This window comes from Amblyraja radiata, chromosome 9 (assembly GCF_010909765.2).
Source record: "Amblyraja radiata isolate CabotCenter1 chromosome 9, sAmbRad1.1.pri, whole genome shotgun sequence".
Lineage (NCBI taxonomy): Eukaryota > Metazoa > Chordata > Chondrichthyes > Rajiformes > Rajidae > Amblyraja > Amblyraja radiata.
Window position 1 is genome coordinate 64,686,755 of NC_045964.1, and position 72,089 is coordinate 64,758,843.

A 72,089-nucleotide genomic window follows, 5' to 3' on the forward strand; every position below is an offset into this window, starting at 1 on the left:
TTTGCAGAATAGGATGTTAAAAATCAGTTAAAGAAGAAAGTGACTTGGAAACAATATGCAAGGTGAGGGAAGGACAAATTGCCATTTTAATCTGAATGTGTTTCTTGGTTCTGCAGAGATCCAGTTCCCCTACTCTGGCTGTGATTTATTTTGGTTAACTCTAAAAGTCCTCTTAAGGGAGTAATGCTGGGCCAATGGATGTCAGCCTCTTATGGTATGTATTTGTGGAGGAAGCTGATGCTGTTAAAATGGGAAGGAGGGAAAAAAAGCTTTGCTTGGCTCATTAATACTCAGTTATCCAGTGTCCTACCAGTCCAAGTACTGTTTCTTCAACTCCAGAATATTTTATTTTGCTTCGATAAACTATTCCTTACACTCTTACTATGTGTGGCCCTTCAACATTTATTTATGTTTAAGGATTTTAAATATATACTAGACCAAGTGCAGACCCGTTGGGTCTGCTCCCCCAACGCAGCCGTTCCCTACCCGTAGCCCCCACGGGAGACGTGGTCCTCCAACTCAAGCCGTTCAGGACTCAGTAGTGCGGCTGTTTTTAAATGGCGTCTTTGAGGCGAGATGCGGGCACCAGCAGCCGTTATGGTTGCTGGCCAGCAGGAGTTGACAAAGTGAGTGAGTGGGGGGGGGGGGGAGAAGGATTTTATTTAAAATGTGTACATAAACACGACGAAATTTAATGAGTGGATACTTGGAATGAAAAGTGAAATCTCTACCGAAATGGAAAAAAACTCGGCGTTTCTGGGTCTGACGTTGGCGTAGCAACGAATCAAAGGCTGGCAGCCACAAGTCAGAAACACACACAGCCAGCCAGCCAGCCACAGAGTTTTAATATTATATAGATAGAGATAGATAGATAGATAGATAGATAGATAGATATAGATAAATATAGAAGATAGATAGATAGATGATTGGAGCTCATCTACTTCGTCTCAGCAAATATGCTGTTTATTATGCAAAAGTTCTCAGCGAATTCTCCAGCTTTATTATGATGTTATCCCAATTATAAAATTTTCTTTTTTTGTGCATCCTTTTAACGTCTTTTGGGGGGAATGAACCTGAAGGGATTGCTCAGAAAGTGCCCACAGACCAAATGTACAAACCAAAAACCAAATCTGCCCTACTTTAGTAAATTTAATAAAGTATTGATTCTGAACAGAACGCTCTGCAGCTTTGTAGATAGACAAAAAATCTGGTGAAACTCAGCGGGTGAGGCAGCATCTATGGAGTGAAGGACCCTTAGCGAAGGGCTCCATAGATGCTGCCTCTCCCGCTGAGTTTCTCCAGCTTTTTTGGTTACCTTCGATTTTTCCAGCATCTGCAGTTCTTTCTTAAACAACTCTGCAGATTTGCAGTTACTTCACATACTACGTGTTATCCAATTCCATTCGCCTGGATGGAGGCAGCACCTGCCTTTCCACATAAATCACTAGGCAGTTAGTGCCTCGTCAACGAAACGCATTTCCCTTCAAAGACTATAGAGTCCTGGACCCGCATTGTTTTTGTTTGGTTACATAGAAACATAGAAATTAGGTGCAGGAGTAGGCCATTCGGCCCTTCGAGCCTGCACCGCCATTCAATATGATCATGGCTGATCATCCAACTCAGTATCCTGTACCTTCCTTCCCTCCATACCCCCTGATCCCTTTAGCCACAAGGGTCACATCTAACTCCCTCTTAAATATAGCCAATGAACTTGCCTCAACTACCTTCTGTGGCAGAGAATTCCACAGATTCACCACTCTCTGTGTGAAAAATGTTTTCCTCATCTCGGTCCTAATTCTCATCTCGGTCCTAAATTTCTTTGATAATTTCTTTGATAATAGTGAAGTCCTTAGTTAAACTTTCTACTCAATTTTAGTTGATGTTTCCTTGAACCATCACCAATAATGAGCTGGTCCAGGACTATGACTTAGGAAGTGCCGTTTTGTTGGTTTTGTGGGAAGAACTGGTCTGTTCTTCCATTGGGCAGCACTCCACTCTGTGGGAATCAAACTTCAGATAGACACAAAAAGCTGGAGTAACTCAGCGGGACAGACAGCATCTCTGGAGAGAAGGAATGGGTGACGTTTCGGGTCCAGACCCTTCTTCAGACCGTCTCGACCCAAAACATCACCCATTCCTTCTCTCCAGAGATGCTGCCTGTCCCACTGAATTACTCCAGCTTCTTGTGTCTATCTGAAGTTTAAACCAGCATTTGCAGTTCCTTCTTACACAGGAATCAAACTTTATTCCAGTGAATGTACCCTCTGAGAACTAGGCTAAACATGCCTGTTGCAAGTGGCCCTTAAGATAAAACAAAACAAGTCCACGAAGGACAAAAAAAATAACATATGAACTTAAGGATAAATCAAGGCACCCTAATCTTTCCACATGGATAATAGCCGGATTTTCAGTGGAAGGTTACATAATGCTGGATCACAATAGTTAACCCTGTAAACAAGTATACGTGACTAACCTTGCTTCTACGCTATCAAAAATAATATACAAATTCTGCATGCTATGAATCGAGAGAGCAGTCTTTTGCTTGACTGTTCGCCTTTGCTGACAAGTTATTGTGAATAAAGTAGCTGCAGTTTGATAGGCACTCACGTCTCGTGTAAATTATTCAGACGGTTAATGATCCCCACTTGAAGCACTTGCATGTCTAGATATAAACTGACCAAATCAGACTTACAAGATGTTCTAACACCATTCAGGCTCAAATAGCCTGTTAGCACCCACTGTTAAAAGCCATCTTTCTCTATTTCCCCTTAACAATGGAAGGCGGTGGTGTGGGAGTCCTAGGATAAACATGGCTTAAACTCACAGCCACGCAAGAAGTCAGCCAGAAAAGAGAGAGGATGCTGGTGAACAACCCTGAGGCTCTTTAGATTGTTTATAATCAAGCAACCTGGCGACCTCCACTTGTTTTAAAGTGATTTATTTGACAATATAATATCCCAACTAACTAACAAAATCGTGAGTAAAATAGAAGAATCAGTTGAACACATATTACTGAATTACTGTTACAACGCAAAGTACTCGTGCTATAACACGAACACAAGCGCTCAACCAACCAAACCAACCCCAATGCCAAAGTAGTATCTAAGCTATGTATAGGAAGGAACTACAGGTGCTGGTTTAAACCGAAGATAAACATAAAATGCTGGAGTAACTCAGCGGGACAGGCAGCATCTCTGGAGAGAAGGTATGGGTGACATTTCGGGTCGAGACGAGGAAGAGTCTCGACCTGAAACGCACCCATTTTTTCTCTCCAGAGATGCTGCCTGTCCCGCTGAGTTACTCCAGCATTTTCTGTCTATCTTTAGTATCTAAACTACCTATATACCCTTATGCTATAGGACAATAACCAACTCCATGTTCAGTAATAAGCTATCTCCATGTTAACAAACACACAAGATAAATGTTTATCCAAGTGACCCAATCCCAATGCCACAGCTGACCCCACATTTAGACCAGGTTGTTACTGCAATGTAGTAAAAAAGGATGGTAATTATTGCATTCTGCCCTTTTCCGATCCTGCACACAACTTCGCAGCAAACAGCACAGTCCCTCTTATCAACGCACAAATGATCTACATCATGAGGGGGGGTGGGGGGTAGAGACTATTTATTTTCGCGAACTTTAGAGAACATCCACGCCGGTTTGCTACATTTACACTGTCTTCGGGTGTTTCCGCTTTCAAACATTTCACCAGAAATTCTATATATTTCACCGCGCCGTCAAGATACCCAAGTTTAAGAATCAATACTCCCAAAACTGCGGTCGAACTGGTTATTTATTAAAAACAAGCGAAACTCTGAATTTTCCAGAAACGGAACCAGCAACAGATTGTTATTCGTTGCATCAGAAACCCAAAACCTGTAGCAGATAGTGATCGTAAACCAACTAAAATGCGCCCTTTTGCCTTCCTGCACTAATCCGTGACCGTTATTTTGATCTTGTCAATGCATCGAATATTTCCTGCCTTCAAATAGCATCGCATGCAAAGCGAAGGATGATTTCATAAAACCGAGCAGTGCAATTCCACCAAGATTAAAAAAAAAAAGAAATCGGTTCTGACCGGAGATTTAACACTCCCAATAACAACCGGGTGTTTATCAACTTCAGTTTATTTTGTTTTAATCGAGTTGAATACCATCGCACAAAGTCATTTCATTACTGTATATATCAAACATATTTTGGAGACTACGACTTCATCATTATTAATGAACGATCCGCTCACACAAACTTGATATATGTACGAAAGGCGATTTAAGAAAAATCTATATTCTCAAGTCTATTGAACGGTTTTGCAAAATTCAGCATGAGAATAAAGTTGCTCATTCTGAAGATTAATTAACCTTTATTTATTAGAATTAAAATAGGAATTATCATTCTTCACCAGAAAAAAAAAATCACCCCTTTGGTGGGTTAGAACGAATGTAGGACAACGTCTAGAATTATTGTTTTAAGGAATGAAATTCAAGATTTTTACATTATCATTAACCTAGAGGAACAGAAGTTAATGCAATGAATGCAACGAAACAAGGCCAAAATTCTGTTCATTCTCCCTTACATAAATTTGTCCGTTTTGAGAAGCATATGATACAAATCTATTATTCACGCTCTAAACTCGGTCTAAAAGAAACCTGAAACTTAATTCTGCTCGATCGACACAAAATGCTGGAGTAACTCCGCGGGTCAGGCAGCATCTCTGGAGCGAAGGAATGGGTGACGTTTCGGGTCGAGACCCTTTTCAGACCTTCTCACCAATTGCTTCCCTCCAGAGATGCTACCTGTCCCGCTGAGTTACTCCAACATTTTGTGTTTATCTTCGGTTTAAAACAGCATCTGCAGTTCCTCCCTACACTTAATGCTGCTAAACAGGGGGAAAAAAACAATAACTAGCTTTGTGCATTGGAAAATACAGAGATGATGATGATGATAATACTCACATTAGCGTTACAACTTCCTCCGTGCTAGAGGCTCAGTCACTCGGCACGGCACCTGTCTGCATCAATTGCCAGCCCTCAATGTCACGCCTTTTCAAACCATATAAGGATAGGGAGGAGCCTGGCACCGTCGACCAGTCCAAGAATAGGAAAGATAGCTGATAGACAGATTTGCAAATAAAGAGTTTGGTTTGAAGCAAACCATTCTGGGTAGTGGGAGGGTAGACAGAAAAAAATTGGAATAACTCAACGGGTCAGGCAGCATCTCTGGAAGAAAAAGGAATAGGTAACATTTCGAGTCGACACCCTTCTTCAGACTGAGAGTCAGTGGAGAGGGGACCGAGAAATTTGAAAAGGTACAATAGACAAATGAATGAAAGATATGTAAAAAGACAGATCAAAGCCGGCAACGATGACCAAGGGGAGGTGGAGCCCACAATATTCTATTGTTGGTTGTTGGGAAGGAGATAACGAGTGATAAAAACAGTGAAACGACAATGAAACGTGCACAACGACTCGGGTGCGGGAGGGACGGAGAGAGAGGGGATGTAAGGGTTACTTGAAGTTAGAGAAATCAAACACACCGCTGGGTTATAAGCTGCCCCAGCGAAATATGTGAGGAATGGCTTTCCAGAATGCAGTACGCCTAAATAGTTTTACTTGCACACTTGATATTTTGACATCTCGCACTTTTATTTTTTTATATGGAAAGTGTGAATATATTGACATTTAGATTAACCCCAGTGAGAATGTCCATTTATTCCTCTGGCAAGCAATCCCTAAACTCCCAGAGATGCTTTATATAAGCATTTATAACAATAGTTCCCTCAGTGCTTGAGTTTCAGTTTGTGTCAGATATCCATAACGATGTCTATAACATATTTATAACGATGTTTTTACTTAGTGCTGGAGTTTGGGGTTGTGTCAGATATACATGCATTTCCTTAATGCATATTACCTCGACGTATTCCCTTAGTGCTGGAGTTTGGGTTTGAGTCACATAATATATGCATTTATAGCGATGTATTCATCCCCTTTAGTGCAGAAGTTTCAGTTTGTGTCAGATATGCATTTATAACGATGCATTTCCCTTCGTGCAGGAGTGTGGGTTTGTGTCAGATATGCTTTCATTCCCTTTGTGCTGGAGTGTGAATTTGTGCCAGGTATGCATTTATAATGATCTATTACCTTGGTGCAAGAGTTGGTTTCAGATGTGCATTTATAGCGATGCATTCATTCCCTCAGTGCAGGAGTGTGAGTTTGTGTCGGAGATGCATTCATTCCATCAATGCATGAGGAGTGTAGTTTTGTGTCAGATGTGCATTGATAACGGTGCATTTTCCATCGTGCTGGAGTTTGTGTCAGAGTCAGATGTGCATTTGTCGCCTCCCTCCTCCCCGGGTTTCCGGGCTAGGCCGTGCCACAGCTGACTTCCGCCCGGAGTCGGCTCTCGCTGCAGCGTCGCCATGTTCGCCCGCTCACGGTGGCTGCCCCGGAGCCTGAGCCGCCTGGCCGCGGCCCTGCAGGTGAGCGGCCGTGGGGCAGGGCAGGGGAGGGGAGGCACGGCACGGCGAGGCGAGGCGAGGGTCGGCTGCCCGCCCGCCCGGCGGGAGAGCGCGGCCGCTGACACCGGGAGCGCTAGGCCCGAAGCCCGGCTCAAGGGCAGACGGGAGGGGAAGAGTCTCCTTCAGCCCACTCTCCCCACCGCCCTAGACTCCCCTCCTCGACCCCCCTCCCTTCCACCCCCGCCGTGCTGTGGAGCTGCCGTGTTGAAGACCAGCTTGCCAGCCTCCCTTGTCCTTCGCCCTTTGAGCCTGATGAGATCCTGAGCTTGGCTTGCAATGGACTTGAAAGAATTAATGTCCATTGTCGAGTTATAGTCATACAGCATACAACTTGCCCACACCGACCAACATGCCCCATCTACACTAATCCCACCTGCCCACATCCCTCTAAACCTGTCCTAGTCATAGACCTGTCGAAATGTTTCTTAAACGTTGCCTCAATGTCCTCCACCGGCAGCTCGTTCCATACACTTACCCCCATTTGTGTAAAAAAGTCACCCTCTCAGGTTCCTATTAAATCTCTCCCTCTCAACAGTGGATACACAGAGAGTGGTGAATCTCTGGAATTCTCTGCCACAGAATGTAGTTGAGGCCAGTTCATTGGCTATATTTAAGAGGGAGTTAGATGTGGCCCTTGTGGCTAAAGGTATCAGGGGGTATGGGGAGAAAGCAGGTACAGGACACTGAGTCGGATGATCAGCCATGATCATATTGAATGGCGGTGCAGGCTCGAAGGGCCGAATGACCTACTCCTGCACCTATTTTCTATGTTTCTATGTAACACACCTGTGTCCTCTGGTTCTCGATTCCCTACTCTGGGCAAGAGACTGTGCGTCTACCCGATCTATTCCCAGTTGGAAAGGGTACAGAGAAGATTTACGAGGGTGTTGCCAGGACTCGAGGGTCTGAGCTATAGGGAGAGGTTGAACAGGCTGGGACTCTATTCCTCGGAGTCCAGGAGTATGACGGGTGATCTTATAGAAGTGTACAAAATTATAGGAGGAATAGATCGGGTAGATGTATGGTCTCTTGCCCAGAGTAGGGGAATCGAGATGCAGAAGACATAGGTTCAAGGTGAAGGGAGGATTTGATTGGAATCTGAGGGGTAACATTTTCACACAAAGGGTGGTGAATGTAAACAAAGAGGTGCCAGGGAAGGTAGTTGAGGCAGGGACTATTGCAATGTTTAAGAAACAATTAGACAGATACATGGATAGGACGGGTGTGGAGGAATATGGGCCAAACGTACTAGTATAGATGGGATATGTTCGTCCGTGTGGGCGAGTCATAGGGAAGTGTGAGTGGAGGAGGACATGGGCTAGTGGGATTTACTATAACGAATATCCAGCACATACGCAACACTCCATGGCTTACATAATGTGTAGGAAAGAACTGCAGATGCTGGTTTAAATCCAAGGTAGACACAAAATGCTGGAATAACTCAGCGGGACAGGCAGCATCTCTGGAGAGAAGGAATGGATGACGTTTCGCGTCGACAGCTCTTCAGTCTGAAGAAGGATCTCAACCCGAAACGTCACCCATTCATTCTCTCGCCAGTCCCGCTGAGTTACTCCAGCATTTTGTGTCTACCTATGGCTTACTTAATGTTCCATGGCCATATTTCCGATGAACCCATTCAGTCTTTCCCTTCAGTCTCGAAAGCAATCCCATAACCCCCCCCCCCCCCCTTCACCTATTTTCATATAACTATAGTTTAGTTCAGTTTATTGTCATATATACCAAGGTACAGTGGAAAGCTTTTGTTGCGTGCTACCCAGTCAGTGAAAAGACTATACAAGATTACAATCAAGTCGTCCACAGTACAGATACAGGATAAAGGAAATAATGTTTAATGCAAGGTAAAACTTGATCAATGATAGTCCGAGGGTCACCAATGAGTTTGCTGGTTGGTCAGGACTGCTCTCTAGTTGGTGAAAGGATAAAAGAATGAATGAATGCTTTATTATCACACGTGAAGTGTCACAGTGGAATTCTTTGTTTTGCATACCCAAGGTATGCAAAGAGTCACGACATAAAGGGGGTCGCCAAAATTACAAAGTATCCCACGCCGGGAACTCTTTTGTTTCCCGCCACTGACAACTGAACTGATAGTGCCTGATAACGGTTGGGACGAAAGTGTCCCTAAATCCGGAGGTGTATATTATATAACCTATTCATATTCCCTTTCATATGTCCCATCAATATTCCTTCTCACATACGTATTTTCATGTAACCCGTTTCCTTTCATATGACCCTGTGATTCAACTGCCATCCAGCCACGTTGTGTATAATTGGTAGCCATTTAATCTACTGGCACATTTTTGGCATACAGGAAGAAACAAGAATACCAAGGCAAAAGCATGTGGCCACTGGGAAAACATGCACGCATTTAAGCTATTATGCCATTAGCTGAATTGATTATCAACGAATCAAGGTGATGTTTTTCTGATTATTGTTAATAGTGTGAATCATAGCAAGGATACAGAAGTTACAAGGAGTTGTAGATAGGCCAGATAAATGGATACGGACAATACAAATTGATATAATGTGGAAATATACAAAGTTATCCACTATTCTGCCAAATCTGTGCATTTATTAGAGATGCTGCCGAAAGATATACGTTATTTTAGTCAAACTCTTAACTGCATAGGCAAAGTTGAGGCAATTACTTTACATAGCTTGATACGGTTCACTACTTTAAAAACAGACAACTCGCAAAAACGTTAGGTAAACCAACTCAAGCTTTACTCATCATCAGCCGGCGGAAGTGACGGGGATACACCAGTCAAGTAAGCAACAGACACTTGACTTTACCGCACCACCAATGAACAAAGATTTGCACAGTGTTTTATACTGTGTGTCACTTAAAGTCAGGGCTCTCACTTAACTTTTTTTCCCTGTTGCCAGCCGGGTAACCTAGGCAGCTTTTTAGGTTGCCAAATGACAGTTTAGGTGGTCATTTAAGACGGCTTGCATGACGCGTGCAATAATGTGCTCGGACAAAGTGCGTAGTTACCAGTCAGAATTATGTCCAGTGGAGCATTCACATATTATTTCTGCTTCAAATAAAGTCACAAACTAAACATATTCACCAATCAAGACATTATATATACCACAATGACATGCAGCAAAATTATAATATAGTCTCAACTCTTTTTACACATTGCAATTAATGCAATTTATTTTATTTCTTTTCACTTCCAAACAAAAATGTGGTTGGATTATTCAGCCTATGATCAACCTGTGTCAATAAATCCTGGACCATGGTAACATATATGCTTAACCATGCACACTACAGATTGATGCAAGCATGTTTTCTGTGAAGGACTGAAAATTATCATAACGTGGCCATAGCATGGGTCCTTATTGCTAATGGTACAGAAACACTCTCACTTCCCACATAATTTATCCACAACAAAATGTACAGGTTGCAAGGACATTTCTAAAGGCATTTTATGATAATAGCTGTTAAAACCAAATATACCCATCTGACAGGTAAACATTACACTAACTGACAAGAGATGGCCAAAGGACATAACTGCAGCAAATGTTATTTTGGTAATATGTTTAAAGGTGTCAAAACGCCACATCACCGGACATTCAGATTAGATGCATGTGTTGTGGACAGCAATGAAGATACCCAGTTTGTACGCACCAGATTTAAAAAAAATTATTGATAAACGCTGTTTCCATCATTCTCACTTCAGAATTAACGTTAAAATTTAAACTGAAATTTCTCCTGACCAAATTTGTGATGTATATGAGTGACTGTAGAAGTAAAACCTGAATAAATCCAACGTATAGTTGTGAATGTTGCTCATTAAATAACTACAGTACTGATACTCCATATTAAGAGCATTGATTTGCCGTTAAAATGAATTATGTAATAACGTGTCAACGTTAGCAGTGACAATCAGACACTGCGGTTTTAATGTTTCATGTGTTCACAATCTAATTGATCTATATTTATGGATTAAAACAAATAATAACATTGGGAATTAAAACACATTTGATTGCATTCTGTTATCAAACATAGTCAATGTTCGCTCTGAAGACATTTCCAGCACACTAGGGGGGGGGGGGGGGGGGGTTGTGAATCAGTGCGGGATGGATAGATGGCAGGGCGGGGGATTGAGAAGGCAATCGGTGCGGAATAGATGGATTGAGGCATGGGAATTAGTGCGTGTTGGTTGGAGTAAGTAAAATTGAGAGGGCACAGCGCGGGGGATGCCAGTGAGGTTGAATGGGGGGATCACTACGGGATGGACGGGGGGGGATCTGTGCAAGATTGATGGGGGGGGGATCAGTATAGGATGGATGGGGGAGCAATGCAGAATGAATGGGGGGAGCAGTGCAGGATGGATGGGAAGGGGGGTCAGTACAGGATGAATTGGGGGACCAGTGTAGGATGAATAGATGGGGGGTTGCAGGTGAATCAATGTGAGGTAGATAGGGGGATCAGTGCAGGATGAATAGATGGGGGTGGGGGGGGGGGGGTTGATGAGGTGCGGAGCACAGGGGATGTCAGTGAGGACTGAGGCGGGAATGGGGATTAGTGTGGGATTTAGAGGAGGGGTCCCAGGATAAGGGGGGTGTACGAGAGAGGGGGAGGAAGGAAGGTCAGCGGTCCTCGGACAACACCAGCATCATCGCCCGCTGCCTTGGCCGTCCCTGTCCACCACCAAGTGCCGCAGTTGGGATCTCCTCTCCTCCTCCGCCAGCCAACAGGAAGGTGCGGGTCCGAGCGGTGCAGGTGCTTCAGACGGCGGAAGGGGGCCTCCCCCTTCCTCCCTGCTCCTGGCCTCGGCGTGTGGGAGGGTTTGTTTTGAAAACGGTTATCGCCGTTGGTGGAGTGGCAAGCAGCGGCCTCTATCAGGGCAGGCGGGGTGCGGGAGAAGGAGGTGGAGCCGCTGTTGCAGCCGCTGCTGCTGTGCGGGGCCCGTCATTCGCTCCGACCCTCTGTCACCCCGCACCGAGTATCTTTGCCCCGCACTACAGCCGAACACGAAACATCACGTTCCTTTTCTCCAGAGATGCTGCCTGACCCGCTGAGTTACTCCAGTTTTTTGTGTTTATCTTCGGTATAAGCCAGTATCTGCAGTGCCAAGCCGGGCAAAATGACTCGGCATTTAGGTTGTCCGGCGGCACTTTGGGTGGCCATTGGCACCCGGGCAACCGCTAATTTCGAGCCCTGCACTTAAGTCACATTCCAAAGATGTTAGTCATGGTTACAAGATGCAGCCAATATACATCACTACAGGACGAGTCTGAGCTTGTCTCTTATCAGTTGGTTGTTTCTCTTATCAATTAGTAGACACATTTCAAAGGCATCTTATCAGTTGGTACTTCCAAAACAAGACATTTCAAAGGCATCTGTCTCTTATCTGTTGATACTTCCAGGAGAAGACATTTCAAAAGCATCGGTCATTGTCTCAATATACATAATAATAATAATAATAATAATAATAATAATAATAAATACTTTATTGATCCCCTCAGGGAAATTCAGATGTCCAGAAGCCCCCAACCAACAAACCCACAGATTCAAAAGGAACGCAGACAGAAAATACATAGAATACAATGTGGACACTACCTGAGAGCAATAAATACTTAAAAAGACCAATAATTAACAATTAAAAATTGCAAAATGCATCCCCCTACAGCCTAGCGGTCCGAATTATAAAATCTAATGGCTGCAGGGGTGAAGGATCTCCTGAACCGCTCCGTTCTACAGGGCAGGGAGAGGAGCCGGTTGTTGTTCCGAGTGCTCTTTTGACTCTCCAGAATTATATGGAGGGGATGCCCGGGGTTTTTCAGGATGACCTGCACCTTGTGCCTCATACGCCTCTCAAGCTCATCCATCCCAGAGTCTACTCTCCCCTCCAGCACTGAGCTAGCTCGTTTAACCAGTTTGACCAGCTTCTTGTTGTTTCTTGCACTAATGCTGTTGCCCCAGCAGACAACAGCGTAGAAAATAACACTTGCAACCACAGTGTTGTAAAACATGTGCAGCATATCATTACACACATTGAAGGATTTGAGCCTTCTGAGGAAAAAGAGTCTGCTCTGGCCTTTTTTGTAGAGGGAGTCAGAGTTGACAGACCAGTCCAGTTTGTTATCAAGGTGCACTCCAAGGTATTTATATACCTGCACCACCTCAATGTCAGCCCCTGCAGCGTTGACCGGCTGAAGGGGGAGCTTGGACCTGCCAAAATTAACCACCATCTCTTTGGTCTTAGTTGTGTTCAGGATGAGACAGTTCTCTTCACTGGGCTTGTCTCTCTCTCTCTTACTTTTCCACTAGAGAAAGCCTGCTTGAGACGAAATACAGTCAAGTATTCCATCATGTTTCTTTTATATTTTTAAACGCATTTAACCGTTTCAAGCGTGCACAGGCCTGTGATGACATGAGGTAATTATCCTTGTTCCCACTTGAGCTACCCACTATTCTCTGAATCCCCTTCTGCTGTCTGGTGGGACTGTTCCACAAAGTCAGAACATTTTAATCTGTCCCATTTAGGCCATCTTAGTGTGCCTGCCTCTGGTCTTTTCGGTACCACCTTCCATTTACCACTTCAACATTTCGCATATTAATTATTTGTGAGTTAGTAGAGCACACAGGAGTTCGGGAGTGATCGCTCCTCACAGCTCATACAAGGACCCCCAAAACTTGTGCATCTAATGGTTCTGGACCTCATCACTAGTGTTTTATTAATGTGAGCAATATTGATCTAAACAAAAAACAAAGCACATTTCAAATAGTGCACATTATCATTTAACAAAATCATAACATTTGCATATTCAAATATTGCAGTTTATCAGTCTGAAGAAGGGTTTCGGCCCGAAACGTTGCCTATTTCCTTCGCTCCATAGATGCTGCCGCTGAGTTTCTCCAGCACTTTTGTCTACCTTGCAGTTTATCAAAATGTGTAGGAAAGAACTGCAGATGCTGGTTTAAATCGAAAATAGATACAAAATGCTGGAGTAACTCAGCGGGACAGGCAGCATCCCTGGAGAGAAGGAATGAGTGACGTTTTCGGGTCTCGGCCCTTCAACCGGGGTGGGAGATTGCAACCTTCACGTGGTCCGCCCTGTTTCAACGAATGCAATCAACCTGGTGTACACAATCAAAACAGATCAAATAGAACAAGTTGCCCTATAACTTTAGGCTGTGCACGCCATACGCAAGAAGAAGAAGACCCTTCTTCAGACTGCTGATCTCTGACAATCTGAAGAATACAATTACTCCAGTATTTTGTGTCTATCTTGCAGTTTATCAATACTATTCTAACAATAAGACTGTGATGCAGCTGCCAGCAAGCTGTTCATACTACCTATAGCTGACTATACTTGTATATGTGACAATAAACATGACTAGGTATAATGACAAAACAAAAAGTGGCAAGTGCTGGAATCTGAAATAAAGATGATGTTGGAAATACTCTGATGAAAAAAAAAATTGCCATCCCAAAATGTTAATACTGTTTAATTGACTTATGGGCCTGTCCCACTTAGGCGACTGCAAGAGACTATGCAGTCGCCACATGTTCGCGGGTGGTTGCCGGGTAGTTGCCTTCATGGTCGTGAGGAGTTCTGGGAACTAATCACGGCCTCATTATGGTTGCCGCAAATTTTTCAACATGTTGAAAAATTAGCGATGACCCGAATGAAGCCGCCATGGAGAGTAGCGAGAATTCTCGTGCGGTAGATGGGTCGCCAGGACGTCCTAGTGGGTTGCCAGAAGGACGAAGGACCTTGTAGGTGGTAGCCCTGTGCTGACCAGTGAATTTCATTGGCTCATTGGGGGAAAAAACGTAAGCAGTAGTTTTCAGAACCAAGGATAACTGACCGGTAAGCTTCACAGCCATGTATCTCTGGCTTCTTAAAATTTGTCTCCACTCCTTCTCCCCCCCCCCCCCCCCCTCCTCTTAAAGGACTTGCGTGACCTTTCCCATACACTGTGCTTTCACCGTCTTAATTACGGCACCAATCTTCCTGTTCATCACAGTGTTTGTATCACATTGGCTTTGCACCGTGTGAATTTCACTCAGACAGCGTTTCCCCCCGCTTGCCCTGTCCCCCGCCTGCATAACGGGCTGGTGAAAAAAGCGATGTGTGTGTCAGTGTTCCACTGACAGTCGCCGTTCCAGTTGCCAGTTTTTCAGTTGCCTGAAAAATCGCCTAAGTAGGATAGGCACATTACTTTTGCTTAATTGCTTGTGTTGCTGAGATTACAAGATTCTTATTTATCCTGAGATTGATCTGATATGATATTTTGGATAAACCAGGCATGTGTTGGAATGATTTATGTAAAATCTTCATGACAAACTTGCTTGGGCAGAATGCAGAAAATAAGAAGTCCCCTTCTGAACTTTCTGAATTTTGTAGTCGGCAGGGCAGTACTCTGTATATCGCCAACTTGGACAATTTTACATTTTTATCAAGCCAATTAACCTACAAATCTGTACTCTTTGGTGTGTGGGAGGAAACTGAAGATCACGGGGAGAATGTACAAACTCCATACAGACAGCACCCGCAGTCAGGATCGAACACGGGTCTCGGGTGCTGCATTTTGCTGTAAGGCAGCAACTCTACCGCTGCGCCACCGTGACCGCCTAATTCAGTACGACAAGTGGAAAATAGGAGGTGATGCTGTGCCAAGCAATAGTCCAACTGCAGCAAGGCAAAGATGGATGGAAAGCATTAGGCATGGATTTGACTGTTGATGGTACTATCTCTTTAGTGGTGAAGAGAAGGAATAAGAGGGAAGATACAGAGTGCTGGAGTAACTCAGTGGATCTGGCAATATCTCGAGAACATGGATGCATTGTTCCTTTTTTCCAGGATTAAAAGGGAGTTGGTTCTTGGAAATGGGTTTTAATTCCTTACCAAACCCTGGAAAAGGGTTAGAACGTGTCGCTTGGGCAGCGTAAACCCCAGCGGTATGAATATTGACTTCTCAAACTTCAACCTTACTTTCCCTCTCTCTCCATCCCCTCCCCCTTCCCAGTTCTCCGCCAGTCTGACTGTCCTTAATCACATATAATCTCTGTTTGGTTTGTTGTCACCTTCTCCGAGCTAACAATGATCTATTCTACATTTTCCTTGATCTCGATCCCCTTTGTCTTGTTTTCATACCTTACACTTTCTTATCTCTGTATCTCCCTCTCCCCTGACTATCAGTCTGAAGAGGGGTCTCGACCCGACATGTCACCCATTCCTTCTCTCCAGAGATGCTGCCTGTCCCGCTGAGTTACTCTACCATTTTGTGTGTATCCTGGAAAAGCATGATAATCTGAGGTCCCCGAGTGTCAGACTTGGAGTCTTTCTGAGAGTCCGACTGCGATTGATCACTTTGTGTCTTGCTGGGTTGTGTTTTGTGCAAGGTGCAAGCATTTTTACATTTACTTTGTAATCAAGATTTTCAATAAAGCTAATATCTTTTCATCAGATGCCAGCTTTAAAAGTTATAATTTTGGCACAACAATATGTATGTGGCATGTGGAATTTAAACAAAGTAAATGTTCTGGGTATTGAATGGAAAAACAAATTGATGTATTACCTAGGGCACGGCTTAAATATTGTGAGATGTTTAGGCAATGCGCTTATGCGGAAGGTATCAGAGCCATTTACAAAAAGTAGCATTGCTTGGAAAATACCAAGAAACACAGCTGTATTCAGAAAAATTCATGGGAGATCTCATCAAAGTAGTCAAATTGTTTAAAGGAGTTACGTAATTAACACAAAGAATAATTCTTACTGGACCATGTTTTGGGAGCAAGATGTGTGAAAATGAGACTCTTTAACTGCATGTTATGTGGAACAAAATGAGGCCCTGTACTGAACTGGAGAGTAAGCCAGGTAGATACTTCAGTTAGATCGGTTGCTACAGTTCAACAGCTCAAGTTGCTGGTGGGGCAAGCAACTGTGCAGGCGTGCGCTAACACTACTCCCCCATCATTGTGCCACCGTTTAGGTGTGCCGGCCTCCAAACCCACAACTACTTGTAACCACCTCATCAAGACTTGTAATATACACGTAAAGAAAATTAGTTAGCAAGACTTATATGGTCGAACTGGGTGGATCAAGACATACATTTCCTTGACAACGTTCTTGCAGTTATATAACATTAGTCATGACCTTGACAACCAAACCAAGTGAGAATGCTTTTACAATATTAGGGAGTGGCTATGCCATAGTGTGTGACTGATGAATGATGTAACAAAGATTGAAGTCAAATGATCATGAATTTGGAAACTCTGAAATACAATGGGTACCACAAACTCAGAAAATGAGATAGACACAAAATGCTGGAGTAACTCAGCAAGACAGGCAGCATCTCTGGATAGAAGGAATGAGTGATGTTTCGGTTCAAGATCATTCTGCAGACTGAGAGTCAGGGGAGAGGGAGACACAGGCATAAGTAAGGGTTAAAGTGACAACAAGACATCAAAAGAGATGGAGATCAAGGAAACTGTAGAATATATATAAATCGTAATTGGGGACAGTCAGATTGGTCGGAGAACTGGGAAGGGAGAGGGATGAAGAGAGGGAAAACAAGGGTTACTTAAAGTTAGAGAAGTCAATATTCATACCACTGGGGTGTAACCTGCTCAAGTGAAATATGAGGTGCTGTTCCTCCAATTTACGCTGGGCCTCACTCTATCAATTGGAAGAGGCCCAGGATAGAAAGGTCAGTGTGGCATTGGGAGAGGGAGTTAAAGTGTTTTGCAAGCGGCAGATCAGGTAGGCTTAGGTGGACTGAGCGGAGGTGTTCAGCAAAACTGAGTAGTCAGTATTTCATGGAAGTGTAATAGCTGTCACCGACTCTTCTATACTTTTTTTTAAACTCAGTGATTGCACCATATTAAACGAGGGACAAGCTAGTGGATGCATACAAAAGGTAGAAATACATTTACAAAGAAAAAAATTGAGATCCTGTGCAGAATTGGAGAGAAGACCAATTCGAAATTTTAGTTAGACATTTCAAGGATTGAGATAAGATACGTACTTAAAACAGTGCATTGGTATTTAATTATTCAATTATTTTTGGATAGCTAAAACAAAACTTTTTCATATTCAGAATAAAACATTTTTTCCTTCCTCTTTCTTCACAGGGTGGTAATGGCTCACAAGGCACTAGAGGTGTCTCTGGTAAGTTTTATATTATTTAGTGGAAATATATATGTAGTTTAATCAACTGACATTCCTTACATTATACTTTTTCTTCGTTTATTAGCATTTTCTCTCTCTGGTCCTGTTTCTTCTAACCTGCAGTGATTATATCCTGCCTAGGATAGGACAGGAAGTTAGAGGATGGACTAGATTTTGAACTGAAATGAATAAAAAATCTGAATGCCGACTCTTTAATAAAACAGCAGAAAATAGGTATGACATTCATAAGTTAAGTCTTTTGGTTGAATATTTAATCAGTTCTCAGATTCCAGACTGATGTGTATAAATGGTTTTAATATCTTTGTTCAGTCTATATCCCTCTGATATACAGTGCCCTCCATAATGTTTGGGACAAAGACTCATTATTTATTTATTTGTCTCTGTTCTCCACATTTTGAGATTTGTAATTAAAAAAAACACATGTGGTTAAAGTGCACATTGTCAGATTTTAATAAAGGCCATTTTTATACATTTTGGTTTCACCATGTAGAAATTACAACAGTGTTTATTCATAATCCCCCTCATTTCAGGGCACCATAATGTTTGGGACTTCCAAAGGCATTTAGTCATTGTCTCAATATACATCCACCTCTCTTGTCAATTGGTACTTTTCCACTAGAGAAAGCCTGCTTGAGAAGAAATACAAGCTACAACCTAGTCAAGTATCCCACCATGTATCTTTTATATATTTAAAAACATTAACTTTTTCAATTAGAGCAGGCATTGCAGGTGAATCTCTCCCCTTATAATGAGATTGATAGTGAATAAATGTCAGGCCACTTCTCCTCACTATCCTGTGTATAAAATTAATGTTGTTTTCAAGTTCATAATGTGTAAATTGCTTTACTTTGGGTATTGTAAACTGCATCTTGGAAAAACCCATATTTTGAACTTCAGCTATAAAAATGGCATGTTTAAATAATTTGTAGAAAGTTTCATAATCGTGGGAACAGTCCAAAATCGCCATATTAAAAATAAATTGTACAAAAATTAGAATGTGAGGGCGAAAGCATAAATGCCTTATGATGTAGGTGGGTGAAAGGGTAAGAAATATTGCAGATTGCCTGGATACGGTTAGATGCAATAAAAAGTGGGTAATGTTTGTGGAGCATAAATAACAACAGGAATCATTAGGCCTCTTTCCATGCTCTTAACATTGAAAATGTGGCAGCATTTCAGTGGAGTTGGTCTCCTTTATTTCCTGGTCTCTTTGGCAGACTTTGATCATCTTTCTCTAAATCATAAAGGTTATCAATTCATTCATCATCGTTGAAAACATTTGCGACGCAGTGGTGCTGGTTTCCGATGGGCATGGTGATGGACGCACCACACATCTCTGTCCTCCATGCAGCTGGCAAGCTCCTCTTTTGTCTCTACACATGCGTCTTCCTTCAACGACTTCAGCATTGTCTTCACTGGCTGTCTCGGGTCACGTCTTCCATGAGTGGGTTCCCACAAAACAACCTTGTTTGCTGGCATTTCTGGGTGGCGGTGCAGTGACCAGCGAGCCTCATCCTTCTCCACCTGATCTTCTCGGTCAGAGGTGGATTCTCCCCATAGAGCAGGGCATTGGTGATGTCCCTCCAACTGACATTTTGAAGTTATATACTAAATACAGGTCCACCACAGATTTCCGGCACCCTCCGTTTCAGAGCCTTTATGGATTATCTGTTTTGCTGAACTAACAGAGGTCACGGCCTCTGAGAGGAGTCGAACGGTACTGGAACAGCCCGCCGAGGGGCCAAGATACCAGCCGGCAAACCTGGCCTCAGAAGTTGGAATTGAGAACGGATCTGCTGGTTCCGGTCGGGATGGAGTTCCAGATTTTACCCGCCAATTGGTCACGGAAGTCAGCTATGGGAACGTAAATACCGCTCTGGCCACAGAAGTCAAGATGAGGTCGAGATCAGCTGCCTCACCGGGCCTAGACGCCACCTTTTCGGGGGGACTTCTGGGGGTGGGGGGGTTCAAGTGTGCTTTGGTATTTTGTCCAGATTAACGGAAGTGCAGGACCACCAGTTGCCAGAAAATCGGCAGTGGGCCTAAATTGCATTTTTGCATCTGTCTAAAAATAATCTAAGCACTTCACAAATAATTGATGAAATTAGGAACTAATTATCCTTTTATAAGGGTCATTCTTTCATTTTTGTTGCTAAATACTGCATGTGACATTGTTTGCTATGAAGACAAACACATTTGTCTTTTCTAGGTCATTTAGTGTGCCATCGATCCATTTATGGTAAAAGCAGGCAGCTTCTGTAAGTACAAAAATTATGAATTGAAAATTAATGCCGTAGCTCTCAGTTCTCATGATCTTTATTTGTGAATCTATTTTTCCTCGTTGCCCGCCCCCCCCCCCCATTAATCCAACATCCCAAATTTGAATTTTTTCTTCTCATCAGCTGCAAATGGCAGGCAATTATGACCCAAGTTCTGATCTGATTATTTAGAAACAACGAACTGCAGATCCTGGTTTACACAAAAGCATACAAAGTGCTGGAGTAATTCAGCGGGTCAGGTTGTGTCCCTGGAGAACATGGATAGGTGACATTTTGTTGTATGGACCCTTCAGTCAAAGATGCTGCCTGACCTGCTGAGTTACTCCGGTACTTTGTGTCCTTCTCTGATCTGATTAGTTTCTTTGTTGCTACTTTCTGTGATGTTCCCTGCCCAAAGAAATATTAATCCTTTGCTGAGGTTTCGAATTTAAAGAGGATGGTGTTTCTTTATAACATGAATGAATTTGGGTACTTTCCCTGATAATCGTTCATAAATCATGGTAGAGTTAGACCATTCGGCCCATCGAGTCCACTCTGCCTCATGGCTGATCCATCTTTCCCTCTCAACCCCATTCTCCTGCCTTCTTTCCATAATCTTTAACATCCTTACTAATCAAGAACCTGTCAATCTCCACTTTAGAAATATCCAATGACTTGGCCTCCACAGGCGTTAGTTTACCGATTCACAATCCACTGGCTAAAGAAATTCCTCCTCATCTCCTTTCTATAGGTACGTCATTTTATTCTGAGGCTATACCCTCTGGTCCTAGACTCTCCCACTAGTGGAAACATCGTCGCCACATCCACTCTATCCATGCCTTTCACTATTTGGTAAGTTTCAATGAAATCCCCCCTCACCCATCTAAACTCCAGGAGCTGTCAACCATTCATCATACATTATAACATAACAAAGGAGCTTAGTTCCATATGCTCTATGCACAAAATACTTGGGTAATTATTGCATTGCTACTCACATCCATCAGTAAAAGAGAAAATGGTTTACAAAAGGGGCAAGTAGGACATGATAATGTTTCTGAAAATAATTGTCAGATATGGAATGCAAACTAATAATACTTTTCAAGGATGCTAAAGCATTTACGGCATGTCCTAGGACTTGCCATTTTTAATCTTGGTCCTTTCAGAATGTACAGAAATAGAATGGCGAAAAATTGACAGTTTATTAGCATTTATATGTTTAAAACAAAGTGAATCACAAACCTTCAGAGGAAGAGTAATGGAAGCAATTGCTCAAAATGATTAGATTGTTTATGAAGCTGCATTATGTGAAAGGGAGTGAATGGATTTTGTAACTCTAACTAATACTTTGTTAATGGAGTATTTAATTTTAGATAAACAATTTATGCCTATAGTTGATAAGCACTATCGCTTTCTTAGAACCATAAAATATGATTATGCATAAGCAAATATCTCTCGAGCCTCTTTTCATATCCAGTAATATAATCTGTAATAATAATAATAAATTTTATTTTTGGGTGCCTTTCAGACATATAATCAGAATAAAATAAATAATAAAGACATCACAGAAACACAAATTAAAAACGGAATTCAGTCCAAAAACAAAAAATCAAAAACACAATGTGAAGAGAGAGCAGCGGCAGCTAAAGCGCGCCAGCGTCCACTCTCTCTTCACGGTAGCCATCTTGGACAAAGACTAACAGGATTACGTACAGACAAAAAATCATCCCCCCACAATGGATACCACTGTGGGGGAAGGCACAATGTCCAGTCCCCAACCCGAAGTTCACCCAAAGTCAGGCCTATTGAGGCCACCGCAGTTGCCTCTATGGAGGCCCGATGTTCCTGGCCGTTCTCACCGGGTGGTGTTGCCCCGGCGTCGGGAGAGTCCACTCAGCGGCTGGGCCACCTGGAACGGCCGCTTCCTGACTGGGGACCGCGGCTTCCGAAGCCGGCAAGGCCGCGCCGGTTTGGAGCTCCCAGGCTCCCGATGTTGAAATCGGCGCCGACTGCCTCGCTCCGCAGACCCGCAGCCCGGAGGTGTTGAACTCGGCGGTCTCAGCTCACCGGAGCTCCAGCGCGGCGACCCAGGCAAGTCATTGCCCGCTCCGCTCCACGATAGCCCTCCAACGCTGTGCCGCCACCGAGGCCGAGGTGCTGGGCGGTCCCCGCCAGGAAACGGCGCACCAAGCCCGCTGGTAGGCCACGAGGACGGGTCGACGGGCAGCCCAGAGAAAAAGCTGCCTCACCGACCAGGTAGGGACCTAGAAACAAAATTGCCCCCTACCCCCCACATTTAAAAGTCCATTTCTCCAAACGGACGAAACACAGGACGAACTAAAAACTTTAAAAAAAGCGAATTAAACGGACAGCTGCTGGTTAGCAGCCGTTCCCCAAGATGGCTCCTCCTCCTATATCAATCTGTGCCACTATTAGGTCTGGTATCAAGATCGGGAATACTTTGGAGGATTTTAAGATATTTTGAGTTTCTATAGATGTGAGTGAAGCTTGAATTTTATCATGGATCAGACCAATTTGTAGACTGTTCTAACTACGTTCATTTATCTTTAGTGAAAATGGCTCCAAATTCAGTATCTTCCACATACAGCACTTCAGAACATCAGCAGTTTTCAGTAAGTATTGATTTGTTCTATGTGAAAGGCCACCTTGTATACTCGAGACCATCCATGTGCTCTGACCTTTTAATATTACTCTTCCATCAAGAAGCCCCTCCACCATTCAGAATGGGGAATAGTTAGTGTGACCTAAAAACTTTGTCCTGTAATTTTCTTTACCAAAAGACACAAGTTTTGAAAAGATCTAATTTAGGATCCTAAATTGTTTCACTTAATTTTAAGTGCTTCCGTTGTATTTTAGTTGTATTCTTAATCTGCACAAATTTAATCTTTTATTTCCAACTCTTTCCAACAGGTACTCAATGTATAGAGCCTTTGTGCATGTTTGTTCATTTTTTGTGTTAAAAGGCAAGCTGATATTGAGAGATAGAACACTTATATTGGAAGTTTATCTGACATAGTCTTGGCCTTTTTCCTTGTATCATGTTTATTCTTCCATTCATCTGTCTGGTATCTTCTGCATGCAACTTCTGCCAGACTATTACCATTGAGTCATATTGTTGACCAATGTGATCATTAATATACTTAACATTAGCTATGCAATGATTTCTGCTGTTCAAGGGCCTATTAAGTATGTAGAAATGTCCTCTCAAATTATTATTTTTTATATTCCTGTTTTCAATGGATCACCGTCTGACTCCATAGATCGGTTTTGTTATGTTAGACCAGAAAATTAGACCCCAAATAGCAGCTAAAAGTAACATTTTCTTCCATTGCCTTATGGTTAACTGTAAGCAGACACATTATGGTGGTCTCATTGTGGTTGACTTAGATTATCCAGAAATAGTCTGTAATCTTTAATATAAATGTAGAATGTAATATATTATATCGGTGCCTGAAATCATCTTTGTTGAAAAGTTTAAAGAACAAGTAGTGTGTCAAACTATCTATTTTGCAATTAGTGCCTTTTCCACGCTAGTTTTGAACCGTTGCTGACTTACTTTCGTAGATGATGACGTGATGACGGTGAATACACCAGCATTTGCAGAGTCTGTCACAGAGGGAGATGTCAGGTGGGAAAAAGGTACAGTACATTTTACAGTAATGTGAATGGAGTTGTATGGAGGATTGAATAGTTGATATACACTAGATTCAGTGTTTGAAACCATCTTTTAAATATTTACCACTGTCAGCCATAAACGTGTTCCTTATAAAACAAGTGTTACATCCCACTCCCACAATAACCCCTCTTGTATTCTTCCAGTGAAATCTAATGTAGGTGGGACAAGGCCTTCCCACTAGACATGTTGAGTCCCACAGACTATTGCATTGAATTTAACTATTTCAGATGTCCATTTTGTATCAGAATTGGTCATTTCTGATGTAAGGTTATCTACTTTAATTCTTACCAATCTTAAGGTAGACATTAAATCATTTACCACATCCTGCTCACTCTATTTCCTCTGTAGCTTCTCGAAGCTTCTATGATTAACTGTCTTCAATTTCTTATTAGCAAGCTTCCCCATAGTGACATAAATGTAAGACAAGTTAGATCTGACATGTGCTGATATCCTAGTTTTACTTTTCCTCCAATTTCTTCATGTGTGACATCTTGTAGATGGGCAGATTTTTTTCCAAATTAATAATGGGCTAGCCAAAGCTATTTTCTTAGCTATCTGTGAGTTTATTGACAACATTTGATTAAAATTGGAGATGAGGAGGTCTTGTATTTGTTCTGGTTTTTGGCATCATGCACTCAATAGAGATATGAGTGTAGAGATAATACTTGAATGGAGCTAACATTTAGGTGAAGCAGGATGTTATGAAGATTATACGATGGCCTTCATTGTAAGATAACTTGTTCAAGAGTAGAGTACAATTATATAGGATCTTGATGAGACCACAACACACACAAAATTGTGTACTTTTGGTTCTCTTCGGGCACGTTGTGCCTGCTACTGAAGGTGTACAGCAAAAATCCACTAAACTGGCTTGTGGCACGTCAGGTCTGCCATATGTAGAGAGATTGATTGGACTATGTTTCTATTTTCTAGTGTTAAGAGGAAGAAGAGATGACCACTTGAAAAGTGCCAATTTCTTTTTAGAGGGCAGTACTGGGTAAATAATTGGAGAATGTTTCCTGTGACTTTGGAGTCTGGTACGAAGGCACACTCTCAAAATAATACCAAGGCCATGTAGGATTGAAATGAGAAATTTCTTCATGCAGGGACTGGTGAATCTGAGTTCTCTACTTCAGTGGACCAGAAGGCCCAGCCACTGATTGCATTCAGAACTGATGTATATTTAGATAATAGAGAAACAAGGGCTATGGTAAAGGAAAGAGAAGTATGTTGAGGTAGATAATTGGTAATCGTGTTGGAAGGCAGAACAGGCTTGTGGAACTGAATGGCCAACTCCTCATATTCCTTATCTTTTTATGTAAAAAGATCAATAGACAATGGGTGCAGGAGGCCATTCGGCCCTTCGAGCCAGCACCGCCATTCAATGTGATCATGGCTGATCATCCACAATCAGTACCCCGTTCCTGCCTTCTCCCCATATCCCCTGACTCCACTATCTTTAAGCGCACTATCAAGCTCTCTCTTGAAAGTATCCACAGAACTGGCCTCCAACGCCCTCTGAGGCAGAAAATTCCACAGACTCACGACTCTCTGTGTGAAAAAAGTGCTTCCTCATCTCAGTTTTAAATGCCTTGCCCCTTATTCTTAAACTGTGGCCACTGGTTCTGGACTCCCCCAACATCGGGAACATGTTTCCTGCCTCTAGCGTGTCCAAACCCTTAATAATCTTATATGTTTCAATAAGATCACCTCTCATCCTTCTAAATTACAGAGTATACAAGCCCAGCTGCTCCATTCTCTCAACATATGACATTCCCACCATCCTGCGAATTAACCTTGTGAACCTACGCTGCACTCCCTCAATAGGAAGAATGTCCTTCCTCAAATTAGGGGACCAAAACTGCACGCAATACTCCAGCTGTGGTCTCATTAGCCCTATACAACTGCAGAAGGACCTCTTTGCTCCTGTACTCAACTCCTCTTGTTATGAAGGCCAACATGCCATTCGCTTTCTTCACTGCCTGGTGTACCTAAGCAATTAGCATGTAGTTAAAAGGTAGAAATCTATTTGTACGAAGAGTATTTGTAAATTTGACAAGCATTTGTTTCAGAAACTATCTAAGACTCAGGATGAGGTTTTGATTTTAATATACTCAATCCAGCTAACCATAGTTACAATCTTTCTTCCCTTGCATTAATTCCTGTGTTTTATTGCAGCTGTTGGTGATGAAGTGGGTGAGGATGAAGTGGTATGTGAGATTGAAACTGATAAGGTTAGTAATATTATTCTATAAAAATTAATATTACATAATCTAATAGATCTCCATCTATTTACACGTATTGAAGAGAAAGTTACAATGGAAGTGAGCTGCAGAACATACGACCTTGTAATCCACAACTTCCCTTCACTGGGGAATTAACTTTGAATTTTGCTGCACCAGTAGGAATCTGTTAGCAGATTTGGAGCAGATAAAGTGAAAACTTGTCACAAAGTACATTCCCAACTCTGTTTCTGTCTCTCTGGCCTTGCATTGTTGGAGACTTACTTATCCAGAGATGGGTATTGGACCACGTAATCCTTACCATCATCAATGTTGCCTTTCAAATGGTCCCTATTTAAAATTTCAAACCATTTCAAACTCATAATAAAACATACTTTATAAAGATAAACAATTCCACTACAATAGGCTCTCTTTTTGTACTCAAAAGTTTGTGAAATTTCCTTTGTACCGTAGGAAGTGCCGCTTCCACATTAAGACCTTGCCACCTTGGCACATGTTGTTGCTGAAAATTAACCAAGCCTATCAGCTGATGACGCCAAGTTAAATATAGACTTGACAATAATATAGATACTTCCTGTTTATCACTGAGATTTGAGCAACATTTTAATTTGTTGGTAAGTAGTGGCCAATTTGCCCCAGAAGACAGAAGCGCAAGTACAATGATGGTGCAGAGCCATGGAATACAAATGCATTAATTGTAATATTTGCAGTTTAGCAAATAAACATGACTTGGTTTTGTGTGGGTACTGATGCCGGTGCAGTTCCTTTCAAAATTTGCAATTGATCTGTCTTCAACAGATGATTGTGAGTAGAATGTTTGTTGTTTGCTGCAATGTTCTGAGGTTCTGATGAAGTCAGCTTCACTATTACATTATTTAACTTCTGAAATAAATACTGCCTATTTGCAGACATCGGTGCAGGTTCCTGCTCCACATGCTGGTATCATCGAGGAGCTCCTGGTCCCTGACGGGGGTAAAGTGGAAGGAGGAACCCCTCTTTTTAAACTCAGGAAGATAGAAGGTGGGGTATATCCTGCACGTGGTACAATGTTTTGAAAGAAATTGGAGATAAAAATATGCTTTAAAATAATTTTATTTTCCTCTTTTTTTTCCAGGTGGTGCTGCAAAGTCCAAATCAGCAGCCGCTTCTGCTCCCAAACCAGAAGCTCCAACCCCACCCCCAACCCCAGCGGCAACTGCAGGGGCAATTCCGACCATAATGCCACCCGTGCCACCTGTAAAGACACAACCCATGGATAGTAAACCCGGTGAGTTTTAACGAAAATATATTAGCGTCATACCTCAAATATCTTGTACTCCTTCACGTTGAATCGAGGTCACATCTTAAGCAAAATGACTCCTCGGGTGGCATGCTGAATTCCCCTGTGGGTTGTCTTAGTGGGTTGCCCTCTCACCTCAGATTAAAGGTCTCAGACCACAGTCTCAAGTGCAGTCATTTACAATGACTGACAAGAGAGATTGTATATGAAGCAATCTTGAATGAGAAATAATATGCTCAAGGAACTTGGGGTCAGGCAGCATCTGTGGAGGGAAATGGACAGATGGTGTTTCAGGATGAGACTCTTCCTCTGTACTGGACCAGATGGATGTTCCCAATCTGAAATATCGGGTTGTCCATTTCTCTCCACCCAGTGGATTCTGCCTGACCCGCTAAGTTCCTCGAGCACATTGCTATTAGCAATTTGGATGACACTCCAATGTAATCCTGAAATAATTCTCTATTGTCATGGATCTGATGGAATGTTAAGCCAAGGCCCATCTTTTCTCAGTTGGATGCATTTTCAAAGACAAATATGATTGTCCTGACAGTCAATCATCTTTCTAATAACATCAGCGAAAGCAATCAGACTATCTGGTTAGTTGTCTCATTTTTGTACCTGGGGCCTGCGTGCACGTTCACAAGTTATAGGAGTAGAATTAGGCAATTCGGCCCATCGAGTCTACTCCGCCATTCAGTCATGGCTGATCTCTACCTCCTAATCCTATTTTCCTGCCTTATCACCATAACCCATTACACCCGTTCTAACAAGTTCACATTGGCAATTACATATTCTATTTTTCAATAGAGAACACACTTCAAATGTTTTCTATGGCTTTTATATTATATTGGAGTGTGCTGAGGTCGTGAAAGGTGTGACATTAATGCAAGCAGTTATTTTCCTTTTAAAATATATGGTTATGTTGGCCATCTGGGGACGGACATTGAACCACATGTAACTTTCCAATTGCAGGCGTATGCCGTTGAGACAAAACAGTGAAAACAAAAGGTTGTTAGTCTGGATAATTGGCTGCAATTGACTGTTTAGAATATTTTCTTTACAGTCATGCATCAATTACTTCTAACCTATGTATTTGGTGACTAAAGCAATAAACTATTGGAGGAACTCAGCAGGTTAGGCAATATCTGTGGAGGAAAACTGGACAGGCAATATTCTGGGTCTGGACCCTCTTTCAGACCGTTTGCTTACAGACTTGTTTGTACATAGTGGCAGCATGGTTATGTTGTTTGCTATAACTTTATTGCTTAAATGGGGTTTTGCAATGTTATCTGCAAAATATGAGAATATGAACAGAATTTAAATGATGGTAGAATGAATATTTAGTTTCTAACATTGCCTTGTAATTCTTTTCCCCCAGTATCAGCAGTGAAACCTACTGCCGCTCCTGTTGCACACACAGCCGCAGACATGGGACTAAAAGGTTTCAGAACAGAGCAGAGGGTATGTATGACGAGCCAAATAAAATGGTGTGATATTAGATACAGTGCCCTCCCTAATGTTTGGGACGAAGACCCATCATTTATTTATTTGCCTCTGTACTCCACAATTTGAGATTTGTAATAGAAAATATCACATGTGGTTAAAGTGCACATTGTCAAATTTTATTAAAGGCAATTTTTACATATTTTGGTTTCACCATGTAGAAATTACAGCTGTGTTTATACATAGTCCCCCCATTTCAGGGCACCATAATGTTTGGGACACATGGCTTCACAAACATTTGTAATTGCTCAGATTAAGCTACTTAGCGCAAATTGGAGGAACAATTTGGAGGAGCAGCTTACACCCTAGTAGTATGAATATTGACCTCTAATTTCAAGTAACCCTTGTTTTCCCTATCTCTCCATCCCGCCCCTTCCCAGTTCTCTGACCAGTCTGACTTTCCCTGATTACATTTTATCTCTGTTTGCTTTGTTGTTACCTTCTTCTAGCTAACAATGATCTATTCTACACTTTTTCCTTGATGTCCACCGCCTTTGATATCTTATTCTCACACGTACACTTCCTTATCTCTGTATCTCCCCCTCCCCTGACTCTGTCTGAACAAGGGTCTCGATCCGAAACGTCACCCATTCCTTCTCTCCAGAGATGCTGCCTTTCCCGCTGAGTTACTCCAGTATTTTGTGTCTATGCCTTAATATCTCATTGAGTGACACAATATCAAATTTTATTTGGGTATGTTGCCCTTGAAGCACGTTGGGATGTAATGCAACATGCAAGTTGCTATGTATGTGCAAGTTGTTAACCATTTTAAATGGAATGATTACGTAATTGAATTTCAAATTAGGTAAAAATGAATAGAATGCGACAGCGAATTGCGCAGCGACTAAAGGAGTCTCAGAATACTTGTGCCATGCTGACAACATTTAATGAGATCGATATGAGGTAAGATGGATTCTGTAGCTACAGTCAGCACAAGTCATGCATGGCTATCATTTTCATTATTTTTGTGTGCCTGTTTGTTTGATTGCACAGATTAAATATAAAACCATTGCTTTAAGTGCACTTTACTGCATGATGTCAGGCACAGCAAGTTTTCCGCTCCGAGAATAGTGGAGCTGTGAATGCCCATTATTCCTATTGAGGTTCGGCACCACTATATTGTGTCACTTCTGTAAGCATAAGCGAGAACTGCCGAAACCTATTCATTCTTTGCTTTATAAGCAGACATAGGAAACATGTCACATTGTGTTGGGGAATAGAAGGGTTGTGAGTGACGTTTCTATACTTTTTCTTTTACATCCATTAATGCTTTTCCTGGTTCTCCCCTATTGTAATTGTCGGTAACCAAATTTAGCTTCAACATTGTGACTATTTATATGGATACTGCTGAGGTCACACTATTATGCAGATGGACTGTCTGGAGTTTTCATAGACATGATCTTCAACTTGTAGCTGCACGGTTCAAGGTTTCCTCCAGTTTTGTAAGGACAAGGTGACAACGCTGTCGAATGGTGGCACTGGCATCCATCGTGATGAAGTGTTTGGAGAGGTTGGTTATGACGCATTAGTAATGACCTGGACCCAATTTAATGCACTTGCTATCACAACAGATCAACAGCAGATATAATCTCCCTTGCTCTCCACCGCTTGGACAATGCATGTACATCAGGCTGTTATGCATTGACTACAACTTGGCATTGAATCATATCTTCCAAACTGGGGAACTTGGTTTCTGCTGCTCCCTATTTAATTGGATCCTCAACCTCCTCATCGGCAGACCTCAACCAATATGGATTGGCAGCAATACCTCCTCATTGACCATAGAGGAGCATCTCTAGGCTGTGTGCTCAGCATCATTCTCTACTCCATATCCATAACTCTAGCCAGAGACAGCTCTAACACCACTGATACCCTGGTTGTTGGATGAACAATGGGTGACAATGTGTCAGTACAGGAGGGAGATCGCTGATTCTGGTTGTGGTTCTAGAAAAAACAATCTTGCTCTCAACTTAGTCTGGACCAAGGAGCTGCTTGCTGATTTCATGAAGGGAATTCTGTGGGGTCATGTACCTGGAGAGTGTCAGCAGCTTCAAGTTCCTGGGCATGCACATCTCTATGTGTTCAGTATGTTGCCAAATACACTATTGAACGTCTAGAGGTGTACGGTGGAAAGTATACTGACAGGTTGCATTATTGCGGTGTAGAAATTCGGTGTTCAAGAATGAAAGAGGCTGCAGAAAGTGGAGGACATTGTCTGGTCCATCATAAGAACTGACCTCCAAACAATCTGTATGAAGTGTTGTCCCAATAATGCAGCTAATATCATAAGAGCTGCACCACCCTGACCACAGTCTCTACTTGCTGCCACCAACGGGAAGAAGTTACAGGATCCTGGGAGATATTACCTTCAGGTTCAAGAACACTTTATTCCCATTAATTATCAGGTTCTTGAACCTCCATGCACAACCCTATCTCAACAGCAAAGTACAATGTGCTTTGCACCACTATGGTTCTGCTGCATGCTTTGTTTTTTGCTCTTAGATAATTTAGTCAAGAGAGTTTATTGTCATGTGTCCCAGATATCACAATGAAATTCTTGTTGTGTCTATTGTGCCTGTGAAGCTGCAGTAAGTTTTTCTGGTTCATATCTGGTGCATTATACAGTAAACATTCTCAACCATTGACTTTTTGTGGTAAAATAGTTGTGATTGCCAAATATGTGTTGTAAATCATGATAGCGAAGACATGCTGGGCACAGCAGTGTGGTGCAACATGATGGGCCTTCTCCAGGAACTAATCTAAACCCTGATTTTGCTGCTTGGTCCTCTGCTCTCCTCTTTCCTTGGCCTTTCTGTCTTCATATTAATCTTGTGGAAATGCACACGCAGAAGGTTACAGGGCAATGTGCTGGCTTCAAATTGAAAGTAACTGCTACATCTTGAAAGGTCATTAGGAAATGTTCTTCCAATGCTGTGTGAACTCCATGGCTAACGGGAAAATCAACTCCACTTAACGACAAGCAAGTATAAATATTTGCTCCTAAAGTGCTTTTTATTGTAAGTTGCACAGATTGCATCATGTTAATTTGGGAAAATATTTGTCTCTTGTGTTAGAAATAATGCTTTTAACATTTCTTTTAAGGGTCTAATAAGCCAGTTTTGGTTACAGCTCTTCTGGATAGTGTTGTGTTCTGTAACAATACCTATTTAAACAGATTAGTGAAGAATGCATTTTGCAAGACTAACATCTGCATGGAGACTGAAGAGAAGGAAGAAAAGATGGGGGAGAGAGATAAACCCCCAAGGGAGAACCTTGGTCTTCAAATGAAAGCAGTTTAATGATGAGGCAATGGAATTTTGATGTTGTTAGACCAGAAGATTTTATCATTTCTGGCTCCTTTTCTGGTGTTCTTGCATCTTGGGGATGCATAATAGTGTTAGTTAAGTAATCCTAGATTTAATGAGCTTAAGTGCAGGAAAACAAACAGGGTTAAGGTGAAAACACAGACATAGATGCCTTTTTATTGGGCCAGTGAGCACACTATCCACTTTCACCAGCTTTTAACCATTTCATTGCTAGTTTCATTTGAAATGTTGTGACACATGTACTATCTGCATCTGCAGGGAACTCTTGTCAGTTTAAGGTTTCACCTCAGCGCTAGGATTTGGAACAAGCGTTGCACTTTTCACGTGTTAATCCGGCATCAAATATTCAGGCACCAGTAATGCTGTGGATTGTAAGTTGAGATCGCTGGGGCCTTGTTTGTCTTCATTTGTAGCATGTATATTCTTTGATATATATGAGATGGGTCACAGATTTATTATTTACCTTGGCCAGACTAGGTTTCTTTTGGACAGATGAAAAGCATCAAAATGAAAAGACCTTGTGTGCCTAAGGATTCCATTTCTATTTCTTACTGAGCCAAGAGTAAATAAAGAGCTCCAGTGTGCCTTCTGGGAATACTCTGCCACCCTTATCTACTCCTCACTTGTGCTGTTTGAAATGTCAATTGCAAACCTAGACTCCATTAGAAATTGTAGAGTGTGTATGAGTGGCCTGAAAATCTCATCAAAATTAGTTTCAGCAATTAAAATCAACAGCCTGTCTTGTTAGTAATCATGACATGGTTGATGTACCAGCATCAATTGATCTGGGAAATCAAATCATTTTTAGATTATATATGATTAGTTTTCCTATAACACTTCCGAATATAATGTGACGTTACAGGTTCTCATTAGCTGTCTCATTCCCCGTGTCACAAAGTATTCTGTTTTGCAGTGTGCATGTTGCTCATTTCCCCTAGTATGTAAAGAGTGGATGAGAAAGTGGGATAACGTAGAACTAGCGTGAATCGGTGGTCGGTGTGAACATGATGGGCTGAAGGACTTGTCTCCATGCTGTATCTTTAAACTAAACAAACAAATAACGATAGCAAAAAAAGCTGGAGTAACTCAGCGGGTCAGTCAGCATCAGTGGAGAAAAGGAATAGGACTCGACCTGAAAGGTCACCTATTATTTTTCCCCAGAGATGCTGTCTGACCCGCTGAGCTACTTCAGATTTTTGTGTCTACGGTTAAAACCAGCATCTGCAGTTCCTACCGAAACAAATAAGGATGATTGGTCATGATTAATTAGAAGATCTGTCATGAAATCTAATTCAATTGTGAAAACCAAATTGTTCGAACCTTGTGGAATCGTGAATGAACCTGCAATTGAAATATGTCATTTTGAATATACTGTGGCGGAGATAATAGTTACACCTGAAATATTGATTGTTCTAGAGAGATGCTCACCGCTGGTTTTCAATATTGTTTCCATCTAGATTGTTTATAATATTGGCAACGTTTTTTCGTTTGGTTCATTTCTAAGTTGGGTTCTCATGCGCCTGCACTCAATCTCTTCACTTCTCTTACTATGAATCGACCTCAAGCTTTATTTTGTTTTCAGAAGACTTCTTAATTTATTGAAACAGTCTATAAACAGTCAACAAAATAGAGAGAGTACAGAGGAGATTTACTAGAATGTTGCCTGGGTTTCAGCAACTAAGTTACAGAGAAAGGTTGAACAAGTTAGGGCTTTATTCTTTGGAGCGCAGAAGGTTAAGGGGGGACTTGATAGAGGTTTTTAAAATGATGAGAGGGATAGACAGAGTTGACGTGGAAAAGCTTTTCCCACTGAGAGTAGGGAAGATTCAAACAAGGGGACATGACTTGAGAATTAAGGGACTGAAGTTTAGGGGTAACATGAGGGGGAACTTCTTTACTCAGAGAGTGGTAGCTGTGTGGAATGAGCTTCCAGTGAAGGTGGTGGAGGCAGGTTCGTTTTTATCATTTAAAAATAAATTGGATAGTTATATGGATGGGAAAGGAATGGAGGGTTATGGTCTGAGCGTAGGTATATGGGACTAGGGGAGATTATGTGTTCGGCACGGACTAGAGGGGTCGAGATGGCCTGTTTCCGTGCTGTAATTGTTATATGTTATATGGTTATTATATGCTCTCATTTTGTTTAAAACGAAGTATGGAGAATGTTTAAACTTGTGATTGACACCACCCCAGCCTCCCCCACCTGGTCTGCTGACCATTGCTGCTTCCTCTCCACCTCCCCTCCCTCTCTCCATCACTCCTGAGATGTCACCTGTACGGAGTCCCCTCTTTCCACCTCCCACTCCACCGGCAGCCCCACCTATGACTCTTCATACTGCTCAGGTCAAGGTGATGCTGGACAGACTGAAGCCAGGGAAAGCAGTGGGGCCTGATGACACCAGCCCAAGGCTACTGAAGACTTGCTCTTCAGAGCTGTGTGGTATTCTAACACACCTGTTCAACCTGAGCTTGCGTCTACAGAGGGTTCCAAGGCTGTGGAAAACATCTTGCCTGGTACCTGTCCCAAAGAAGACCCATCCCACTCTCCACAATGACTACAGACCAGTAGCGCTCACTTCACATATAATGAAGACATTTGAGAGACTTGTCCTTTCCTACATCAGGACTAGTGTGTCAAATCAAATGGATCCTTTACAGTTTGCATATCAGCCTAACATCAGTGTCGATGATGCCCTCATTTACATGCTGCAGAGGGTGTACACACATTTGGACACTACTGATGCATCTGTAAGGATTACATTTTTTGACTTCTCAAGCGCCTTCAACACAATTCAGCCCCGACTGCTAGGGGAGAAGATGGAGAAGATGAAAGTGGATCCATCACTGGTACTGTGGTGTTTGGATTACCTTTCCCTCAGACCACAGTACGTGCGCCTACAGAACAGTGTCTCGGGCACCATCTTGAGCAGCACAGGGGCTCCACAAGGAACTGTGCTGGCTCCGTTCCTGTTTACCTTCTACACAGCGGATCTCCAATATAACACCAACAGCTGCTTTTTGCAGAAGTTTTCGGACGACACAGCTGTTGTCGGCCTCATTAAAGGGGGCAATGAGGAGGAGTATAGAGACATAATAAGTAACTTTGTGGAGTGGAGTACACACAATAACCTCCATCTTAACACCAAAAAAACCAAGGAGATAGTTGTGGACTTCAGGAGGGGGAGGAGGAGGACTCAAGCAACACCAATCACCATTAAGGGCACTGAGGTGGAGGTGGTCGCTAACCACAGGTACCTTGGGGTGCAGCTTGACAGTGAGCTGAACTGGAAGTGTCATATGGAGGCGGTGTACAGGAAGGGACAAAGCCGACTGTATTTTTTAAGGAGGCTGAGGTCATTTAACATCTGCCAACCCCTACTGTGCAGTGTCTACCATTCAGTGGTGGCCAGTGCTCTGTTTTTTGCTGTGGCCTGTTGGGGAGATGGCGCCCGCATAGCGGACAAAAACAGACTGGACAAGCTAATCAGGAAGGCTGGCTCAGTGGTCGCGGCTGAGCAACGAACGGTCCAGCAGGTGGCAGAGGCCAGAACTCTGAACAAACTGGGTTCAATAATGACCAACCCCACTCACCCACTCCATGCCCTGAAGGTGATCAAGAGCAGCATCTTCAGTCAGAGGCTGATTGCACCAATGTGCAAAACTGAGAGACATAGGAAGTCCTGTTTACCAGCTGCTATAAGGTTATATAATGCGCATAAATAACTGCACTTTTTTTTTTTTTTTTTTTTTTTTAATTAATTGTATTTTAACTTGTATTTTAACTTGTATTTTCACTTGTTAAGTATGGAAGCCATTTGAGGAAATGTGTGGTGTTATGTCTGTCTTGAAGCTGTCGTGGCACTGTAATTTCCTGTAAAGGATTATTAAAGGTATAATCAATCAATCAATCAATCAATCAAATCAATTATCTTATGTTGAATAGTGGGTAGAAATCTGCCTGCCGTGAGTTGCCGTGCTAATCAGCGCTGTGTGGGAAAACCCTACTGACACTCGTGCTTCGTGGAACGGTTTAGTTCCAAAGACCATATTTGGCAAATTGCTTTTCTTTTCTTTGCAGCAACATCCAAGAAATGAGAACCTTGCACAAAGAAACCTTCCTCAAGAAACACAACATGAAGCTAGGTTTCATGTCTGCATTTGTTAAAGCGTCCAGTTTTGCACTGCAGAATCAGCCAGTGGTAAACGCTGGTGAGTGAACATAGTGGATGGGGTTTAATATTGCCACACATATTTGGGCGACAAGGTGGGGCAGCGGTAGAGTTGCTGCCTCACAGCGCCAGCGACCCGGGTTCGATCCTGACTACGGAAGCTGTCTGTATGGAGTTTGTACTTTCTCCCCGTGACCTGCGTGGGTTTTCTCCAGGATCTCCGGTCTCCTCCCACACTCCAAAGACGTACAGGTTTGTAGATTAATTGGCTTCGGTAAAATTGTAAATTGTCCCTAGTGTTTGTGTGTAGGATAGTGATAGTGATAATGGTGATCGCTGGTTGGCGCAGTGTCGGTGGGCCAAAGGGTCTGTTTCCGCACTGTATCTCGAAAATAAATATTTGAGCAAAAAGCAGTTAAAGTCTACTTCCGATTCTCAGAACACTTCAGTGTAATGGTAGAACCCAAGGATCTACATCAAGGCAGGTGGAGTCGTTGTTCAGTAGTTTAAATGAAGAAAGGTTGGGTGAATTTAGAAAAGAGTTGGCTAATAAATAAACCACTGTAATTGTCAGGGTAATCCCTCCCAGCCATTTAGACTGGAATAAGTGTTCCCCCTCCTATTTCGAAACATAAAGCTGCCAGTATTTCACAATGAGATATCGGTAATGAAAGTGAGCAGTGGAAAGGTGCAGATTTCTGACTGATCCTCAGAGCGATACCCATAATGAAAATCAAAAAACTGAATATGGAAATCTGACATAAAAAACGGCAAATGCCAGAGTACAGAAGAAAGGTTTTTGACCCGAAACGTTAACTATTTATTTTTCCATAGATGCTCCCTGACCTAGGTTTTCCAGCATTTATTGTTTCCATTTCAAACAGCCATAAAGTTCAGTTTATTGGTGAAACTTTAAATGCAAACTGCACCTTGCAACAGCATATTTTCTTTATTGTTAGACTTAGTGATATAAAATCAAATATCGATCTCTGGAATTTTTGTCTTTGAAGGCAGCAGCTTTTTATTTAAAATATAGAATAACCCCTATGGCCCTTTTCTTGCTGCAACTGTTCCATGCCAAACCCTGTACCATGATGCACACCAAGATGTATTCCTAGACCTCCTGCTTAAGCTAGAAACAAAAAGAAAATTGAGAAACGGGGTAAGATATTTCTGTAGTAATGAGTTGAGGCTTGGAATCACTTTGACATTGTGGCTAAGATAGACACAAATTGCTGGAGTAACTCAAAGGGCCAGGCAGCATCTCTGGAAAAAAAGGATGTGTGACGTTTCGGATCGGAACCTTTCTTCAGACTGAAAGTAAAGGGGGGGGGAACAGGAGGTAGGAAAAGGCCAGAACAAATCCGGGCCGGCAACAGATAACCGAGGGTGGAGCCTATAATGACCCATTGGCGGTTGGGAAGAGGTGATAAGGAAGCGATGCAAGGATACGGACAGCACTGGTAGAAAATTTCGAAGTGCAAAGAAATTGGAGACTTTCAAAACTGAATATTTGGAAAATGTCGTGAATAGACTCCATCTTAGAATTTAAATATTTAGCTTGGACCGTTTTGCAGGAAGTCTCTTCATCAATGTAGCTAAACTATCCCCTCAGCATATGATTCCATTGGAATGTATCACTTTTAAAAAAAATTAAAGAATTAGTTCAATGTTTTTATTTATTGTTGCTGTCTAGTTATTGATGATACAACCAAAGAAATGATCTACAGGGACTATATTGACATCAGCGTAGCCGTAGCTACACCAAAGGTAAGCATTTGTTTTGGTCTGAATTAGTCATAGGGGAGGGATAGAATAGTTATTAACTTCTGTGCATTAACACAGTTTGTGCTTGAAGTATGTTGTGCACCAGTTAGATTAAGGGGGGGAGGGGGGACGTAGTAACAGAGGCTGGGAGGTGATAATTGGAGAACCAAGGGCTGCAGATTCTGGAATCTCTAGGAAGGGAAGGTGAAGAGTGGAGCTGAATGAGGTTGGCAAAGGGGAACAACAGAGGACAGGAGGGGTGAGCAGTGGGAGAGGGGATCCAGTGGGCAGTGGGCAGATGGATTAGTGGGAAAAGAATCGTGGTGATAGGGGTTTTATGGAAAGAAAGGAACGAGAGGTGGCTCAGCGGTAGAGTTGCTGCCTTACAGTGCCAGTGACCCAGGTTCGATCCTGACTACGGGTGCTTGTCTGTACGGAATTTGTATGTTCTCCCCGTGACCTGCATGGGTTTTCCCCCAGAGCTCCGGTTTCCTACCATGATCCAAAAACGTACAGGTTTGTTAATTGGCTTGGTTAAATTGTAAATTGTCCCTAGTTTGTGTATGATAGCGTTAATGTGCAGGGATCGCTGGCCGGCACGGACTCGGTGGGCCGAAAGGCCTGTTTCCGCACTGTATCTCTAAACTAAACTGTAAAGAAATGAACAGAGAGAGACCAATAAGGACCATGGTTACCTGAAATGGGATAATTTGATGTTCACCTTATAAGGGTTGTAGGCCAGGGTAAATATGAGGTGCTGTTTCTCTAGTTGCATTTTAATTACTATATTGATAGGAATGGACTTTTTTGTTTGTTCTGGCCAAAATTATTTATTTTGATTTACATATTCATTTTCTTAAATCTCTGAGGTAGAAAGAGCTTGAAATATTTACTTCAGTAATAGGCAGAACAATGTGTAATTTTATTTTATCTTCCATCCATAGGGGCTGGTGGTACCTGTAATCCGAAATGTTGAAAACATGAACTATGCTGATATTGAGAGAGCAATCAATGAGCTAGGAGAGAAGGTGATTGTTAAAGCATTTTGTGTTCCAATATTATCAGGCACTTGTTCACATTTACGGCATCCACTGTCCAATTCTGGGAACAATACTTTGGGGAAAACTGTGTAGATGTTGGCAATGGTGTAGAGGAAATTTACTGGAATAATTCCTAAGATGTAGGACTTAATTTACATGAATAGACCAATTAAACTGAAGTGATTGTTCTTTGGTCAGAGGGGATTGAGGAGCCCTTAGAAAGGTATATAAATGTGTGAGCAGCATCAACAAATTATCTGTAGAGAAATCTTTCACACTGAAAGCAAAGATCCTATAGCGGAGCAAGATAGGCTACTCCTGCGAAATGCAATGAGTTGACGTGTAGTACGCTACGGAGGGGATCCTGGGCATTTTTCCCCGCCCATTTTAGTAACCGGTACCTACCCGACCCAACTCGCAGTGTAATCAACGTTGCGAGGGAACAGTTTTTGTGCGTGATATAGGGTTAGATTCATAATTCTGTTAGTTCATACTTCTGTTAATTCTTGTTAAAGAATAAAATGTTTATAAACACACATACATGAATGTGATATAAATGTATATAATCATATAACACACACAATTATATTTCTTCTGATTTTTATATCCAATGATGAACTTTATTTCAGACTAGACAAGTGACATTAAATAATAAACATTGTAAATCTCCCCGCAATTTCACACACACTAGGCCCTATCCCACCCCTCAACTCTCTCTCCCCCCCCCCCCCCCCCCATGCTCTCTGCACCACGGCCCCTACCCCACCTCTCTCCCAAAGATCTTATAGCGGAGCTCCGCTATAAGATCTTTGCTCTCTCCCTCCCCCGGCCCTACCCAACCCTCCTGCGCCACCACTATCCCACTTGCACTACTCCCCTCCTCTCTCCCCGCTGCCCCGGGACGCGCACCCCCCTCTCCCCGGGACGCGCACCTCCATCTCCCCGCTGCCCCGGGCCGCGCACCCCTTCCCGCGGCCCCGGGCCGCGCACCTCCCTCTCCCCGCCTAGGCCCCAGGCCTCCCCGCTGCCCCGGGCCGCGCACCCCCCGCCTAGGCCCCAGGCCTCCCCGCTGCCCCGGGCCGCGCACCCCCTCCCCCCGAGCGTCAAAGACTTGCGAAGATACGGGAGCGGAGGCGGAAGCGGGAGCAAAGATCCGATCTTTGGCCGGAAGCAAGATGGCGGAGGCTGGTTGCTAGAATGGGTCCTATAATCACCCATGAATCTGCCCATGACCGTACTACGTGTTTTGTGTAGGAGTAGGCCATCTTGCTCTGCTATAAGATCTTTGCTGAAAGTGTCAAGAACCGTATCGCTTATTTCCCTACCACACTGGAGGCCATTGAATAAGTCGAGTTTATGTTGATTCATAGCATAATCCCATTCTCCCACAAATTTTCCATGAAGCCTACTCTACCCACATTCCCATCAACCTTACCACCCAGTTCTTTGCATGTACGTTTCGATCTGCTGTATGTTGCATTCTTCCTTTTTCTATCTGAGAAATGTAAGATTCACAAATTTTTTATTCTGTTTTTCAATCTCTAATTTTTCCCCAGTATTCGCTCTTGTTTCTTGTTACCTGATCCAAAGTTTTCAACATTTTTTAGATTGTTTAGTGTTTTGTTTTTTGTTATTAAATGGCCTGTCCCACTAGGCGTTTTATTAGGCTAGTGCTGGCGACTGTCATAGTCATAGCAGGTCGCTGATAAACTGCGACTGGACTTATGGGCCTGTCACACTTGGGCGATTTTTTAATCGACTGCCGGTGAATACGAGAATGGAATTCACCGATGTCAGCACCTGGCGACAACCTACGTCACCTGGCGACAACCTACGCCATCCTGATGACAACTACGACAGCACCTACCTCAGTAGAAGACAAGCTACGACAAGCCCACGGTCTCCGACTGTCGCTGAGAAGTTTTGAACATTTCAAAATCCAGCAGCAACCAGAAAAATTCTACAATTGCTACAACTCTTTGGACGACTGAGGAGACTACTCACGACTATACAGGCGACACCCCGGCGACAGCCTAGTCGCCGGCAATCGCCTAAGTGAGACAGGCCCTTAAGTCCTTGTGGTTTGAGCTTTGGTGTTTGTTCGGACGGTGTTACAATTTGTGTCTGATTCTCCTCAATGTAAATTATGCTGCTTTGATATTTTGAACAGAAGTTGCATTGGAAACAACAAACCAAAGCCTTTATTAACAAGACAATCAGACTAAATGTTACAGCTAGAATTGATTCTCTTTCTATGGAGCAAAGTAGCTTTTGCAGAACTGAAATGAGTTTTAAAATATCAAATGGAAAGTAGAGACAAAATACTGAGGCTGAATTTTGTTACAATGCTGAAATCCTGAATGATCCAAAGTGGGATGGGATAAATTCAAATAAGCAGTTGGCATATTTAAAGGACCTAATGAGCACAGTAACGCCTCTACCTCCTGAGAAGATTATGGGGATTTGGTATGTCAGAGAGGATTCTCTTAAACTTCTACAGGTGTACGGTAGAGAGCATATTGACTGGTTGCGTCACGGCCTGGTTCGGCAACTTGAATGCCCAGAAGTGAAGAAGACTGCAAAATGTTGTGAACCAGTCCATCACTGGCTCTGGCCTCCCCACCATCAAAGGGATTTACCAGTATCGTTACCTCAAAAAGGGAGCCAGGATAATCAGAGACCTACACCACCCTGGCCACACACTTATTTCACCCCTGCCATTGGGAAGAAAGTACAGGAGCCTGAAAACTGTGATGTCCAGGTTCAGGAACAGCTTGTTCCCTACAGCCATTCGACTATTAAACATTACAACCTCAAATGAGCTCTGTTTGTTTTTTGTTTGTACGTATGTCTGCATGTATATATATACACACACACACACACACATATATATATATATATATATATATATATATATGTGTGTGATCTTTATATATGTGTATATATACACATTGAACTTTTTTCCCTCGTTTATTATATTTTTTTACAATGTACTATGTTTACATATTCTGTTGTGCTGCTACGAGCAGGAATTTAATTGTTCTATCAGGGATATATGACAATAAAACACTCTTGAATCTGCACCTCTCTAGGCCCGTAAGAACGAGTTGGCTATTGAAGACATGGATGGAGGAACTTTCACAATCAGCAATGGCGGAGTGTTTGGCTCTATGTTCGGAACACCAATTATCAACCCGCCTCAGTCTGCCATCCTGGGTATGCATGGTATCTTTGAGAGGCCGGTTGCAATCAAGGGTCAGGTAAGCATCAATCTCATTATATTGTAAAGTTTATTGAGCGGAAAAGATTTTATTGCTCCTTATGTTACAAAACAGATTGCAACTTGCTGTTGCTGGTTTTATGTAATTTTAGGACACTCATGTGTATTGACTAATCTGAATCTACCTGTTTAGGTGCATTGGCCTGTTTTGTGGAGATTTATTGTGTTGGAAGGAACTGCAGATGCTGGCTTACACCAAAGATAGAAACAAACTGCTGGAGTAACTCAGCGGGACAGGCAGCGTCACTGGAGAGAAAGAATGGGAATCATCCTTCTCTCCAGTGACGCTGCCTGTCCCGCTGAGTTACTCCAGCATTTTGTGTCTCTCTTGTGGAGATTTATTGTTGGCTGAGTACACTGAATTAACTTATGCCACATAATTGTCATTTCAAGCTGCAACATCTCATGACTATTTTCCTCTTACTGTAGGTTGTGATCCGTCCCATGATGTATGTGGCCCTAACCTATGACCATCGCTTGATAGATGGCAGAGAAGCAGTACTTTTCCTCCGAAAAATTAAAGCTACAGTGGAAGACCCTCGTTTGCTGCTGCTTGACATTTAAATTCAATTAATATACAATTATTAAAAAAAAACACATATACTCAATGTCATATGCATTTTCATATTAAATAATTGTTCTACCTTTTTGATGTTTAAAAAAAATATCATAAATGAATGTTTTATGGACGAATTGCAATTCTGTAGGAAACGATTTTAACGGAAAGATATGGCATGTCCGAGACTTGGCAGCGAATTTATATTGTCAGCAAATGAGCTTACTAGCGAGGGTAAATCATCACTGATATTTGAGATGGAGGGAGCAGCTTTGGGTAGTTGTTCACAATTTGGTATTAAAGAGCCTGAACTGGCATTGCAACAAAAGAAATCAAGACTCACTGGTATTGGATCTGGAAATACTAATTCCTTATGTGTGGGATAGAACTGCAGATGCTGGTTTAAATCGAAGATAGACACAAAATGCTGGAGTAACTCAGCGGGACAGTCAGCATCTCTGGAGAGAAGGAATGGGTAGACCCATTCCTTCTCTCCAGAGACGCTGCCTGCCCCGCTGAGTTACTCCAGCATTTTGTGTCTACCTTCAATACTAATTCCTTATCTGATACTTATCGTGATGTATGTTGCCAAGGCAGTTTACAGAGTCCTTACTTCTAACAAATGCTGCTTTTGATTTGGGAGTGTTCCACATCTGTGAGAGCAAATTTCATTCCCCACCTATAAAATCTTCATCGTGATCATAAAAATGCACTGATTTTCTGAAAGAGTACTGTTCCTACAATATTTGCTGCCCAACTAGGTCAAAGCGAATGCAGCCCTTTGAACTAATTTCAGCAACTTTAGACTTGCAACAAAACTATTTACTTATATAGAGTGGAGGCCATGAATGGATTTATTCCGAATATGGTAGTGTCCTTGTGCCCGTAACGCCAGGCTTCAGGCTAACCATGTTCCAATAATTACTATCTGTTGCCAAGCACGGCCTTTGAAGACAAACAATGAAAATAAACCCTCGTCGCGGACACAATATGAAGTTGAGAAAGTTGGAAACCTAAATTATGCAACTATGGCCGAAGACTGCAGGAGCACAACTTTAGAGTATAAGGTGTTTCTGTTGCTTTTAGATGGGTGTAAATTGAAATATTAAGATGTCTTTGCAAGTTTTGGTCTATTCTCCATTTGATGTCTTTGTACCTGGTTCATTTATCTTTCCCTTTCTCACCGCCCTTCACAACCCAAATTGTCCAGCTAGTATTTTGTTACAGTTGTATCTTTGTTCAAGAATGCAGGCCGCTGTTTCGCTACCAGCTGTGCAGCATCATGTTTGTCCAATTTTGCCGCATGTGCATCGCGGGACCAGCTTAATACAAACCGACTTTGCCAACAACATATTCTGTTCAAATCAAATCCTGTTTCCTTAGCAAAGAAGTTCCTTGCCCTCTGAGAATTAAGCAGTCTTTTGAGATTGAAAAATGTGCACAACTTTCTTTTGAAATGTACTCTGTTTATAGACAGTATGGGGGTGAGCACAATCTATAAAATCTATATTCTATTGGTGTGTACAGACAGTATTGGAGTTAGCACGATATAAGTGTCGGTAAACATATTAATCGGGTCAGATATTATGTATTATGAATCAATGTGGAACTTTCTGTATTGTAGCGAGAAAAGTGATTTTATTGAAAGCTGCTTCCTGGCATGAAATATCCTTCCTATATAAATGGATTACAGAGTAGCGGGCAGACAATTCCAAATTGACAATAAAGTTAACCCTGTTCTCTTTACAGAACTGTCAGTCGGCCGTTTCACACTACATAGGGCAATATGCATTAGGACTGAGAACCAGGTGAGTGTGGTGGGAAAGGTGTCGATAATTTTGAGTTAGTAATGTATTTTTAGCTAGCAAGATTCAAATGATCTTGCAGTTATTGTGTGTTAGTGAGCCCCAGCCTTGGCTTTGTGTTTCTGAGACACAAATATACATGAGAACGCAATCAGAGATGCTGCTCCTACAGATTCACATCCATTTTCCCCAGACTTTCCTGACGGTGATTAATATTGCTTCTCTCAACCTGTACAACTTTGAAAAATTTGATGCGTGTTGTACACCATTCATTTCATTTGTGACACTAGCTCACTGGCTGTTTCCATCCAGCACTAGTTGGATATGTGTACTTTTAAACAAAAAATGCTGCCCTGCACTGCAGTGCAGTCATTGGCAAGAGAAGCGATAACCTATACTTGAAAAATATGTCAGTTACGTAAGGTGGCGCGGCGATAGAGTTGCTGCCTTGCAGCACTTACCGCGCCAGAGACCCAGGTTCGATCCTGACTTCTAGTGCTCTCTGTACGAAGTACGTATGTTGTCCCCGTGACCACATGGGTTTTCTCTGAGATCCTCGGTTTCATCCCACACTCCAAAGACGTACAAGTTTGTAGGTTAATTGGCTTGGTAGAAGTGTAAATTGTTCCTGGTGTGTGTAAGATAGTGTTAATATGCGGGGATCGCTGGTCGGTGCGGACTCGGTTGGTCGAAAAGCCTTTTTCCGCATCGCATTTCTAAACTAAACTAAATAAGCTAAAGAGAATAAATTCTTAGTGGGTCTACTGTGGGTTACTGCCATGCAAGCCTAAGCATTGTGTCAGTTGGATACAGTTGTGTGACGGTTCATTGTTGATTGTGCAGCCGGTGGGTGCTTTTCCAGGCAGGGCATTTATAGATATCCCGGATGTACATCTTCACTTTGCAGCACTCGTATCGGTTAATTTTATTCCAAACGGCTCAAAGCGTTTAACCAAAAATGAGGCAATAAGTTGAAATGTCACAAAGGAGAATTGGCAATGTAATGGTATTTGAAATCAATAAATGACTATTCAAATCCTGTTTCGGCTGGTCTCGATCTGAGGGTGCTGGCTATTCTGAATGGGAGGTGGGTGAAATTCCTTTCCCCTTTTTGCTTTTCACTCTTGCACCGTGTAAAAATCCTGCATGTTGGCATTGATTTAAAATCGTTTATATTTTTGTTACATAGTCATTCGGCCGAAATGAGGCCATTCATCCCAACGCATCCATGGTGATCAAGTTTCATAACATCATGCACTTACACTGACTCATCTGTAGAAGGATCTTGACTGAAATATCATCTAACCATTCCCTCCTTGGATGCTGTCTGACACACTGAGTTACTCCAGCAGTTAGAGTTTTGCTCCTTTAAACCTTTCCTATCCATGTCGAAATGTGTTTTAAATGTCACCATTGCATGCACCACTACAGATTCCCCTAGCAGTCCGTTCTATGTACAGAAATCAACAATGATCTTTGTGAGACCCTCTGGTCTCTTAAATTCTCCCCTTAAACCTCTGCCTTCTAGTTCTCCACTTCCCTATCCTGGGAAAATGACCATCTTATCCACACCCTTCAGGATTTGGACACCTCCAAGGTCACCCCTCAGCCTCCTGCGCACTGGACTTTCATTCATCTGGGATTGAAGTTGAACATTTAGATTGAGGAATTGAATTGAATATTGCCTCCTCTTTCACACAAAGGGTGGTGGGTGTATGGAACGAGCTGCCAGAGGTGTTAGTGAGGCTGGGACTATCCCAATGTTTAAGAAACACATGGATAGGACATGGGAGGGATATGGACCAAGCGCAGGCAGGTGGGACTAGTAGCTGGAAGATGTTGGCCGGTGGGCATGTTGGGCCGAAGGGCCTGTTTCCACATTGTATCACTCTATGGCTCTGTGACAAGTCACAGTGAAATTCTTTGCAAATAGTCACCCATAAAGGGCACTTACAAAGTTACAAATTCCCCCCACACACGTCTCTCTACACCTTTGAACCTTCCTCTGGCAGTGGCGGCCTCGCTATTGTGCACTGATGTTTGCTACCCGCTGAGAATTTATCCAAAAACCCGCTGCAAAACTATTACCAGATCACTGCATTACAAGATCAATCTGTTAAGGGGTAGAATTAGGTCAGAATAAACACCTATCCCCTTTTCTGCAAGACCAGTGACAATGCAGAGTTTGGATACTGTTGCGAGTTCTCACTTTCACATTTTCCAGAGTTTATGTACCACAGAAGGTCAAAGCAGCAGCTGAGATCACTTAGTTTTTAATGACTTAAGGATGTGTGCATAATGGATTTTGTAGGCATGGAAAACTGAGTAATGAGCGTGGAAATAAAGCCTGTTAAAAGTGTTGGATTTATCGGAGTGACGTGGCTGAGGTGGACTGTTTCTCATACATCTTTGCTCTATCCGCCCAGTTGCACTTACTCCCATCATCACCAAGTGCTTCGAGAGGCTGGTCCTGGCACACCTCAAAGGCTGCCTACCTCCCACACTGGACCCTTATCAGTTCGCCTACCGCAAGAACAGGAGTACAGAGGATGCCATCTCAACGGCACTTCACTCCGCCCTCTCCCACCTCGACAACAGAGACACATGAGAATGCTGTTCATCGATTATAGCTCAGCATTTAACACAATTATCCCCTCAAAACTGATCACCAAACTCAGCGACCTTGGCATCGACCCCTCCCTCTGCAACTGGATACTGGACTTTCTAAATAACAGACCCAGGTCTGTTAGGTCAGACAAGCACACCTCTTCAACCCTCACCCTGACCACAGGGCTGCGTGCTGAGCCCCCTCCTCTACTCCCTCTTCACCTACAACTGCACACCTGTACATGGTACTAACACCATCATCAAGTATGCAGATGATACAACGGTGATTGGCCTCATCAGCAACAACGATGAGTCGGCCTATAGGGAGGAGGTCCAGCTCCTAGCAGCATGGTACACTGACAACAACCTGGCCCTTAACTCCAAGGAGCTCATTAGGGACTTCAGAAGGTCTAGGGGAGGCACGCACACCCACATCCATATTAACGGGACGGAGGTGGAACGTGTTTCCAGCTTCAGGTTTCTGAGGGTCAACATCTCCGATGACCTCTCTTGGACCCACAATACCTCAACACTGGTCAAGAAGGCTCACCAGCGTCTCTTCTTACTGAGGAGACTGAAGAAGGTCCATCTGTCTCCTCAGATTCTGGTGAACCTCTACCGCTGCACCATCGAGACTGTATCACAGTATTGGTATGGCAACTGCTCTGTCTCCGACCGGAAAGCACTGCAGAGGGTGGTGAAAACTGCCCAACGCATCACCGGTTCCTCACTCCCCTCCATTGAGTGTCCAAAGCAAGCGATGTCTGCGTAGGGCGCGCAGCATCGTCAAGGACTGCTCTCACGCCAGCCACAGTCTGTTTACCCTCCTCCCATCCGGGAGGCGCTACAGGCCTCTCCGTTGCCGGACCAGCAGGTCCAGGAACAGCTTCTTCCCTGCGGCTATTACACTACTTAACTCTGCACCTTGGTGATTGCCAGTCACCCACCCCCCAGAAAAATTGCACTACTACCACTGTATGTACGTATATATATTATTCTATGTTCGCTCTTCTGGGTGAGATGCTAACTGCATTTCGTTGTCTCTGTACTGTATACTGCACAATGACAATAAAGATTGAATCTGAATCTGGATCTGAATCTATCCACCTTTACTGCAAAATGATGGAGTAATTCAGCAGTTCAGGTAGCATCTCTGGAGGACATGGATAGGCGATGTTTCGGGTTGGCACTTTCGAAGAAGGGTTCTAACCCAAAACATCTGTCCACTCCCTCTGCAGATGCTGCTTGACCCGCTGAGTTACTCCGCACTTTGTGTTCTACTCAAGATTCGGTTGTCTGCAGTTCATTGTGTTTACAGTATATTAGGACTGGTGATGCCTTAAACTCTACATTAACACTGATGGATGCGCGGAGTCTTGTAACCTCTGTCATTAATCATAATCATACTTTATTAGCTAAGTATGTTTTGCAACATATGAGGAATTTGATTTGCTATACAGTCATACCAATAAAAAGCAACAGAACACACAAAATACATTTTAACATAAATATCCACCACAGTGACTCCACATTCCTCACTGATGGAAGGCGGGAAAAAAAGTTCAATCTCTCCCTTCTTTGTCCTCCAGCGGTCGGGGGCCTGTAACTTTCCGTTGGCGGGACGATCTTACTCCCGTTGCCAGCGGCGGGCCTCCTCGTCAGGGCGATTAAGCTCCTACATCGGGGGGGGGGGGGTCTCAGTTCCCCCGCGCCGGGCGATCTACCCGGGGCAGGACTAGTCAAAAGTGCAGCTTTTGGAGCTTCCCGACGTCGGTCTCAACCTGAGACTGCGAGCTCCAGGATGTTAAAGTCTGCAGGCAGTGGTTGGAGCGTCGATCCTAGGCAAGGAATCGGCTTCGATGGTAAGTCCACACCCCCGCGGTGGGGCTCAAAGTCGGGGCCGAGCAAAGCCTCCAGCTCCACGATGTTAGGCTGCAGAGCGACCGGAGATACGATACGGAAAACAATCGCATCTCCGACAAGATAAGAGATTGAAAAAAAGTTTCCCCCCGCATAAAACAAACCAGAGAACATTAACACAAACTTTTAAACACAAAATAACAAAAAAAAGACGAAAAGGATAGACAGACTTGGCGAGGCTGCCATCGAAGCGCCACCCGGTGGTATATTAATGACAGTAATTTGCTATACATCTGTGGGAATTATCTTCAAAATGTGAAATATATTTAGTAATATATAAACAGTGTCCCGTTTATGCTGTTGCATGTTTTTCTCCGTGCATTTGTGGATTGAAGATACAATCCAGGAATGAGCATTTGTCCGCACTCTACACGCTGGAGTTTAGAAGAATGAGGTGGGACTTAATTTAAACATACAGAATTGGGAAAGGCTTGGATAGAGTGGAAGTGGAGAGGATGTTTCCACTAGTGGGAGAGTCTAGGGGTAATAGCCTCAGAATTAAAGGACTTATTTTAGGAAGGAGATGAGAAATTTCTTTAGTCAGAGGGTGGTGTATCTGTGGAACTCATTGCCACAGAAGGCTGTGGAGGCCAAGTCAGTGGATATTTTAATGGCAGTGATAGATAGATTTTTGATTAGTATAGGTGTCAGAGGTTATAGGGAGAAGGCAGGAGAAGGGTTAGGAGGGAGAGATAAATCAGCCATGATTGAATAGCCTTGATGGGCCGAATAATAATAATAATAATAATAAGCCTTTATTGTCATTGCACTTAGAAATATAACTAAATTAGGAGAGCTACTCCTGATCAGTGCAACCATAACAAGTTCAAACACGACGAAAACACATCCAATACATTATTTAACTGCTTAAAATAATAAATAAATTATCATTAACACACCTAGGTAGAGCATTGCACTGGGAGAATATTACACTTAAAATGTAATAAATACTTTAAAAGAATTATAAAAAAAAGAAGAAATATTAGCTGAGTGGTCTGTGTTACAGTGGAATGGATGACAGCATTCTCATGTCGTGTGGATATTTGAGGAGTTTAGAGCTCTATTTGCCCAGGGAAAGAAACTGTTCTTGAGTCTGTCTGGCTTTTGATGCACCTGTACCGCCTACCAGAGGGCAGGAGGTTGAACAGGAAGTGTCCAGGATGGGAGGGGTCTTTGATTATTTTCCTGGCTCTACAGAGGCACCGAGAGCTGGAGATGTCTTCCAGGGAAGGCAGCCGATGATTTTCTGGGCAGTTTTGATCACTCTCTGCAGGGCTCTCCTGACTGAGCAGCCAGCATATCATACCGTGATACAATATGCCAGCACACTCTCGATGGTGGAGCGGTAGAAGGTCACTAGCAGCTTCTCCTCTAAACTGTTCTTCCTTAGCACTCTCAGGAATGGCCTAATTCTAGTCACATGAACTAATGATACAACGGTCACTGCTTTGCCTACATTGGCTAATCGTCTGGAATAATTCACGGATCCAGCAGCGGTTGGAGGGTGTAAATAATGGTCGATGTTTTGGATCAAAAAAACATTTAGTTTGACCAGCAGATTATTGCTCTAGATTCCAGCATCTGCAAGTCTCCATTAAAAATGCTGCATTTAGCCAAAGTTGGTTAGAGAGTGGAAACGAGTTAACATTTCTCAATCATCATCCAATGATTTATCCTGGGCGAACAATGCACTGGTGTTTACAGAGCGCTGGATTCGGGCACATGTGCGAACACTGGAAGACGTGAAGATAGAGACAAAAAGGTGGAGTAACTCAGCGGGCCATTGGGCATCTCTGGAGAGAAGGAATGGGTGATGTTCCGGCTCTAGACCCTTCTTCAAACTGGTTAGGGATAAGGAAAACGACAGATATAGATGATGTGGAGAGATAAAGAACAATGAATAAAAGATATGCAAAAAATTAACGATGATAAAGGAAACAGGCCATTGTTAGCTGTTTGTTGGGTGAAAACGAGAAGCTGGTGCGACTTGGGTGGCGGAAGGGTAGTGAGAGAGAGAGGGAATGTCAGGGCTACCTGAAGTGAGATAAATCAATATTCACACCACTGGGCTGTAAGATGCCCAAGTGTGAAGAGGTGAAGCTGCACGAGGCAAGACAGTGACACCGATAGTAATTGGACAAGTGGCTCCACATTCCCCACAGTCCCTTCTAAATCAGTTAAGCACAGCAGCAGAAAAGAATCCTATGCCCTACACGCAAACACTTCATGCAGGACAGTGCAGTGTGGCGAAGTGCACACTCTGTTTTCAGTCTGATGACGGAACTCGACCCGAAACAACACCTATTCCTTTGCTCCAGAGATGCTGCCTGACCTGCTCTATTACTCCAGCTTTTTGTGTCTATCTTCAATGTAAACCAGCATCTGCAGTTCATTCCCACACACTTGTAAAGCTGCAAGTAAGAATTTCATTGTTCCCTTTCGGTAGATGACACAATAACCCACTCTGAACTCCGCATGTATGTGACGCTAAACTTAAAAACGTCTCTAAAGGAAAGAGTTTTTCTATGGCACAGTCTGCTTCATCCAAAGGTAACTTCTTTTATGAAGCAGAGTTTGCTTGGGTTTTAGCCAATATAACCAGCAGCAGAGGACACAACATGCTAGGGATACTCTGGGCCAGGCAGTATCTCTGGAGAACATGGATAGGCGACGTTTGGGGTCAGGACCCTTCTGCAGCCCGAAGGTCAGGTCTTAACCTATGGGTCAACGAGAACGTGGTCTCGAGCTTGCGGTGTGCCTGTGAAATGCCACTTAGGAAAATAAATAAAAATAAACGTTATTGAAGTACAAAGTAGGTGCAATACGGGAACCGTGCAAAAAATTCTTCCCACATTAACAGAGGCTGTACATACATTCCATGCAGTTTACAAAAATCACACAATTTTATTTTGAAATCCCTTCCCTTATTAGAGGGGCACCTCCACCACACCCTGCCCCCAAATGTGCAGCAGCGGAAGGACCCTAGACTGTGGTCCTCCCCACAGAGCCTTGGTGTTGGCTGCATCCCTCTGCATGTACACCTGCAGTCTGGAGGGGGGGCCAGTCGGCAATATTCCCTGATGGACACTTCGGTCTGCAGGGAGGTCAACAAAGTTCTGACAGACCAAAGGGCGTCTTTCACCGAGTTGATGACCTTCCAGCAGCACTCGATGTCAGTCTCTGAATGTGGCCCTGGAAACAGTCCGTAAGTTCTCTGTTATGGAGCTGTTCGGAATAAATCGTGACAGGGATCCTTGCAAACCTCTCCAGACTCTCTTTGCAAATCCACACTCTGTGAAGAGGTGGGCAACCGTCTCCTGCTGATGGACTCTGCACCAAGCCCAGCGGCAGAGCCCCGCTGCTGAGCCGGATTAGAGTTGCCCGTGGTGAAGAAAGGTGATACGTTAGTTGTTTTTCTCGAATTGCAACAGTATTTGTGATTTTTAAGTGTGTTTTAATGTTTGTATCTTAATTCATCATTCAGAAACACAGAAGAAAGTTCAGTAGGTTTGTCAAACTTCACAGTAGCCACCACCGCTACCTAACAGATTTACCCAACTATTATGAATGGACACAAAAAGCCAGAGTAGCTCAGCAGATCAGGCAGCATCTCTGGAGAAAAGGAATTGGTGACGTTTGGGGTCAAAGTAATGTTTGGGGTTTGGGCTCGTCATTCTGAAGTAGGGTCTCGACCCGAAATGTCACCTATTCCTTTTCTCCAGAGATGCTGCCTGACCTGCATTTTGTGTCTATCTTTGGTGTAAACCAGCATCCGCAGTTCCTTCCTACACAAACATGTTTTATGAATGGGGCGTAGTAACGAGTAGTGTCATATGGCCAAACCCAATGGTTACAAGAGGCTGTTGACCAGCGAGATCATCATTCTGGGTCGCTTCAGGTAAGTAAGGGACTAATGTAGTATGCAAGTGGTAAGTCCTGGTCATTCAAAATGTATTGTAATGAAGAGCCACATCTGCAATGTGAACCTCTTAGAACTATTCGCTTTCTTTAAACTATCAGTGTAACTGACTGACAATTGATTCATTCATTCAGTGCTGAAAAGAAAGTGTTAAGGATGAAGACTTCCCATTCTTTAGACTTTAGAGATACAGCGAGGAAACAAGCCCTTCGGCCCACCGAGTCCGCACCGACCATTGATCACACCGTACACTAGCACTCCTACACACAATTTACAGAAGCCAATTAACCTACAAACCTGCACATCTTTGGAGCGTTGGAGGAAACACGGAGCACCCATAGAAAACCCACGCAGTCACAGGGAGAACGTACAAACTCCATACAGACAGCACCCATTGTCAGGATCGAACCTGGGTCTCTGACGCTATAAGGCAGCAGCTCTACTGCTGTGCCACTGTGCCACCTCTGTTCATTGAATCAATTCCAGCCCTCACCCCATTCCCATCTCCACCTCAGTTAAATAATGGCTAATATACTGTACAGTTATTAGTTGAGCTATTGATTAAAACTGAAAGACGGTTGAAGCCATGTAATCCTGGAACTGTAGCATTTTTCATTCTCAGTAATCCAGAGATTGGGACATCCTGCAAGTGCAGTTTTTTTTCTTGGGAGTCTGGAGAGTTGCATTAATCTGCCTAGACCCTGTTCTTTAATGGTATATATAAAACACTTCTCCATAAGATAACATTCAGAAATAGAAAACTTTGATTTCCCAAAGGATTAATTAGAAACTTCACCTTCATAATGCAAGGTTGATTATTTTGTAAGACAAGAGACAAGAGACATTGTTACATGCACTAATTGGTACAGTGAAATTTGTGGTCACCATACAGATGCTAGTGTATTAAAAAATAAGACAAGATGCTGGAGTAACTCAGTGGGTCAGGCAGCGTCTCTGGAGAATGTGTGTAGGTGCGGTTTCAGATCAGGACTCTTTTTCAGACTGATTGCAGTGTGGGGGTGGAGAAGAAAGCTGGAGGAGAGATAAGGACAGGACAAAGTGATAGGTGAATACAGGTGAGAGGGGGTAAGTCCACAGACTACCACATTTCCCTGGACTTCACCTCCTCGCACCCTGCTTCATGCAAAGACACCACCTCCTACTCAATTTATCTGTCTCAACTGCACCATCTCCCAAGACAAGGTTTTCCATTCTAAGACATCCAATATATCACCTATCTTTAGTAAATGTGCCCTCCCCCCTCGTCATACCTTTTCACATTTCTCTGTCTGTGGATTAACTCTTTAATTAGCCTCACTTCACAACTTGTGTCTCCATTTGTCCCATCAGCCATTGACTGGATGACTACTATCAGTTATCTCCCACGTCCATCCTCCCCTTACCCTAAACACAAAGTGATGGAAGAACGGAGTGAGCTGGGCGGCATCAACAGATGGAAATGGACAAGCAATGTTTTGGGTCTAAAACCCTTCCTCAGATCCAACATTGCCTGTCCATTCCCTCCACAGATGCTACCTGACCTCTGAGTTTCTCCACCAAGTTTTGTTTATCTCAAGATTCCAGAATCTGCAGTCTCTTGTGTCTCCTCATCTGATCCTGCCAGAGAGCTTTTTTTTTTTTTCTCCTATCCATCACTTCTCCCACTTTCTCTTCAACCTGAAACATTAACTCTCTTTTTCTTCCTGCAGATGATGTCTGCCCCATTCCTTGTTCCAGCATATTTTGTTTTGTTGTTGAAGCTCTCTGTCTGCGTTACATTTATCGTCAGTTTACCCTCATATTCTACTTTCCCTCCCTTTGTCAATTTCCCATCTTCTTTTGCTGAATTATGAAAGATGCTTCCTGTTTTTTATTCTTGTCAATTTGATCTTATAACTCTGAACGGTATTCCTTTTTAGTTGCACGTGCACTGTCACCCTAATGTTAGACACAAATTGCTGGTGTAACTGAGTGGGCCAGGCAGCATCCCTGGAGAAAATGGATAGGTTACGCTTCGGGTCACTGGTCTGAAGAAGGATCCCCACCCGAAACATCACCTATCCAGGGATGCTGCCTGACCCGCCGAGTTAATCCAGCATTTTGCATCTTTCCTTGGTGAACTAGCACCTGCAGTTCTCTGTTTCAACATCACTTAAAGCTGTTGTCCATGAGCGAGCAGTGCATAATTGCACCACTTCTGAAACGCATATCAATGAAGAACAGCAAGTCCACTTCCTTTCCAAGAAAGAAGTTTCCTTTCTTAACCCTCCCCAAAATACATCTCAAGTGAACACAGCTGTGAGGTGAACTGAATCATCTGTGTACTTAAAAAAAAAGATTTGATGTATTCAAATGAATCCCTTTGTCACTAGAGTCCACACTGCTCCATTGCACACAATGTGCTGGCAGATAAAGAAAGGGTCGCTATTCATTAGGCCCAGTATAGAGATGAATACTCAATCTGCATAAGAATAGATATAGCTCTTATATGGACATGTGGAATGAACAATATGTTGTTTTAGCTTTTTCAATTGCACCTCTTCAAGTTCCATTAGCTAGGGGATGGTAATTAATGTGGCCATCGCAGCTTAAGGTGTTTTTGATACTAATTTATTGATTTAAACATCTGTGTTCTTTTAAAAATTGGCACCAAGGTAGAATATTGCATCAACCATTCCTTTTAAAAAAAGATATCAATCCAATGATGGTGTTTTCATGTGCACTTCTGTGGGAAGTATCTGGTTTTGTTCATGCCAAATGGAAGGCCAACATCAATGATCAGGAAATTGTTTGGTGTCAACTCAGAACCTTCGTATTATGCAAAGTTTAATTTTATTGTAACAAGGTGAACTCTGCCCTTTCATCTCTTATCCATCTGAGCGTCCACCTGAGGTGCACAAGATAAAGACCTCACTAAAGCACTGGACGGCAACCCTTTATCTCAGATCAACACATGAATTCATGCCAAGCAAACAATTAAGGAGCAAAACACAAAGTGCTGGAGGAACCCAGTAGATCAGACAGCATCTGGGTGGGAAAGAACAGGCAATTTTCCGGTCGGGACCCTTCTGTAGATTGACATGAAATATTGCCTCCCCAGATGCTTCCTGACCCACTAAGTTCCTCCAGCACTTTGTGTTTTGCTCACGATTTCAGTAACTGTAGTTACTTGTGTCTTCAAACAATGATGGAACTTGGTTTGAATAGATGGCACAATGAGTTTTGGAGTCCTTGCCCTTTTCACCCCTGTAACCTTGGGTTCAAAAAATGTAATTTGCAGATAAGGAAAATAATTATTCCCATCTTTTTTATTAGGGGCAGAATCTGACGGTATCAAGATTCGCTTCAAGCATAGACCTCAGAGTGTAGTCACCCAGGTATGGCAGAAGGAAAAGAATGAAAAATATATAATTTCTATATGATATATAAGATCTAAGATATAATATAAAAATATGTGATTAATAGGAATCTGAGGGGTAACTTTTTCACACAAAGGGTGGTGGGTGTATGGAACAAGCTGCCAGAGGAGGTAGTTGAGGCAGGGACTATCCCAACATTTAAGAAACAGTTAGACAGGTACATGGATAGGACAAGTTTGGAGGGATATGGACCAAGCGCAGGCAGGTGGGGCTAGTGTAGCTGGGACATGTTGGCTGGTGTGGGCAAGGTGGGCCGAAGGGCCCGTTTCCACACTGTAATACTCTATGATTCTATATTTTCAATATTGTCAGTGGGTGCGAACATGTTTTAACCGTTCCCTCAAATTCAGTATGTTGTGCAGAGGGAACAGTATCATAAATTTAATCCAAGTATGCCTGTACATTTTGTTTGTGTTCACACAAAGCATAAAGGTAATTACCTTTACTCATGAGAATACATTCGGAATAAAATGAAAGGATCAAAGAAGTACCAGAATATTATCTGCAAGGATTAACCAGTTCGTCGATGTAAATTAGATTTAGTTGGAGCAGTACCTTGTTGATTGGATTGGAGTTTTATCTCTTCCTTTGGATGAGAAATCAGCAGATTGGACTGTTGCTCTTGTAACACTGCTTGCTGCGGCTTTGGGATGAATGGAGACGCATACAAGTTAGACTAGTTAAGGATCCTTTCCTGAGGTGTATTCATGAAATGGAAGGGTTATGTTAGTTTTGTGGTCATTATTACAGACCTTACATTCTTATTCCTGATTTAGAAACATAGAAAATAGGTGCAGGAGTAGGCCATTCGGCCCTTCAACCCAGCACCGCCATTCAATATGATCATGGGTGATCATCCAGAATCAGTAACCCGTTCCTGCTTTCTCCCCATATCCCTTGATTCCATTAACCCCAAGAGCTATATCCAACTCTCTCTTAAATACACCCAGTGAATTGGCCTCCACTGCCTTCTGTGGCAGAGAATTTCACAGATTCACAACTCTCTGGGTGAAAAAGTTTTTCCTCATCTCTGTCCTAAATGGTCCATCCCTTATTCTTGTGACCCCTGGTTCTGGACTCCCCCAACATGGGGAACATTTTTCCTGCATCAGATGACACAAAGCTGGGTGGCAGTGTGAACTGTGAGGAGGATGCTATGAGACTTGGACAGGTTGGGGGAGTGGACAGATGCATGGCAGATGAAGTTTAATGTGGATAAATGTGAGGTTATCCACTTTGGTAGCAAAAACAGGAAGGCAGGTTACTATCTAAATGGTGTCAAGTTGGGAAAAGGGGAAGTACAATGGGATCTTGGGGTCCTTGTACATCAGTCTATGAAAGTAAGCACGCAGGTACAGCAGGCAGTGAAGAAAGCGAATGGCTTGTTGGCCTTTATAACAAGAGGAATCGAATATAGGAGCAGAGGTCCTTCTGCAGTTGTACAGAGCCCTAGTGAGACCACACCTGGAGTATTGTGTGCAGTTTTGGTCCCCTAATTTGAGGAAGGACATTCTTGCTATTGAGGGAGTGCAGCGTAGGTTTACAAGGTTAATTCCCGGGATGGCAGGACTGTCATATGCTGAGAGAATGGAGCAGCTGGGCTTGTGCACTCTGGAGTTTAGAAGGACGAGAGGATATCTCATTGAAACATATAAGATTGTTAAGGGCTTGGACAGGCTAGAGGCAGGAAACATGTTCCCAATGTTGGGGGAGTCCACAGTTTAAGAATAAGGAGTAAGACATTTAGGACGGAGACAAGGAACCACTTTTTCTCACAGAGAGTGGTGAGTCTGTAGAATTCTCTGCCTCAGAGGGTGGTGGAGGCAGGTTCTCTGGATGCTTTCAAGAGAGAGCTAGATAGGGCTCTTATAGCAGAGTCGGGATATGGGGAGAAGGCAGGAACGGGGTACTGATTGGGGATGATCAGCGATGATTACATTGAATGGCGGTGCTGGCTCGAAGGGTTGAATGGCCTACTCCTGCACCTATTGTCTATTGTCTAGTCTGTCCATTCCCAAGAATTTTATATGATTTTATAAGATCCCATCCCATCTAAATTCCAGTGAATATAAGTGACTCAATTAACCTGGTGAACCTACGCTGCACTCCCTTAATAGCAAGAATGTCCTTCCTCAAACTAGGAGACCAAAACTGCACACAATACTGTCTCACCAGGTGCTGTACAACTGCAGTAGAACTTCCTTGCTCCTATACTCAAATCCTCTTGCTATGAAAGCCAACATGCCATTTGCTTTCTTCACTGCCTGCTGTACCTGCATGCTTACTTTCAGTGACTGATGTACAAGGACACCCAGGTCTCCTTGCACCTCTTCTTTTCCTAAATGACACCATTCAGATAATAATCTGCCTTCTTGTTCTTGCCACCAAAGTGGATAACCTCACATTTATACACATTTATCCACTGCATCTGCCCACTCACCCAACCTATCCAAGTTACCCTACAGCCTCATGGCATCCTCCTCGCAGCTCACACTGCCACCCAGCTTTGTGTCATCTGCAAACTTGGAGATATTACAGTTAATTGCTTTGTCATTAATTGCCATTTGGGGTTTGATCTCTGGGATCAAAGCTGAAGACCTCCACATGCTGGTCTGATTACTTCCCACTACCTCGCCCTGTGCCTTAGGGGCAACTTTTTCCACACAGAGGGTGGTGGGTAAATGGAACAAGCTGCGAGAGGAGGTAGTTGAGGCAAGTACAATAACAACATTTGTCGAGGGTGTGGATAGGAAAGGTTTAGAGGGATATGGGCCAAACGCTGGCAGGTGGGACTAGCGTAGATGGGGCTTCTTGGCAAACATGGGCAAGTTGTGCCGAAGGGTCTGTTATCATGCTGTATGACTCTGTGGGTAAGGCCTGACATCAACAGTTTTGATTAATCTGTGTTTGTGCATACTTTTAGTGGGGGGTCTGTGTGTGTGTTTGTGGCTGTGTGTGTAGAATGAGGATGTGTTTGTATGGGTGTGTATGCATGCTTTAGCATTGTGTAGTGAATGAATCTGTCCATCTGTACCTCACTCTCGATGGAGCAGCGGTAGAAGGACACCAGCAGCTTCTCCTCCAGGTTGTTTTTCCTGAGGATCCTCAGAAAGTAGAGTCGCTGCTGGGCCTTCATGACTGCTGTGGTGGTGTTTGTAGTCCAGGAGAGATCCTCCGTAATTTGTGTGCCCAGGAATCTGAAGTCTGAGATCCTTTCCACACAGTCCCCATTGATGAATAGGGGTTTGGGGGCTGCACGGAAGTTCTTACGGAAGTCTATGATAATTTCCTTTGTTTTTGTGGTGTTTAGGATGAGGTTGTTGTCTGAACACCACGCTGCCAGTCTTTGGACTTCCTCCCTGTAGGCTGTCTCATCTCCTCCTGAGATACGTCCAACCACAGTCGTGTCGTCCGCAAACTTGACGATGGTGTTGGTGGAGTGGGCGGGGGCACAATCATGGGTGTAGAGGGCGTAGAGGAGGGGGCTCAACACACAGCCCTGTGGGGAGCCGGTGCTGAGTGTGATGGGGGTGGAGAGGTGATGGCCCAGTCTGACGGTCTGGGGGCGGTTAGACAGAAAGTCCTTGATCCAGAGGCAGATGGGTTGGGAGAGTCCTAAATCCATGAGTTTGGTGACCAGTCTGCTGGGGATGATGGTATTGAAGGCGGAGCTAAAGTAAATGAAAAGCATCCTCACATAGCTCTGTGCAGAGAAAGTGCAGTCTGAAGAAGGGTTTCGGCCCGAAACGTCGCCTATTTCCTTCGCTCCATAGATGCTGCTGCACCCGCTGAGTTCCTCCAGCAATTTTGTGTACCCTCACATAGCTCCCCTGGTGTTCGAGGTGGGTCAGTGCAGTGTGAAGAGCAGTGGCGATGGCATCCTCAGTGGACCTATTTAATGCAAGAAACTGCCCCAAGAACTTCCCATAGCAACGAGCAACAAAATTCAGCTCCTAGCCGCAGTGAGATATATTAAGCAGGTAACTAAAATGTTGGTCAAGAGATGAGCTTTGGGGAACGTCTTAAAAGAGGAAGCTCAGAAAAGCATGACTAATTTGATCAGAATGGTACTGAACAAACAGCCTGAAGCACATAGTGGGTCAGGTAGCTTCAGTTCAGAGAAACATAGAAACATAGAAATTAGGTGCAGGAGTAGGCCATTCGGCCCTTCGAGCCTGCACCGCCATTCAATATGATCATGGCTGATCATCCAACTCAGTATCCTGTACCTGCCTTCTCTCCATACCCTCTGATCCCCTTAGCCACAAGGGCCACATCTAACTCCCTCTTAAATATAGCCAATGAACTGGCCTCGACTACCCTCTGTGGCAGAGAGTTCCAGAGATTCACCACTCTCTGTGTGAAAAAAGTTCTTCTCATCTCGGTTTTAAAGGATTTCCCCCTTATCCTTAAGCTGTGACCCCTTGTCCTGGACTTCCCCAACATCGGGAGCAATCTTCCTGCATCTAGCCTGTCCAACCCCTTAAGAATTTTGTAAGTTTCTATAAGATCCCCTCTCAATCTCCTAAATTCTAGAGAGTATAAACCAAGTCTATCCAGTCTTTCTTCATAAGACAGTCCTGACATCCCAGGAATCAGTCTGGTGAACCTTCTCTGCACTCCCTCCATGGCAATAATGTCCTTCCTCAGATTTGGAGACCAAAACTGTACGCAATACTCCAGGTGTGGTCTCACCAAGACCCTGTACAACTGCAGTAGAACCTCCCTGCTCCTATACTCAAATCCTTTTGCTATGAAAGCTAACATACCATTCGCTTTCTTCACTGCCTGCTGCACCTGCATGCCCACTTTCAATGACTGGTGTACCATGACACCCAGGTCTCGCTGCATCTCCCCTTTTCCTAGTCGGCCACCATTTAGATAATAGTCTGCTTTCCTGTTTTGCCACCAAAATGGATAACCTCACATTTATCCACATTATACTGCATCTGCCAAACATTTGCCCACTCACCCAGCCTATCCAAGTCACCTTGCAGTCTCCTAGCATCCTCCTCACAGCTAACACTGCCCCCCAGCTTAGTGTCATCCGCCCCAGCTTAGTGTCATCCGCAGAAAACCCATCAACTTTTCAGAGCAATTACCTTTTGTCAGAATGGGAAAGAGTGAGAAACAGGCTTGTTTTAAGTTGCAGAATGAAGAAGTGGGGAGAACAAGAGGGATGTGTGTGCGATGCAGACCAAAGAAATACTACTTTACATACCAACAGTAAGAGACAGGAGAAAAAAGTTGAAATTCAATGGTTTACAGTGGCGCAACGGTAGAGTTGCTGCCTTACAACGTTGGCAGCGGCAGAGACTCGGATTCGATCCCGACTACGGGTGCTGTCCATACGGAGTTTGTATGTTCTTCTGTGACCGTGTGGGTTTTCTTCGAGATCTTCGGTTTCCTCCCCCATTCCAAAGGCGCACAGGTTTGTTGGTAAATTGGCTGGGTAGAAATGTAAATTTTGCCCATTGTGTGTAGGATAGAGTTAATGTGCGGGGATCGCTGGTTGGTGCAGACTTGGTGGGCCGAATGGCCTCTTTCCACGTTGTATCTCTAAACTAAACTAAAAGAACAAGTTGAAAGTAAAATATTCAACAACTGTGGATAAAAGGAGGAAAAAAAGTTTCACTACCCAAGTGAAATATGAGGTGCTGTTCCTCCAATTTGCATTTAGCCTCACCCTGACATTGGAGGAGGCCTAGGACAGAAAGGTCAGTGTGGGAATGGGAAGAAGAATTAAAGTGTTTAGCAACCGGGAGGTCACGTAGGAATTGTTGCTAATTTATCTTAGTGACTCGTAGACTGGGAGCCATCTTAGCACAGGCCTAAATTCAATTCATGCAGTACCATCACAACCAGCAAGGGGGAACTGATTTCCAACCTGGGCAATACTGACAAGCACACATATTTTGATGAAGGTTTTAAGGATCCATACTCTACACACATCTAAACCTGTAAATAGTTCAAAAATATACGCTGGTGAAAAATGAAATCCTTCAATTCTAGGCAATTAGCAGACAAACCCAATGGTAAGGTATTTATATTCAATTTGCTTTTGAAATAATTAAACTGTTCTAATATACTCTATTTTAATTCTTAAAGAAAATGAATTAATTCAGTTTAAAATATTTTTAAAACATTTCTACTGTTTTGGAAATGCTTTGAAGAGTCAGGCAATGGCCAATGAAGTGGTGCAGAGGTCTGAAGGTTCAAATCTCTCTTCAGACACTAGTACATAAATCCCAGCTGATAATTCTCTGCAGGACTGGAAGAGTACTGTAGTAGATGCTGGAGTAACTCAGCAGGTCAGGCAGCATCTCTGGAGCAAAAGGAATAGGCTCTCAAACTGAGAGCATGAAGTAGGGTCTCGACCCCGAAACATAATCTATTCCTTTTCTCCAGGGATGTTGCCTGACCCGCTGAGTTACTCCAGCATTTTATGTCTATCTTCGGTGTAAACCAGCATTAGCAGTTCCTTCCCACAAAAGAGTACTGTACTGTTGAGCTGCTTTCCTTCAGATAAGATGTTAAACTTGGTCTGCTGTCCCAGCTGGGCATGAAAAAAAGTCAGATGCATTATTTTGAAGGCATGCAGACAACAGATCCCTGGTGAACTGGCGAATAATTAGCGCACAGCCAATGCCATCACAATAAATGACCTGGTAAATATTGCAGCAGTGTTTATGGGTAGGGGTGGCACACAGATCAGTTTTGCATTTCATGCGTTACAACGCCTCAACAGATTGATACTTCCTTGCTATTTTGTGTCAGCTTGAATTGTACCCAAGGCTCTAGATTTTAAAATCTCTGTCAATCTATCCCGAGCCTGCAGCTGTCAGGGAGAGGCATCAACAGTTTGAGTCAGAGATTCTCTGAGTGGATATGCAGAGCGCAGCGACCTCTGCTGGCTAAGCAGCTTTATTCAGTAACACCCAAAGTGCAAGAGGAACTCAAAACTTTCATTGTGTAGGAAGGAGCTGCAGATGCTGGTTTAAAACAAGGATAGACACAAAAAGCTGGAGTAACTCAGCGGGTCAGGCAGCGTCTTTGGAGATAAGGAATGCGTGACGTTTTGGGTCGAGACCCTTCTTCAGACTCTGCAGAAGGGTCTTCAGGTCTGAAGGATCTCGAGCAGAAATGTCACCCATTCCTTTTCTCCAGAGATGCTGCCTGACCTGCTGACTTACTCCAGCATTTTGTGTGAAAACTTTGTGCCTTGCTCAAGATTCCATCCAGTTTCTTGTGTCTCTGAATTCAGTAACGCAGTTGCAGAAACTTACCTGAACACTTGGAAGTTATGGGCCTAGACTTAGGGCCTGTTCCATTGTACGAGCTAATTCAATCCTCCCCGAGTTTCCCCTGATTTGAACTCGGAGAATTTTACGGTAATAGCCGCTCATAGGTACTCGGGGCTCTCGTGGACATTTTTCAACATGTTGAAAATTCTTCACGAGTCTTCACAAGCTCACCGCGTTTCCCGAGTACCTGCCGTTAGCGTTAAGAGCTGCTAAGAGACGTCCCGAGCTCCGATGTACCCGCTACGTACATTCTAGGTGCTTACCATGAGTTTGATTTTTTTTTTAAACTCGGGAGAGCTCTTGAATTACCTCTTACAGTGGGACAGGCCCTTTAAGGTAATTAGTAGATGATTGAAGACAAGAACACAATAAAATAGGAGCAGGAGTAGACCACCAGTCCCCACAAGCCATTCAGGATGATTGCAGCTGGTCTATGCCGGCCTCAACTCTTCTTGAGCTGATTTGTGATCGGCAGGCCAGGAACCGACTCCGAGAACAGGATAGCAACAGGATCTCATTGAAGTACTTGGAAAAGGAATTGGAATACTATAACTTGTCATAGTCTTACGGCGTGGAAAAAGGTCCTTCGGTCCAACTTGCCCGGTCCAATATGTCCCACCTACCACCTGCCTGCAGTTGGCCCATATACCGCTAAATCTGTCCTTTACATGTACCTGTCCAAATGTTTCTTAAACATTGTGATAATCCCTGCCTCAACTACGTCCTCTGGCAGCTCGTTCCAAACCTCCACCACCCGTTGCGTGAAAAAGTTACCCCTCAGGTTCCTATTAAATCTTCACCCACTCCCACCTTAAACCTACAGTGGCTTGCAAAAGTTTTCATACCCCTTGAACTTTTCCACATTTTGTCACATTACAACCACAAACGTAAATGTATTTTATTGGGATTTTATGTGATAGACCAACACAAAGTGGTGCATAATTGTGAAGTGGAAGGAAAATGATACATGGTTTTCAAATTTTTTTACAAATAAAAAACTGAAAAGTGTGGCGAGCAAAAGTATTCAGCCCCCCTGAGCCAATACTTTGTAGAACCACCTTTCGCTGCAATTACAGCTGCAAGTCTTTTGGGGTATGTCTCTACCAGCTTTGCACATCTAGAGACTGAAATTTTTGCCCATTCTTCTTTGCAAAATAGCTCAAGTTCAGTCAGATTGGATGGAGAGCGTCTGTGAACAGCAATTTTCAAGTCTTGCCAGAGATTCTCAATTGGATTTAGGTCTGGACTTTGACTGGGCCATTCTAACACATGAATATACTTTGATCTAAACCATTCCATTGTAGCTCTGGCTGTATGTTTAGGGTCGTTGTCCTGCTGGAAGGTAAACCTCTGCCCCAGTCTCAAGTCTTTTTCAGACTCTAACAGGTTTTCCTCCAAGATTGCCCTGTATTTGGCTCCATCCATCTTCCCATCAACTCTGACCAGCTTCCCTGTCCCTGCTGAAGAAAAGCATCCCCACAGCATGATGCTGCCACCACCATGTTTCACAGTGGGGATGGTGTGTTCAGGGTGATGTGCAGTGTTAGTTTTCCGCCACACATAGCGTTTTGCATTTAGGCCAAAAACTTCAATTTTGGTCTCATCTGACCAGAGCACCTTCCTCCACATGTTTGCTGTGTCCCCCACATGGCTTGTGGAAAAGTGCAAACGGGACTTCTTATGGCTTTTTTATCAACAATGGCTTTCTTCTTGCCACTCTTCCATAAAGGAGTGGAGTGCACGCCTAATAGTTGTCCTGTGGACAGATTCTCCCACCTGAGCTGTGGATCTCTGCAGCTCCTCCAGAGTTACCATGGGCCTCATGGCTGCTTCTCTGATCAATGCTCTCCTTGCCCGGCCTGTCAGTTTAGGTGGACGGCCATGTCTTGGTAGGTTTGCAGTTGTGCCATACTCTTTCCATTTTCGGATGATGGATTGAACAGTGCTCCATGGGATGTTCAAAGCTTGGGATATTTTTTTATAATCTAACCCTGCTATAAACTTCTCCACAACTTTATCCCTGACCTGTCTGGTGTGTTCCTTGGGCTTCATGATGCTGTTTGTTCACTAATGTTCTCTAACAAACCTCTGAGGCCTTCACAGAACAGCTGTATTTATACTGAGATTAGATTACACACAACTGGACTCTATTTACTAATTAGGTGACTTCTGAAGGCAATTGGTTGCAATGGATTTTATTTAGGGGTATCAGAGTAAAGGGGGCTGAATACTTTTGCACGCCACACTTTTCAGTTTTTTATTTGCAAAAAAAATTGAAAACCATGTATCATTTTCCTTCCACTTCACAATTATGCGCCACTTTGTGTTGGTCTATCACATAAAATCCCAATAAAATACATTTACGTTTGTGGTTGTAACGTGACAAAATGAATGAATGAATGAATGAATACGTTTATTGTCATTGCACAATACTGTGCAATGAAATTCCATTGCATCTCCTCCGGTTAAAAATACAAACACGACAACCATTGACACATATGTACACTTATTAGTAAAAATAATAAATAAGTATTTAAAAAGAATTTTAAAAGAATGTTGCATTTCTTAGAATTACATTTTGCTTCCCGTGTTCTCTGTTGGAATTAAGTTCTTTTATCGCACATGGGTAGAAACTATTTTTTAGTCTACCGGTGCGAGCCTTCAGAGACCTGAATCGCCTCCCAGAGGGTAGCAGAGTGAAAAGGTGGTTGGCAGGGTGGGATGTGTCCTGCTTGATGTTTGTGGCCCGGCGCAAGCATCGGGCCCTATATATATCATCCAAGGAGGGCAGTTGAGCGTTTGTAATGCTCTGTGCAGTTTTTATAACTCTCTGCAGCGCCCTCCTCTCAGCCACAGTGCAGCTAGCAAACCACACCAGGATGCCATAGGAGAGGATACTTTCCACGGCGCATCGGTAGAAGGACAGCAGCAGCGGCTGTGAGACATTTGCTCTCCGCAGAAACCTCAGGAAATACAGCCGCTGCTGTGACTTCTTCACGAGAGTGACGGTGTTCATTTGCCATTTGAGGTCCTGGGAGATGTTTATTCCCAGGAACTTAAAACCAGTGACTCTCTCCACCATGTCTCCTTTGATGTATAAAGGAGCAGGTTCCTCTCTCCTCTTCCTCCTGAAGTCAACGACCAGTTCTTTTGTCTTTGATGGGTTGAGTACCAGGTTGTTTTTGGTACACCAGACAGTCAATTTTTGGACTTCATCTCTGTAGGCAGACTCGTCGTTGTTGTTTATCAGTCCCACCAGTCGCGTCGTCCGCAAACTTGATGATCCTGTTTGTACTGTGTGTTGGTGTACAGTCATAAGTGTATATTGTATACAAGATGGGACTCAGCACACATGTGGAAATGTTCAAGGGGTATGAATACTTTTGCAAGCCACTGTATGTCCTCTAGTTCTCGATTCCCTTTCTCTGGGCAAGACTCTGTGTGGGTATACTATCCATTCCTCTCATGATTTTGTAGACCTCTATAAGATCACCCCTCATCCTTCTGCGCTCCAAGCAATAGAGCTCCAGCCTACTCAACCTCTCCCTACAGCTCAGACCCTTGATCCTCTTGAGAATAGAGTCCTAGCCGACTCAACCTGTATTTCAGTCTTTTCATTTACAAGCTCTGGATCTCATTTGTCACCCAGCCCTAACGTTCTGAAAAGGTAATGGCCTTTGAAGGTCACCTACTGGTTTTGTATTCACTGGAATTTAGGATGTGAGGGGATCTTATAGAAACATATATAATTTTTAAAGGATTGGACAGGCTAGATGCAGGAAAAATGTTCCCGATGTTTGGGGAGTCCAGAACCAGGGGTCACAGTTTAAGAATAAGGGGCAGGCCATTTAGGACTGAGATGAGGAAAAAATTCTTCACCCAGAGTTGTGAATCTGTGGAATTCTCTCCCACAGAAGGCAGTGGAGGCCAATTCACTGGATGTTTTCAAGAGTTAGATTTAGCCATAATCATATTGAATGGCTCGAAGGGCCGTATCTATTTTTCTGTTTTCTAATCACTGCTCTCTTTCTGGTGATGGTGCATTTGGAAAAGTGTTGTGGACGCAATTTCAGGATTTAAACTTGGAGACACTGAAGGACATTTGACAGATTTTCAAACTGGGAGTAGAAGTGGCTTGGATGTGTTTTAAACTCTTATGGTTTTATCTTTCTTCATGGCCAATAGTCCCGAAGCCGTGATGTGGAATTTTCTGTCATTTCAAAGGATGACAATGTCAGTACCAAGGATAGTGTTTCGCTGGTCCTTAACTTTCACCCCACCAGCCTCTGCATCCAATCCATTCTGCAGTCTGTTCCCTCCGCAACTTCTTGGTTCACTCATCCCTCCCGAACCAAACCACCCTCTCCCCAAGTACCTTCCCCTGCCATTGCAGGAGATGTAACACCTGCCCCCGTACCTCCTCCTCACATCTATCCAGGGACCTCGGCAGTCCTTCCAGGTGAGACAAGTAGACCTCATCTACCCTTTAATGTTCCTGATGTGGCCTCCTTTACATCAGCGAGATCACAAGCAGACTAAGCCACCCTTTCAAATGTTTCCCTTATTTATAAAAAACAAACTGCTGGAGGAACTCACCAGGTCAGTCAGCATCTCTGGAGGGAAATGGACAGATATTTCGGGTCAGGACCTTTCTATAGACTAATGGAGTAAAGTGGTTAGACAGCAGTGTGGAGAAGGGGTGGGGGCAAGAACTGGCAAGTGATGCGTGATTTTAAATAAGGAGGAGTTGATTAGCGGATGAGACAGGTGGGGGAAGAGATGAATGGAGTTAACTGAGGCTGGAGTGATGTGTAGAAAAGGGTGCAGATAATGCAATCTGATAAGGAAGATGGGGAGTGAACTGCAGAACCAGAGGGAAGGATAGTGGTGGAAGGGAATAGGGCTAGGAAAATGGAGAGATGGGTAGGAGGTGAATGGATTGGGGGGTGCGGGGTAGTATAGCAGGGGTAAAGGAACTTTCCATTTTCTTCCAAAAAGAGACCGTTGCAGTTAGCCTGGGTACTTTCAAAGACCAGAGTATGCTTATAATTTTCTGTTCAGCCTTCAATGGTGCAGGTGTCCATATTTAAAAAGGGATTTGACAGATAACTATATGCACGTCAATTTTATATCAATGGTCGGGAAGTTATTAAGCAGCTGGAAGGTTATTAGCTAACCAAGAGAGCAAGTGTGAATTCCTGAAGTGAGACACTATGTCTCACAAATCTGTCCCTAATGACTCTGGTTTAGGAAGAGCACATCTACTAACTTGCAGCAATGATATTTAAAAGCCACTAGGACAGTTCCATGGATAGGAAAGGTTTGTAGAGATATGGGCCAGGATCAGGCAAGTGGAACTAGCTTGGTCAGGTAGGTTTAGTTTAGTTTAGAGATACAGGCCCTTCGGCCCACTGAGTCCGCGTCGCCCAACGATCCCTGCACACTAACCTTATCCTACACACGAGGGATAAATGTACACATACACCAAGCCAATTAACCTACAAACCTGTACATCTTTGGAGTGTGGAAGGAAACCGAAGATCTCGGAGAGAACCCACACGGTCAAGGGGAGAACATACAAACTCCGTACAGACAGCACCTGTAGTCGGGATCGAACCCGGGTCTCAGGCGCTGCAAGCGCTGTAAGGCAGCAACTCTACCGCTGCGCCACCGTGCCGCCCTTAATCGTCATGGACAAGTTGGACTGAAGGAACCTATTCTGTTGTGTAAAGCTCTGATAACTATGAATAACTGCCACTATGAATAAGTGGTATAACCATTCCTCAACTAGAAGTCAATAACTTATTAAAAAAATCTGAAGAAAAAATATTTTTATCAGGATAGACGTTAAATATATTTATATATCTCGCATGCATTGGTCAAAGTGCTAAACTTGGACGTGTATAGCATGCTTGCACCTGATGGCACCAGTCATAAAATAGCAGCTAATCACATCAGATTAGAGACAAATAGCATATTACAAAAATATAAAATGAGAATACCTCTTGGTTTCTTTGTGCCAAAGTACAAATGACTATTAATCTGCAAACAAGTCCCAGCAGCAGGTATTAGCCTCTGAAACCTTGAACGGATAACTTTAACTCAATGTAGGAGGCAGAACAATGTATTGCAGAACACACGATTAACATGCCTATCACGCTAGATACCATAACTTTTATATAACATCATGTTAAAATATAATAAGTGGCAGAATGGAAGTGTTGGTCACCTCAGCTAACATTGGTCTCAACCTGAGGTAGGTAGGCTGACTCTTAAATCAGAGAGCCATCACTGTTGCACTTTTTCTTAACTGTCATTTTTCTGTAAGGGATTCCCCCGAACTTCGTCAATTAATACATTGTTAAAATTAGAAATAATTGTGTTATACAATGAGACTGCAACAGACATTGTTACGGTAGGAATAAGAAAGGGGAGGATACAGAGATGTGCACCATAACTTATTAGCCATTACAAGAATCATTCCTTACCACAGATGCAGACACAAAGATATACAATGCTCAACAAGTAAAAAGGTTCCTTGCACACACACAGAGCAGACTTGCACAAGTGGTTCATATGTTTTGGCTTCTAAGACAGGGATGCTTGGTCAGTCTACATCTGGTCTGTATTGTCCGAGACAAGCTACAGAAAGGGCGGCACAGAGGTAGAGTTGCTGCCTTACAGTGCCAGATACCTGGGTTCAATCCTGACCACGGGAGTTTGAACTTTCTCCCCATCACCTGCGTGGGTTTTCTCCGGGTGCCCCAGTTTCCTCCCACACTCCAAAGACATACAGGTTTGTAGGCTTATTGGCTTGGCAAAATTGTAAATTGTCCCTAGTGTGTAGGATAGTGTTAGTGTGCGGGGATCGCTAGTCGGCGCAGACTCGGAGGGCGAGGCCCTGTTTCCACGCTGTATCTCTAAACTAAACTGGTTTAAAACTATTTTTTCTGTCCTGTCCTGGCAGAACTTGCTAAAATAAAATCTTGCATTCTATCTGCTTGCAAGAGTGCCAACCTAGGGGGACAGCACAAAAGATGAAGGGCAGATAGTATGGCCATTAATATCAGGGTCAATATCAATCATTCCCATCTCCTGAAAGGAGCAATCACAGAGAGAAATCAATGATAGTACCTGTACCATTAATAGCCATAACAGTACAGCTCTTCATCCATTTGCACATGTTCAAGTAGTTTGTTAACAAGGCTCAAGTTAATTCATTAAAAGTACAGTGGGGTGGCATAGTGGCAGAGTTGCTGCCTTACAGCGCCTGAGACCCAGGTTTGATCCTGACTACGGGTGCTGTCCGTACGGAGTTTTACGTTCTCTCTGTGACCACACTCCAAAGACGTACAGGTTTGTAGGTTAAAGATAGACACGAGATGCTGGAGTAACTCAGCGGGACAGGCAGCATCTCTGGAGAGAAGGAATGGGTGACATTTCGGGTCGAGACCCTTCAAGCAAGGGTATCCAGCGTTTTCTCTCGATCTTCGATTTAAACCAGCATCTGCAATTCCTTCCTACACAGGTTTATACGTTAATTGGGTTCAGTAAAATTGTAAATTGTCCCTAGTGTGTAGGATAGTGCTAGTGTACGGGAATCACTGGTTGGCACGGATCTGATAGGCCGAAGGGCCTGTATCCACACTGTTTCTCTAAAGTCTAAAGAAGCAGCTGGGCACCTAAGGCTCAATATATGATATTAAGAAGCATGGATAACTGCCCATAAGTCTCATCCACCTTGGTCAGTGTCTAAACCGGATGTCAGGTATCCTCGCAGTCATTTTCAAACATGTAGAAGGGAAATGCAAAGTATTTCATGCTTAACTAGAGGACCTAACTCAACTGTTTCTCCTTTTGGACTCAGCATGAAAATCATGTTTTCTTCTGAGAAAGATAATCTTTCTCTTCTCAAAAACTGCTGCCTTGTGCCAAGGGACCACATTTTTGTGCTTTATCTGATGGGATAAATTGCAGACTTGATTTTTTAAATCTCAAAATGTTGTAACATTGCTAGGGAACGGGGTTAAGAGGGAGAGATAGATCAGCCATGACTGAATGGTAGAGTAGACTTGAGGGGCCGAATGGACTAATTCTGCTTCTGCCACTTAGGACCATTGTGAAACACAAGCTGGACCTCAGCTAAAGTGCTGCACGCTGTTTTGGTCACCTCAATACAGGAAGGACGTGACAGCACTGGAGAAGGTGCAGAGGATGTTGCCCGTGATGGAGCAGTTCAGACATGAGGAGAGATTGGAGAAACTAGATCTGTTTTCCCTGGAATGGAGGAGGTTAAAATAAGACAGGA

General features: G+C 43.2%; 1 protein-coding gene and 1 long non-coding RNA gene across 2 annotated transcripts; one reads left to right on the forward strand and one right to left on the reverse strand.

Annotated features, from left to right (window-relative positions):
* The first annotated feature begins 6,359 nt into the window (after nt 1-6,359).
* On the forward strand, nt 6,360-43,139 carry dlst (dihydrolipoamide S-succinyltransferase). The gene is made up of 15 exons (XM_033027659.1): nt 6,360-6,478; nt 17,635-17,671; nt 19,902-19,950; nt 22,519-22,580; nt 23,533-23,607; nt 25,823-25,878; nt 26,796-26,907; nt 27,002-27,154; nt 28,545-28,627; nt 29,475-29,572; nt 36,074-36,204; nt 37,861-37,934; nt 38,876-38,959; nt 42,064-42,231; nt 42,681-43,139. Exons 1-15 carry the CDS (start codon nt 6,419-6,421, stop codon nt 42,813-42,815), a joined length of 1,377 nt encoding a protein of 458 aa, XP_032883550.1. The 5' UTR covers nt 6,360-6,418; the 3' UTR covers nt 42,816-43,139.
* A 26,456-nt stretch (nt 43,140-69,595) lies between these two features.
* Nucleotides 69,596-70,533, reverse strand: LOC116977232. Its single transcript, XR_004413151.1, has 2 exons — nt 70,496-70,533; nt 69,596-70,454 (listed from the first exon to the last, which is right to left on the reverse strand). It is a non-coding gene; the product is annotated as an uncharacterized LOC116977232 (long non-coding RNA).
* Nucleotides 70,534-72,089: the final 1,556 nt, after the last annotated feature.

Excerpts from the sequence above, each read along its gene's own strand:
- dlst (XM_033027659.1), top strand. The coding sequence starts at position 6,419 with ATGTTCGCCCGCTCACGGTGGCTGCCCCGGAGCCTGAGCCGCCTGGCC. Across the intron at positions 28,628-29,474 it reads GTTTCAGAACAGAGCAGAGG|GTAAAAATGAATAGAATGCG; the intron begins GTATGTATGACG and ends ATTTCAAATTAG. Across the intron at positions 29,573-36,073 it reads TTTAATGAGATCGATATGAG|CAACATCCAAGAAATGAGAA; the intron begins GTAAGATGGATT and ends TTTTCTTTGCAG.